Source organism: Ceratotherium simum, chromosome 35, assembly GCF_057802395.1.
Source record: "Ceratotherium simum simum isolate JZ-2026a chromosome 35, ASM5780239v1, whole genome shotgun sequence".
NCBI lineage: Eukaryota > Metazoa > Chordata > Mammalia > Perissodactyla > Rhinocerotidae > Ceratotherium > Ceratotherium simum.
In genome coordinates, this window is record NC_141934.1 from 9,050,407 (window position 1) to 9,108,585 (window position 58,179).

Below are 58,179 nucleotides of genomic sequence, written 5' to 3' on the forward strand. Positions count from 1 at the left end.
AAAACACATGATATTAAATGACTGAATAATACTTCACCTCAATAGTAATCCCTATTTTGGATATTTTACTTGTTTTCATTTCCCCCCTATTATAAACACTGTGATGAACATCTCTTGTGGACATGTGCATTTTTTCAGGAAAATTTGCCAGAAGCGGGATTTATTGAGTCAAAGGCATGCACATTAAGGGTCTTAATACATATGTACAAAACATCCTCCAGGGACATGGTGCTTGAAGATGCACTTCACACACTCTTGCCAATAGCAGATGAGTGCCATTTGTTCCTATCCTCAACAAGATTAGGTAATATCATTCTTTAGCTTGGCCAATTAGTTTGCTAGGGCTGCCATAACAGATTACCACAAATTGAGTGGCTGAAAACAACAGAAATCTATTCTCTCAAAGTGCTGGAGGCTAGAACTCTAAAATCAAGGTTTCAGTAGGGCCACACTCTCTCTGAAGCCTTTAGAAAAGAATCCTTCCTTGTGTTTTTCCTTGCTTCTAGTGGTTGCTGGCAATCTTTGGCATTCTTTGACCTGTGACAGCATAACTTCAATCTCTGTCTCTGTCTTCATATGGCCTTCTTAACAGGACACCAGTTATTGGATTCAGGACCCACCTCAATCCAGTATAATCTCATCTTAACTTATTACATCTGCAAAGACCGTATTTCCAAATAAGGTCATATTGTGAGGTTCCAGGTGGACACGAATTTTGGGGGGGACAAACCCCCCAAAATTTAACCCCATAGAATAGGTAAAACAGGGTTTATTATTATTTTAACCTTCAGCTCTTATTGAAAGGAAACACACACACACACACACACACACACACAACCACAATAGTCCAGAAAGGTTGATGACAAATAATGGGGCATCTTAACTATAGACTGGCTTATGGATACGCTTGCTTGCTGGTTGGGCTGAGTCAGAATGTGCGCCACCCGAGGCAGATGATCAACTAAGCCCATTCCGACCCTGCTGCCCTGAACTCATCATCAGGGACTGTAGAATAACATAGAATAACTGTGAGAATGTTCCCTGCTTTATTTTTTACCAGCACATTGACCTGAAATTGTTGGGAAAAGTGTAATGTCAGTGCCAATCTTCAACCCCAGGGTTATCCTCTGTTTGATGCTGAAATCATTCTTTCAAGTCTTAGAATAGTCTCTACTTCGGTTCAGGTGTTGATTTGACCCCTAGAGCTGTACTGCTTTTGGCAGGTCATAATTTCTCTAGGCCTTGACTTAGTCTTCATAAAGATATGCCTCAGGTAGGACACACTGGGCAATTCCCAGGGTCTCTCCTTCCTCTGCACAGGTTTCCTGTCCTGACTTTTTCCCCATCAGTTGTTAGTGGATGATCCAGCTCTGGCTGAATCACGCCAGGCTCTAGGTGAAATACGGCAGATGGGTGTCACCTATCTTCCCAGGCCACTTACAAAATGGAGCCGCTCTATACCTGCTCAGCACTTCCCACTGCTCTCCTCTGCCACTCCTAGCCATGTGGCACATTTTCCAAGGTCCCTTACAGCCATCAGCTCTAATAAGGAGAGCGACATCAGCCTTTAAGCTATTCTCTGTTTCTACTCCTGCCTGCCTCTAATCTCATCACTCCAGAGCTGCCAAAATGTTTTCTGAGCTATCTGTGCCAATCTTCCTCTATTTTGTATGTGGGTCGCCACCACAGCATGGCTGCTGATGAGTGACATAGGTCCACACCTGGGAACTGAACCTGGGCTGCCAAAGCAGAGTGTGCTGAATTTAACCACTAGGCCATGGGGCTGGCCCCCAAAATGATGTTTTTATAACAAGACAGAGCTTGTTGCTCCCTTGCTTAAGAATTTTTCAGTAGCTACTCATTATAATTTGGTAAAATTCAAATTATTTACTGTGACTCACCAGGTCCCAAATGACCTGGTCTCATTTACTTCCCACCTTCAAGGCCCCTCAGTTTCCTGGGCCTTTTAGCTCCTCAAACACAGCAAGTGCTTCCCCGACTTTGTACTTCAAACCTGCTATTTCCTCTGCTTTGCCTCCAATGCCCAACTTAAGTGGCTCACCTTTATCACCAGTTACCTCTTCTGAGGCTTCCCTTGACTACTCTCTCACCCTTGGTTATTTCTCTCCTTGCACTACTTCCTCAGAACCCTTAGCCCAGTCTCTCACGTGTATGTATGATTGCATTTACAGCGTCTCCCATAGGAGTTCAAGCCCCATGTTATGTTTACCACCACATGCCCAGCACCCAGCACAGTGCCTCACATAGTGGCCACCCATACGTCTGTTGAATGAATAACCAGAATATGTTCTTTGAACCCCTCTTCCTCACATTCCTACTGCTCCACAGCCTTCTGGCAAAATTTTCTGGTTCTTTGGGTGCTTAAGCATCCCCCCGTCTCTCTGCCAAGAGTTACCTCCATGTGCCATTTACAACGTGCCTGGATCTGTGACTGTGTTACCTGCATTTAACAACTCCTTTAATACCCACAAAAACCCCACACAGAAAGTCCATCTATTTTTACAGACCAGGAAACCAAAGCTCAGCAAGGTCAGGTGCCTCACCCTTGGTTCACACAGCTAGAACTGGTAGAGTGAGGATATTCAAACCCACCAAGCAAGCACCATGATAAACCAAACCCATTAGAGAGCAGAACTCTAGCAAGAGGCTCAGAGTTCTGGTCCAACTTAATCATAATCAGAAGATGAGCTGTGGCCCAGAGAGGTATGGCAGCTTACCCAAAGACACTCAGCAAGTTAAAGGTAGAATGGAGACTAGACTCTGGTGCATGGGGTGGTCCAAGATCCTCAGGCCAGGGTTCTTTCCCCAGCTGAGGCCACAGTGCTTCCCCATGGCCAAGCCAGTTAGCTCCTTCTGTGTGATTTAAGAATGGAATTATCAGTTTAGAAGCCAAAGTTGAAGGTAACATCTCCAACTCTAGCTCATGTTTTTTAAAGATTTATTTATTTGTTTTTTCCCCCCTAAGCCCCAGTAGATAGTTGTATGTCATAGCTGCACATCCTTCTAGTTGCTGCATGTGGGACGCGGCCTCAGCATGGTCGGAGAAGCAGTGCGTCAGTGCGCGCCCAGGATCCGAACCCGGGCCGCCAGCAGCGGAGCGCACGCACTTAACCGCTAAGCCATGGGGCCGGCCCTCTAGCTCATGTTTTGAAAACCAGAATTCTTTGCAAGTTAATGGGAAACCTAAAACAATGGAATCTGCCCTTCAGATGTTTTCAGAGGACTCTGGAGTGGTCTCAAATAACTGACAAGTGAAGATCAGGTACAGTGAACAAAGCACCCAATACAGAGGCAGGTATCAAGGAGAATTTACATTTATTTGCTGATGACTCTGACTAAACATACTTCAAACATAGCAGAAGTTAAAGAGTGTGTCAGCTGAAGTCATCTCTTGCCAACATCTAAAGGTGGTCCATAGAGAGTAACGTGAGCATCATCTTCAAGCTGAGGCCCTGGCTCTGGGCCAACACTTGGCGGGTGGACCTGGTCCTTCTGGCCTGGATGGGGACCTCCGAGGAACTATTCCTTGTTCTCATACTTGTGCTTGATGTGTTTCCACAGCTTCTGCATTTTGAAGACAAGAGCCACAAACTTAGTCTCTCCTCTCACATTTTACAACTACTCCCACTGCCCTGGACTCTAAGCCAAGCTTGAGAGAAACATGTACCACGTCCTGACAGTAGTCGTAGGCAAACTGGAAGCAACACTAGGCTTAACGCACATTCCTAACACTTGTAAAATGCTTTGATCTCTCAATTACCACATGAATTAAGTGGGAAGGGATGATCTTATTTTTACAGAAAATTGAGGTAGAGACACACAGAAAATGGGTGGGTTATGACAGGTACTTAGATGCCACTCCCAAACAGTGGGAATGGCCAACGGAATCCCTTGCAGGAAATGGAACAGTGGCAGCAGTTTCACAGAGGCAGAAAGTTGCCCTGCCACAGGTAGTACACCATTAGTGGACAGAGCCTGTCTGTAAAGTAAAACAGCTCTAGAGTCGGACAGCTTCAAATTAAAAACACCAGTGAATGGTGGAACAGGGCTATCTATACAGGATCTTCCCCAGTATGAGTCACAATTTAATGATATAAAGCATGCACAGCATCTAGCACAGTGCTGGCACACAATGAGCCTAATGAGTGTTATCATTCCCTATCTTATGCTTCCACTTTCTCCAGAAGAATGCAACAAATGTTATTTTTCGAGTGGTACCACCTACCAGGTACTCTGGCACCTTGCCTGTATCTCATATAATCCTCACTATAATTCCCGGAGGTAGTTATTATTATTATTATCTCTATTTCACAGATAAAAGTGAAGCTCAGAGAGGTTAAGAAACTCGCTCGACTTGATGCCACAGTTATAAGGTGACAAAGCCCAGTATTCCCATCCAGGGCTCTCTGATTTCATATCCTCGCCCTCATTCTTAACCATTATCAATACCACGCTGCCTGCACTGGAAGTCTTGGAAACCGAAAAGCGCTATCTGAAAAGGCCAACCATGGTGTTTAAGGAGATGTCCTTTTCACGATCGTCGCCCGCTCAAATCTGCCCTTGAAACCCTCAGAAGAGACAGGGGGTCCAGGCTCCAGCCCTGACTTGCCACTGACTTCCTGGTGGTGTGGTCCTAAGAAGCCCTTTGCCCTCACTACGCTTTAGTTTTCGCTTACGCAAATAGACAAGTGGGTATGTGGAGCGGGAGACAGCTATACTTACAACCCCCGCAAAGTGGGATCTATTGACCTTGCTTAATGTTTTAGCATTCACACCGGGCAGAGAGGTCAGACGGTAGTCCACAGACAGAAGATGCCCAGGCTTTACCCTCCTCCTCGCAAAGGTAGACTGAGTTCCGCCCCGCCTCCACTCCCACTGTCACCCCTCAGGCGGGCCCAAGGTCAGGGATGACCAAGGCTCTCACCCCCTGGTTCATGTGTTCGTAGATCGCGTCCGCGCCTTGATCGAAGGCGCGCTCGAAGAACACGGCGCCCACGGCGATGGTCAGGGCGAAGGTGGAGGTCTTGCGAAACAGCAGGGAATACAACCTCGCAGTAAGCGTCGGGGCCGCCATGTTTTTCCACTGCCGAACTCGCGCCACCGCGCCTGCGCCGCGGCCGACCATGCTCTCTAAAGGCCCTCGACGTGCAGCACTTTATGGGATTTGTAGTTCTTCTGAATCTCAGTGCTGGTCGTTTTGAAGGACGGAGGAAACTGATGGCTTGCGCAGTAGAAAAGTCTCATAGATTCATATCAGGGCAGCCTAAATAATTTGGTAAGATTTATTACCCAATTTTTATCTTGAATCATTTCTCGCTGATTGAATATTTTGAACTACAACACCCAGAAGCCCTCGCGCTTCGTCCCCCTCCTCCGTGCTGTCTCAGCTTTTATTCCCAAAGGTTTCTGGGAAGGGTGGACTGATACCCAAGGAAGGACTACGATTCCCAGCAAGCAGTGCGCGACGCGAGGGCGCAGGAGGAGGAGCTCAGAACTGTCGGGCCCAGCAGAGCCAGGTACAGTACCTCCTTCTTTGGCGGGACGTGGAGGGGCCAGTCCTTGCTCTTCCTCACTCCCACACCGGGAGGACTTGGGCTCTTTCTTTGAGTCTGCGCGCCTCCCGGCAGGCCTCACCGTTTAACGGGATGGAGAGTGGACAGAGGAGCCGGGGGACCTGGGGTCCTGAGTTCCCGGCTCGTCTCTCCGCCTGTCTTCTTTTTCAGCCCCAAATCCAGGCCTGGAGTTGGAGACTGTGACAAAAGTCGGGTCCTGGGTGCTGAACCCCTTAGCCAGGCCTCAGGGGAAGGAGCTTTTCTGCTCGTGCTTCCTGTTCCCCTCACCCCTGGGCTTCGCTGCGGAGAACCCTGGCCTGGAAGGCGGGAGACTTGGGAATAGAAAGAACAAGGGCCGGGCAACAAATGTTTTCTGAGCGCCTCCTCTGGTTCATGCGCTCACCGGTAGACAAGTCTCTGCTCTCAAGGAGTGTTCATTGTAGTGTGTGGGTGGATGGGGAGGTGCAGTAACCTCAAACAAGTAATGCTTTGAAGAGCAGAAGACAGGTTGGTTGGGGGGTGGTGATGGTGCTGTTTTAGCTAGGGTGCCCAGGGGGACACTTAACCAGAGACCTGAATGAATACTAGCGGGTCAAATAGGAAAGCGTTGGTGCTAAGGCCTTGAGGCTGCTGCAGTCTTGAGGTGTCTGAGGGAAAGAAGTGGGCTGTGAAGAGGTGGGCTTGGGTCAGCTCATATCTGGCCTTGTAACCCGGGGTAAGGAGTCTTATTTTTTTCTAATTGCACTAGGAAACCACTGAAGGGTTTTAAGCAGGGATATGACATGATCTAATTTACATGTTAATGTCATCATTCTGGCTGCTCTCTGGAGAAACGACTGAAGAGGGGAAATTATTGTGGTGGGTCATTTGAGGCTGGGTGGTAATTTAGGGTGTGGATTAGAGTAGTGATCAGATTTGGGATGTATTTTGGGAGGTAGGACAAACAGAACAAGCTGACAGATGCATGTAGAGTGTGCAGGGAAGAGGAGTCGAGGATGACATCTTTTTTTTTTTTTTTTAAAGATTTTATTTATTCAGCTTTTTCCCCCCAAAGCCCCAGTAGATAGTTGTATGTCATAGGTTCACATCCTTCTAGTTGCTGTACGCGGGACTCGGCCTCGCGTTGGACGGAGAAGTGGTGCCTCCGGGTGCTCCCGGGATCCGAACCCGGGCCGCCAGCATCAGAGCGCGCGCACTTAACCGCTAAGCCACAGAGCCGGCCCGACATCTAAGTTTTGACCTCAACAACTTAAGGTCAATGGGGATGATCTTAAGTTCTGTTTGGCCATCTAAGTTTTGACCTCAACAACTTAAGGTCGATGGGGATGATCTTAAGTTCTGTTTGGCCCTGTCCCTTAGACATCAAGTGGAGATGTCTGAGGCAAATGGAGATTTGGATCTGGAGTCCAGAGGAGAGGTCTGAGCCAGAGATAAAAGCTATCAGCATAGGTGTGGCATTGAAAACCAGGAACTGGATTAAAGGCCTGGATCTGCCTCTGACTCCTCAAAGCAACAGTAATGCCTGATTAGGGGTCTGGGAGGAAAAATGTGATGCTCTACCTCCATGATGAGTTATCCCTTCTGGGGTTATTTTCTATTTGCAAAGCATCCTGGTAGCCCCTTGGGGCAGAAAGTTATGAAGTTGCTGGGAATCTTTTTTTTTTGTTTTTTTTTGTGAGGAAGATTTGCCCTGAGCTAACATCTGTTGCCAGTCTTCCTCTAGTTTGTATGGGGATCACTGCCACAGCATGGCTGCCAATGAGTGTTGTAGATCTGTGCCTGGGAACCAAACCCGGGCCGCTGAAGTGGAATGCACCAAACTTAACCACTAGCCCATGGGACCAACAGCAAATCTGGCTGATGGGAAGTTCTGAGGAGGGAGGAATTATTTTAGGTGGGATGGGTAGGGAAGACCACAGGGAGTGAAGGTGTGGCTTGTTTTATTTGGGGTGTTTTTTGGTTTTTTAGTTCTCATTTTGGAGCAACAATTGTTAAAAACCTAATTTTCTTTAAGCCACCGATTTCAACTTAGAAATTATTCTATACATAAATCTAGAAAAAAAAGAAAAATAATTGTAACTTTTCTCTTGATTAATGTTTGAACTCAAGTTGAACAAACTAAAGTTCTTTAAACATTCAACCCTATTACCAGCTTAATTACATTCCCTTACACATTTGACTCCACTTATAAATTTAATATATGTGATTTTCTTTTTAAGTACTTAAGATACATAACCTAACAAGCATAATTTCCCCAGAATACTTAAAGTTGCTAGAAAATCTAATAAATTAAACTTATAAACATAATGAATTTCAAGTTCTTGTAAACAGTTCAATACTTTTTTTTTCCCCTCTCCAAAGCCCCAGTACATAGTTGTATATTCTAGTTATAGGTCCTTGTAGTTCTTCTATGTAAGCCGTGGCCACAGCATGGCTACTGACAGGTGAGTGGTGTGATTCCATGCTCGGGAACTGAACCCAGGGTGCCAAAGCGGAGGCTGCCTAACTTTAACTGCGAGGCCATCAGGGCTGGCCCAACGGTTCAGTACTTTTAACAGTCGTAGTCAAATTCTCTTATGTCAGCTGTTCACAGTCTGGGGAGCTGAAAAAAAAAAATACAGGCTCCATCTCTGACATGGAATTAGGATATGGGGGGCACCCTTAGTAGCTTTTACAGCACCCCGGGTGATTCTAATATGCAGCCAGGGTTTCCAACCATTGCTAACCTCTCGACTTAAAATCACAAATCTAGTATCAATTACTGACATATATTTTATCAATTACGTAACTATAGATTTTAACTTGAAATCACAATGCTTTTCTGTTATATATTCAACATATCAAATTCTTTTCAATGTTACAGATACTTTCAAATACCAAGTACACACTGATTATTACTAAACTTAGGACAAGAACATTAATACAATGAGTTTGATTTATTCTACTACCTCTATGTTCAATTCTAAACTTTCCTGGAGGGCGGGCCCCGTGGCTTAGCGGTTAAGTGCGCGCGCTCTGCTTGCTGGCCGCCCGGGTTCGGAACCCGGGCGCGCACCGACGCACCGCTTCTCTGGCCATGCTGAGGCCGCGTCCCACATACAGCAACTAGAAGGATGTGCAGCTATGACATACAACTATCTACTGGGGCTTTGGGGGGAAAAAAATAAATAAAATTATAAAAATAAAAATAAAAAAAAACTTTCCTGGAGTGTGACAGGACACTTAGCCACTAAGCAACAGTTTTATCCACTCTATTGAATTGTGCTTAGCATTCCAATCAAGTTAGGGTTAACATTTCAGTGAGCTGAGGTTATTCACAATCAGACCGATTTCTGACTGGGATACGAATCTGGGGGCTGTGTCTACCCAGAGGGACTGTCCCCAGCAGAGGCTGCCTCTGGGATGCAGAGAGTGGAGAGATCAGTGGGCAGGAGAAGCTCCTTCCCCCAGGCTTTGTTTTTTAGCGGGTACTAGACTCAATGGTTAAAATGCAAATTTCTGGGCCCCCCTCCAGATCTGCTGACTCTGAATTCCTGGAGATCTGACCCACGAGACTTCATTTTTAGTAAGCTCCCCACCAGGATCCATGGAAAAGTTTGAACAGGAGTTGTTTTAAGAGGGTTGATTTGATGCTGACCACGGTGAACTGAGGAGGCTGGTTCAGGTGCGAGGGGGTGAGACCTGACTTGGGCAGCAGTGACAGTGGTGACAGAGGGTCAGATGGTATTTGGAACCCAGACTAGGGGCAGAAGACGGGGGAGGCAGAGGCAATTCTGAGTCCGGGAATCTGGTTCAGGAGCCTCCTGCAGACTATTTTTACCTTTCCTCTTTGGAAACTCTGGCCTCCTGGGACCTGCAACTATCTGATGAGAAACTGTGTCTCCAGCCTGCAGCTCCCTGGAGCCCAGATTCGGGTTCAGCCAACCTTCCTTTGGCCAGGTCTGCTTGGAATCAGGGCGCACCCTGTTGGCCTTCAGCCAGGGACTGAGAGTAATGTCTACTCTGGATCTTGTTCACCACCACCCCTAGCTGGTTCATCCAGGTGAACCAGATCACTGGAACCATCCACAGCAGCTCCTAAGGGAGAAGGAATAGGACTTTATTCCTTCCTGACAAATCTTCTACTCCTTTGAAGGGAATTTTTTTGGAAAATTTAAAAACAACATATGCTAAATGTAGAAACAGAGAAACATAGAAAAACACAAAATGGAAAAAAAAATCCCACATATACTCCTATTATCCAGACATAACGACAGTAAATATTATGTCTGCTCTAGTGTTTGTGTGTGTGTGTTGGGAGGGAGGTTCTTTCTCCTTAAAAAACTGGTATCATATTGTACGTGCTGTTGTGATCACGAGCCATTTTGCATTTAGCAATATGGAGTGAACATTTATCCACGTGAGGGAATCGTTTCCTTTGACTTGATTTTTTTGTTGTTGTTGAGGAAAGTTCACCCTGAGCTAACATCCATTGCCAACCTTAATCTTTTTTCCTTTTTGTATGTGAGCCTCTGCCACAGCATGACCACTAATAGATGAGTGGTGTAGGTCCACGCCAGGGATCTGAACCCGGGCCACCGAAGCAGAGCACACCGAACTTAGCCACTAGGTCACTGGGGCTGGCCCTTGACTTGATTTTTAATGGCTGCGTGTTACTCCAGTGTGCAGATGTGGCTCATGCCCTACACTTGCTCTTTGCCAGCTGTGGGCTCCCTCTGCCCACAGTTTTTTTAGGGTAAGATGAGGATAACAGGCTTTGTGCATCATGTCATTGAACCCCGACTCCCACCCCACACGGGACCCTGAGCAGCCTGCCTGGCATGTGGTGAGCAATGGATAACTGTCAGCTGTTCTTACTGTTGGACTTTCAGAATGAGATATATGGCAGTGACGACCTTGGTACTGAGATCTTTGAAATCATCCTTGGAGAAATTCCCTGTTGGATGCGGGTCCCCCTCCTTGGTGTCCCCAGCACAGAGGTTGATACCTTGTACTGTTACTGGGGACGCATCTGTCAGCCACCCCCAGCAAACACGCAGTGCACCTTCTTGTGATATCAGGGACTCTGTGTCATGAGGTATGAACCCCAGTCTGGCAGAGAGGAAGTACTCAGCAAATGTTTGGCTGCTGAATGAATGAATGACTGTAAAGGGACCTGTGGAACTTTAGGGTTTGCATGTGTGAGTGGGGGAGAGGGTCCCTTTTGACTTGACTCAGGAGTGTTTTGGGATATGGGGCACTTTGTACCTGTGGCCATCACAGACTGTGAAGTGATTTAGTTTTTCCTTTATTCCACTGTATTAGTTAGCTACTGCTGTATAATAAATTACCCCAAAACTTAGTGACTTAATACCACAAACATCATCTCATATAGTTTCTGAAGGTTGGGAATGTGGGAGTGGCTTAGCTGGGTGGTACTGTCTCAGAGTCTCCCATGAGGTTGCAGTCAAGCTGTCAGCCAGGGCTGCACTCGTCTGAAGGCTTGACTGGGGCTGGAGGGTCTGCTCCCAAGGGGCATGGCTGTTAGCAGGAGGCCTCAGTTCCTTGCTACGTGGGCCTCCCCACAGGGCTGCTAACAATATGGCAGCCGGCTTCCCCTGGAGCAAGTGATTAGAGGAAGGGAGACACCAGGATGGAAGCCACAGTGTCTTTTATTAAGTGACATGCTGTCACCTCTGCTCTATTGTCTTAGTCACATGGACCAGTACTGATACAGCTTGGGAGGGAACAACACAAGGTGCGAACACCAGGAGGTGGGATCGCTGGGGGCCGCGGAGGCTGGCCGCCACATCCACAAATGTGTATTGAGCACCACTGGCGTGCCAGGCACTGTGCTGAGCACCTGGCATGCACGATTTAATCCTCATGGTAATCTTATGAAATGATACTATTACCCTTGTCTTCCAGATGAGGCTCAGAGGGTTTGCTGAGAGTTTCACAGTCTGAAATTGGCAGGGATGGGATTCAGACCTGGGTTGAATGATTAGAGTCAGTATTGGATTGGGCGGTCTGTGTGACTTGGGGCGAGCTCTCGCCTTCTCTGTTCTTCAGTCCGTCATCTGCCACCTTAGACCAGCATTTCTCCGAGTGTGGTCTGTGGACTCTGCATCAGAGCCTCCTTAGGTCCTGGCCCTCTCCTAGACCTGCCGAGTTAGAAACTGCTGTGTACGGGGGCCCCCACTCCCTTGTACTGCTGGGCCTGTATATGATGCGCCTCACCCCAAGGGGTGGACCATATGAACGAGGTCAGGATGAGAAAGCTGGGTGGTTGCTACAAAACACCAGGCATCTGGGGGAGACCCCTAACATGTTGGCTCCTATCAGGGGAGGCATCTGGATCTTCTTGGCACTTCTGCTGGAGCTGGGTCCTGAGCAGGCAGTCTGCGGGCCACCCCCACAGGGCACTTCTGATGCCACAGATTCCAGACTGCAGGCGTATGAGGCACTGGGACATTGCCGTGCTCCTGGTGGGCATGCAATAAAGCGTCCTCTGGCTGCAGTTTGCTGTTTACCTAGGGTCTGGCAGTGCCATAATTAGAAGAAATGACAGGTGAGCTTGAGGGCAGCATGTGGCGAGCACAAATCCTGGATAATTACAGTGCACATCCCAGCCCCTGGCCACAGCCAAGCTGCTGGCTTATTTTAGCCCTGTCCCAAAGCCAGCTTTGTGCCTGAGATGCACACAATGAAAGGAACCAAGAATATCGATGAAGCACAAATGTCTGCCCCATGACAGCCTCACAGCGGAGTAGTGGGGTGGGGAGAGAAAGGGTTCTGGGGTCAGCCTGACCCCAGTGTGAATGCTGGCTCTGGTGTGCCTTGGTTGCGGGGTCTCGGGCACGTGGCTTCACAGCGTCCTGGTGAGGGCTCCCCGAGAGGGTGCATGGGGGTCCTCAGTGCCACCGGCCCACAGGCAGCCCTCATGCTGATGAGAAGTTATCATCACCAGTGTGTCTCCTGGCCGTGGCTTTGAGTATTTAGGAGTATTTCTGAGCCTGTTTCCTCATCTGTGAAACGGACACCTTGCTGTCTACTCAGAGGGTCTCTGAGGATTAAACAAGAGAATGAAAGCCAGGTGCCCAGCATGCAGGAGTTGAATCTGAAGCTGTCTTCCCTCACCCCTGCCACCCCCATTCTCTTTTCTCCCCTCCTCCACCCACAGTGTCTCAACTCGTTGGTAATCTTTTCCTTGAGCCCAGAGGACTGAAGTCAGGGGCCGTGGGATGGCCAGGTGTGGTTTAAGTCCTGCGGGGAGGGTGGTGGTGGCAGGAGACCTGCCTTTAGGGCATTATGTGTCTCTCTTCTCTGCCCATCCTCATCCTCATCCCCAGATTCAAGCTCAAGAAGAGGGCCTGGGAGTAGCTATCGGTGAACGGAGGGCAGGAGGCAGTTACGTGTGCGAGCCCCTGTTGTGGGTACTGGGGTGCAGCAGACAGCACTCCGCCCTCGTGGAGCCTGTATTCTAGTGGGGAGGCAGGCTCACAGGACAGTCAATCATGACAGTGTGTGAGAAGGTGAGACAAGCTGTGGAAAACAGAGCAGGTTGTAAGGGAGGTGGAAGTGTCTGCGGCTACGAGTTTGGCTGCCATTTTAAATCAGGTGGTCAAGGTGTGCTCGCCGGGTGGGTGAGGGAGTGAGCAGCCTGGATGATATGGTAACAACAGTAACAGCCTCCATTCTTTGAGCACTAACTATACGCTAGGCATCTTTATATACTACTACCGTGGTAAATCCACAGCAGAGGTGGGGGTCGCTGTTTCATAGCAAAGTACAGACTCAGGGACATGAAATAAGTTTCCAGAGGTCACCCAGCTGGTAAGTGGCAGAGCTGGGATTCGAACCCATACCCGTGTGGCCGCAGAGGGCTGTCCCACTAGCCTTGCCTGCTGCCCCTTGGCCACAAGGAGCCGCCCTGTCACCTGGCTAAGCTCCAGGGAGACAGCAGATGCTGTTGGCTGCGTGGACCTGGTCCCTGGGAGTAAGTGGGTGGCACCACCTGTGTTCCCAGGGAGGGAGTGGGGCCTGATCATTCTGTGTTTCGGACAGGGCCTCGCTCACGCTGCCGAGCACGCCAGCCTCAGAGGATGAGGATGAATCACGGCAGAGAGGGCCGGCTTAGTCAGCACGCCATGCTGGTGTCAGAGACGTCTGGCTGTCCCCACCCCCCTTCCCTGACCTCCCACTCAGGGCTGCCAAGTGCAGTGGTGCAGGGTGTCCCTTGTGCAAGGACGCCTGGCTGAGGGTGAGTCGGAGTGGAATATGCTCCGCTTGCCAAGTTGTGTGTCTGGCTCGCCTGCTGTATTTGTCCAGAGGATTCTGCAGCCGCTCCTTTTCCTAACATGCGCTAAGGCGCTGGAGCGGGAGGCAGTTGGGTCAGGAGCCCTAGAAGTTCACACCTGGGTGACGCCTGGGTGAGGTCACCTTGCTGAAGGTCTGCTCCTGCCCGGGAACAGGGCCTCTGCCTCCATGGGGACAGGCCTGTGAAGGAGGAGGGAAGTGCCGGCTCCCCTGGAGCTGGTCTGCTGCCCTGACACCATCCCCGGGCAGTGGGGGCTCTGCAGGGCAGGGGTCTGGGCCCTGCCGTGAGGGCTGAGGTTCCGGCCCCACCTCTGCCTTGTGCCGTGTACTTCGGGCAGCTCACTTCCCCTCTCCTGGCCTCACTTTCCTCATCTCTAATACAGACCAGCTGACCCCAGAGGTCACTTGGGCACCGGCATCCTCTTCCTTATTCTGAGCCTGTGTTTTCTGAAATACAGGCTCTTCAAAGGCCAATAATAATGATGGTGATGGCCGGCCCTGTGGCTTGGTGGTTAAGTGCGCGCGCTGCGATGCTGGTGGCCCGGGTTCGGATCCCGGGTGCGCATCGAGGCACCACTTCTCCGTTCATCCTGAGGCCGAGTCCCGCATACAGCAACTAGAAGGATGTGCAGCTACGACATACAACTATCCACTGGGGCTTTGGGGGGAAAAATAAAATAAATAAAATCTTTAAAAAAAAAAAATAATGATGGTGATGACGGCCAGCGTTTCCTGAGGGCCTCCTGTGGGCCAGGCTCTGTGCTAAGTGTGTGTGTGGATGATCTGAGTCTCACAGCAACCCTGACATGGGCACTGTTATTATCCCAGTTCTCACGGGAGGAAACTGAGGCCAGAAGTTATTTGCCCAAGATCACAGAGTTAGAAAGCAGTGGCACCTGGATTTAGCACTGGATGGTCTGGAGGGGCCCTTAGAGATCACCTGGTCTAGCTACCTGCTGCCCACTTCACACAGGGGGAAACTGAGGCCCAGAGAGGGCAAGTGACGGAGCCACAGCCTCACCTGGGAGAGCTGGGACTAGAACGTGGGGTCCATTGACCCATCCCGGATGGCTGAGCACTTCCCCTGTGCCAGACGGGGGGGTGGCCAGGGTGGGCAGAGGAAGGTATGGTGGGTAGTATGGCTGCTGTGGCCCTCAGCTGAGGCTGGTTTGCCCCCACAGTGTGTGTGTGCACGCCACAGAGAGGAAAACAGACACACACACACACATGCACACACACGCGCACGTGCGCATCCCAGCCCCGAGGGGCTTGTCATTTGGGTCAGGGTGTTGCTGAGCAGGCGGGAGGAGAGGCGAGTGTTCTTGATTTCCTGGTGGGCTGGTGGGAGGTGCCCTGAGACCTGCTCTGCCCTTCCTGGATGTGTGACCTGGGGACCTCACAGCACCTCTGTGAGCCTTGGTTTCCTCGTTCATAAATGGGATTATAATACATATTTCTCAGGTTCGAAGGAGCCATGTCAGTATGATTTGTTGGCAGGAGACTTTCACGAGTTATTGGGAGTGTGGGTTCTAGAGCCATCTTGCCTGGATTCGAAGCCTGGCTTGGCTGCTCTCTAGCAGCCTGACCTTGGCTAAGTCACTTCACTTATCGGAGCCTCAGTGCCCTCATCTGAAAAGGTGTACTGGGCCCCACCTCACAGGTTGTCCTGAGAATTAAATGAGATGATGCGTATAAAGCTTTTAGCCCAGTGCCACCACATGATAGGTGCTTAATAAATCAGATAATAGGTAACATTTGTTAAGTGCTTGCTCAATGCTGGATGTTATTAGTGTCGTTTGTATTGCTATTACTCTATTATTAATAATTTATTTGGGGCCGGCCCCGTGGTTTAGCGGTTAAGTGCGCACACTCCGCTACTGGCGGCCCGGGGTTCGGATCCCGGGCGTGTACCGACTCACCGCTTCTCTGGCCATGCTGAGGCCGCGTCCCACATACAGCAACTAGAAGGATGTGCAACTATGACATACAACTATCTACTGGGGCTTTGGGGAGAAAAAGGGGAAAAAAGGAGGAGGATTGGCAATAGATGTTAGCTCAGAGCCCGTCTTCCTCAGCAAAAAGAGGATGATTAGCATGGATGTTAGCTCAGGGCTGATCTTCCTCACAAAAAAAAAAAAATTTATTTGGATTAGCAAACTTCTGCGTACCACTCCCCAAGCAATCAGGCAACCTGTCAGACCCACCGCCTCGTGTTCCTACAGTGAAGGTAGAGACCTAGAGGGGGAAAGTGACTTGCCCAAGGTCACACAGCCAGCTGCTCGGGCCCTGTGTGGTTTTGTCCAGCTGAGTGTGCTGCAGAGCTACTGTTCCATCTCAGTCTTCCCAAGGGACACCCCTCCCTCTGCCCCTCCCCTCTTCATTACTTTCCAGATGCAGCAGCTTCTCAGAGCTTCAAGCTTCGTGAATGGCTTGGTTAAGCACTCGGCCGTTACATGTTCATCTCTTACCGTTTCAATCCAATTCCTATAAGTTTATTGGCAAGACGGGGTGTATTAGAGCTGCCAAATTTAATATATCAAGTCCATGTGTCTGGATGCGGTTTCTCAGCAGTAATGAGAGAAGAGAGGTTTTATACGTTTTCATTTTGAGTGACTGTCTGTTCCTGCTCCCATTACAGCCCTTGACTGAATGGCCGCCATCCCCGTCTGCCGCAGGAGCGGCTTTCTCCATCGACCCGGTGGCTGCCTGCACTGTCCAGGGGCTTGTTTGTCTCTGCGCCTCTCCCCAGTCTCTTCTTCCCAAGATGCATTTCCCATCTGTCTGCCCTGTTGCCCTGTGAGTGAAGGCCAGCTTTACCTTTGCCAGATCCTGGGAGTCTGGGGCTTTCGCTGATGGCCTGGGCTGCTACCTCGTGACCTTGGGGAAGTCACTGCCCTTTGTCCTCTGGGCCTCAGGAACCTGCTCTGTGAAGTGAAGGGTCAGAGCATAGGACCTGAAGGGTGAGGGGCTGGTCTGGGCTCAGCCTTTGCAGATCCTACTCGATGGCCTCAAGTGGACCCATTCCTCCTCTGGTCTTGTGCACCAAACTAGGGGACCAAGGACTGGCCATGAGAGTCACAGAATCGCCACTTACCTTGGGCTGCAGATCTCCTGGATCTGCACTCCTGTCAGGAGTGACAGCTGTGATCACTATGACTTAAGGGTCTTAAGACCCTGAAACATTCTTGTTTCCCTCTGTGATTGGTTGGGGACCTGCCACCTTAGAGTTTAGCTAATCTCCTTGGCAAGCCATTTGCATTTCTGCCTGAGTCCGCTGGCTTCTCTAAGCATTGAGCTGGCTGTGGAAGAAGGGGCACCTGGCAGTAGGGTTTTAGGGGGCCTGAGTTTGCCTTCTGTTTACCAGTGTGTGTGACCTTGGGCAAATCACTCCCTCTCTCTGAACCTCAGTTGTCCCATAAGGAAAATAGGAATTAATTCATTTATTCAACAAATATTTGGTTGCCTACTCTGTACCATACATTACTTTGAGTGTTGGGGCTTCAGCAATAAATGAAACAAAAATATCCCAGCCCGCGTGGATTTATATTCCTGTTGAGGGGAAAAGATAATAAACAGAACAAGTAACTTATTACTTCAAGAGTGATAAAAGTGAAGCAGGGAGTGGGGAAAGCTAAGTGGAGGGTGGAGGGTTCTGCAATTTTAAATGAAGCAGTCATGGGAGATTACTGAGAAGTATTTGAGCAAAGACTGAAGGAGCTGAGTACGCAAGCGTGTCAGGTATGGGGGAGAGCATCGAGGCAGAGGGAACAGCAGGGACAGGCTGGGAGGTGAGATGGGCGTGTGCCTGGCGTATGTGAGGAACAGAGAGGAGGTCTGTGTGGCTGGATTGGAGAGAACAGGAGAGAGGAGGTCAGAAGTTGGGTGGGGGCTGGGGGCAGCCAGAGGGCGTGAAGTGGTGGTTCTCCAGCCTGGCTACATATGAGAATTCCCTGGGGAGCTTTAAAAACCACTGATACCGGGTCTCACCCACTGACGTTCTGCTTTCTCTGGCCTGGGGTAGAAGCTGGGCACCAGAATTGTTAAAAGCCCAGTCTGGCATGAGGCCTCTCAGGCCATAATCATTGCCCGCATAGTTCCTCACGGGCTGTCGTGGGGTTTAAATGAGGTGGCGCATGTGTGCAGAGCCTTCCTTACCCCGCGCAGGCCTGGCCCTTGGAGTGCTCAGTGGGCTGGCGTGCCCTGGGCCTTGGTGTGAGGCGTTTCCTCTGTGCTCTGACCGAGTGCTGTGTGGCTTCCCAGGCAGCAGCAGCCCCTGGCGCAGGTGGCCATGGGGAAGCGTTACTTCTGCGACTACTGCGACCGCTCCTTCCAGGACAACCTCCACAACCGCAAGAAGCACCTGAATGGGCTGCAGCACCTCAAGGCCAAGAAGGTCTGGTACGACATGTTCCGAGGTGGGTGGCAGCCAGGCTGACGGAGCCCTGCTCTCTGACTTTCCTTATCATCAGACAATGAAACACCGTGGGCCAGTGGCAGTCCTGCTCTGGGCATTTTGAGGAGCAAAAGAGACGAGGCCTGGGCCACCGGCCCCTACGGGCAGACGGGCCCTCGCAGGGGCAGGCTGGAACGTGAGTTCCTTTCCCCGGCAATCTTGCCCCAGAGCTCCGCCTGCCTGCTCTGGGGACACTGTGGCCAGGAAGAAGGCCTCTGTGAGGAGGTGATGTTTGAGCCAAAGCTGAAAGGTAGGGAAAAGCCAGCCACACCATTTTGGGCAGGGGCCATGCCAGAGCAGGCACATGAGCAATGCCCCAGGTGCCCTCGGAGCAGAAGAGAGGGTGTGGCTGGACGCAGCGGGAGAGGAGGAGGATGGTGGGGGCTGAAGCTGGCGATAGGGCAGGGGCCGGATGGTGCAGGAGGATCACAGTAAGGGGGTGGGTTGACCTGAGGGCAGAGGGCAGTGATTGAAGGGCTTTAGGCAGCGGCCAGTGTGACCAGAGCCACACTTGGCAGTGATGACTGACTGCTGCGTGAGCAGTGGGGTGCGGTAAATGGCTGTTGAAATGACTGGCTGGATGAATGAATAACCGGGGCTGCCCGAGGGAGGGCTCTTCTGGGAAAGGCTTCTCAGAGCAGGTGCGGCTGGACCGAGAGTGAGCTAAGGCTGTAAGCCCCAGCGCAGGGCCTGGCACCCGGGAGGCACTCACTGTAGGGAAGGTGCTGCTGCTGTCATTAGGCATGTGTGCTAAAGAATAGCGACCTGCCGCGGTGGCCAGCCAGGAGCCAGAGCTAAGAGGGAGCTTGGTGTGGGGCGGGGGTGGGCCCGGAGCTCCTGGAATGAACCGGGCGGGGCCAACGCTCCACAAGCTGGGGAGCAGGACTCTGAGACAGGGCCCAGAGCGGAAGGAAGGAACGGAGTCCCAGCAGCTGGGAAGGAAGGAGAAGGGGACAGAGTTCATTCCCTGCTCTGAGATTCAGAATTCACAAGAAGGGAGTGAGCTTTATTGAGTGCCTGCTGCATGCCAGGTGCCTTCCATGGTTTGTCATTCGCTTTTCTCAGTATTTCTCTAAGGCAGTGGATCTCAACCCTTCGAGTTAGGATCACCTGGAGACCTTGAAATAAAAAGTGCTCGTCCCCTGACCCCATCCCCAGAGGCAGGTTTGGGGCCCAGGCATGGTATTGTCAAAGCTCTCCTAGACTCTCCCCATTTCAGATGAGGAAGCTCAGGCTCAGAGGCTTGGGTGAGGGGGGGCGGCCAGCAGGCCAGGCCTGGCTGTGGTTGTGAGGGGCCAGGAGTAGGGGCAGAGGGGTCTCCTAGGTGCCTGGGAGGCCTCTGACCCCGGTGTCAGGCAGAGGCTCCCATCCCCCCAATCCAGTGGGGTGCTGTGATCTGGCATGGAGCTGGGCCTCAAGATCAGCTTGGTGTTTGCTCCTGGTCCCAGGTTCTCAGCTGAGAACAGCGGAGTCCTCGGGTCCAGGGCTGATCGGCAGCGGCTGTTGTGTTACTTACAGAAGAGATGAAACAGTGGGCGCCATGAGCCCCTTCCCGGGGATCCTGCATTCCTAGCATCCTCTCACATCCCCAGCCACATTCAGTCCTTGAAACAGCTCTGCGAGGGAGGCTGGGTGGGCTGGGGGGTCCCCACTTACAGGTGGTGACTTTGAAATCCAGAGTGGTGGCTTACTCACCAGGGGTCCTCAAGCTGGCGTACAAGCTTTTGCCACTTCCTCAAGAGGCTTCCCCAGGCTCCAGCTTACCTGAGTAGCCGCACAGCGCAGGCTGTGGGGAGGCACGTGGTACCCAGCCTGGGCTAGGACTCGACACCCGCTCTGCTCCCAGCTTCATGGCCTTGGACAAGTCCCTTAGCCCTAGGAATGGTTGACCATCCATCTGCCATGGCTGGGACCGGCACAGGCCCTGGAGCTAGGCTGCCTGGGTGTCAGTCCCAAGGTGTCACTCACTAACAGTGTGACCCTAATTTCGTTGTGTGTAAAACAGCCATAACAACAGTACCCACCTCCTAGGTGGGGGTGACGGGCTCAGTATTCTCATGATGACTGTATGGCACGTGAGGGTTCACTAAGTAGGAACGTGCCTACGGATCCACAAAAGGATTGGCCTCAGGCCCTTCATCTCATGGGCTCATTCATTCAGACAACACTCAGCGCCACTGAGCATGTCCTTGGCTCCCAGATAGGCTCTGAAGACTCACAGGGGAATAAAGCAGGGCCCCTCTCCTAAGCGGCCTCATGCCCAGTTACAACAATGTGTTCCAGGTGGAACCCCTGTCCTGCCCAGGCCTCCATGCCCTGCCAACCTCTCCCTCTGAGCTCTGGCTATGCTGGCCACTGCAAGTACTGTCCCCTTGGTGGGCATGCTCGTCCTGCTGTCCTCCCTGCCCCCGGCCTGGTCCTCCCATCTCAGAACTCAGCTCAGGCAGCAGGTCCTCGGGAGTGCCCTCCCCGACCTCCGGGCCAGGTCAGGTCATTTGGCTGCACACTAGCTGTTTACACGTTTATATCCACGTGGCTTAGTGTGCCTGTTGGAGTGGAAGGAAGAACTGGGTCTGACTTGTTCTCCACTAAATCCTCATCCTGGCGTGGTGCCTGGCACCCAGGACGTGCTCAGTAAATGTTTGTTAGATGAACGTCTAAATGAATGAGCAAACAAACACAGGGCACCGGGGCAGCTGTTCATTTTGGGAGATGAAGCGAGAAGGACCAATGGGGTCAGATCACGAGGAGCCTTGAACTCTGGGCGGAGGAGCATGGGCTTCTTTGTGCAGGGCCTGGGCCGGGGGTTCTCAACCCTGGGTGCCCTTCAGAGTCACTGAGGAGCTTTTAGCAATTCCCCTGCTCTCTCCCTCAGATGAATTAAAGCAGAAGCTGAGAAGGGTGGGCTCGGGCATCCATGTATTTTAAAAGCTGCCCCGTGAGTCTGCCATGTGGCTGGGGTTGAGAACCACCCACCGGATGCTGGGCAGCCTGGAACTCCTCTCCCACACTGAGTCCCCACCAGGGCCCCTTGTCTAGGACTTGGGCTCAGGCCCCCTGCCAGCCTCAGCTGTCCTACCCCCAAGGGGACCCTAGGCAATGTCCACATGCCCTCCCCAGCCCTCCACCCCTGGGAAGGGCTGTGTCAGGAGCTGGGTGGGCTGAGTCTGACAAGCCCAGTGCTGACAGATGGCCCCCTCCCCACCCTGGAGGCTCCACCCCCGCTCCGCCTGGTCACCCCTGGAGTGAGTCCTCTGGTAACCAACTCCTGACCCAAGCAGCCCACCCCACCCCAGCCCCCAGCTGCCCTGCCCTGGGGAGGGGAGGAGCCCCCATCAGAGTTGGCTACTCACCCAGCCACCAGGAGATCAGCAACCACAGGGGAAAGGGCAGAGGCTTTAGATTCACACTCCAGGCTTCAAACCTGGCAGAGCTGCTTCTTACTGTGTGCCCTTGGGCAGATCACTTCCCCTGTCTGAACCTCAGTTTTCCCCTCTGCAAAATGGGGATGTTGGCATTGTCAGTGGGTTTGTGAGGAGGAAATGAAATAAGAACCACTCCCATTTGTTGAGCATCCACTACCGAGGTTCTCAGTCCTGGCTGCACGTTAGCCTCACGTGGGGAACATGATGCCAAGGCCGCTCCCAATCCCACCTTCCCAGCGATTCTCACGTGCCACTGGCCAGAGGAGGAACCACCAGCCCCCTCTGCCAAGTGCTCTCCATCCGTTATCTTATGAAATTTTCACAGCAGCCCTACCAGGTGAGAGTTTTCCTCCCATTTTACATATGGGGAAACTGAGACTCGGAGAGATTAAGCAGCTTGCCTATAGTCATGTGTACCTGGACTCAGAAGTCCACGGTCTGTCCTTTACCGCAGCGGCCTCTAGGAAAAGTGTTGGAGGAACAAAATGGGAAGGTGCTCAGCCCAGGCCTGGCCTCGCCTCTCCTCCAGGGCAACTTCAAGGGCTAAGTCAGGGCACCTTCCTCACACGTCTTACTCACTTACAGATTTTAACTGATTGATTTTTTGCCTACCAAGAAGCATACAAAATGTAAACCGTAAATATATGGTGAAAATAAAAGTAGGAAAAATCAGAGGAAACCAGGGTTAAGGATCGTATCCAGAATGAGTGTCGCGACGTCTTGTTGAGGCTGGCGGCTGGTCTGGCTCTGAGAGCCTGGAGCTGGTGTAAGGAGGGGAACGGAGGGCTGTGGATTGCGGCCTTGGCTGTGGAGCCATGCCTGGGCCCTCGGGTTTACTGGTGGGCTTTTTAGCTTTTTATTTTGAAATAATTGTAGGTTTACAAGACGTTGCAAAGACAGCACAGAGAGGTCTCATGGTACCAGGAATTTTTTTTAACTTGCAAGGTGATTCCATTGTGCAAAGTCAAAAGCCTCTGACCTAAAACCTGGTCTTGCCCTTGGCTGGGTCTGGGTCTGGGTCAGGTGGCAGGGTTGAGGTCACCTGAAGCTGGGATCCCTCCGCCCAGCATCCCCACCTGTGGTTGTCCCCTGCTTACACTCCTCCATGGATGGGAAACTCTTTCCTTTCCTCACAACTGACCTTGGTGATCAGAAGTGCCTGTGTGCAGCTGAAGTCTGAACCCAGCCCCTCTCACCTCGCAGATGCAGCTGCCATCTTGCTGGATGAGCAGAACAAGCGGCCCTGCAGGAAGTTTCTACTGACAGGTAAAGGGCTCTGCTCAGCTCCAGTACCCCCAGGGACCAGCATGCCCAGTCTGGCCTGCGTGGGCCTCTGCAGAGCCTCTCCCCCAGCCCCAGCCACCATCCTAAGCCCCCTTTATGGCCTTGGTGCATCAGCTGACTGGTCCATCGGGGCCTTCCCAGGGATTGTGGCTTAGGACTTCCAGGGCCTGGTCCTAAGCTCTTCAGACCTGGAATGTGATTTTATTGGCTCACCCAGAACAAGCAAGTGCTGGGAGATTGCAGGTAAATCCGGGAGTCACTGTTGGGTGTAATAGACTGGCTGCTTGAGTTAGCCTGGGAGCCTGACCTCCGCTGTGCCCTGCCTCCCAGCAGGCAGGGCTGGAGACCATAATAGCTCTGACAATGCTGAGGAGGCTCAGAATTAGAAACAAAGATGCTAGGTGTTGATTTGACTGCTCAATACCCAGCTAATAAAGATGCATACAGTTCTAAGAGAGAAAAACCTCAGTAAGTGAAGGAACCAAAGATAAATGAAAATAAGGATAGGAAAAATGAGACAAAGCCAGTAGAATGATTAGTATCCTCTATACTTGCCTTGAGGTCTTGTATGTTCTCTAAGGGTTTGGCCCTGAGCTTCCTAGCAGCCAAGGCAAAGAGGAAAACCAGGATGATTAACATGGTGTGTAAGGGAGCTTAACACTGGGGAGAGGTACTGCTATTGACCTACGGAAGCTGGGTGAACAGCCATGCTCCCCTCAGGAGACAGAGCTGCCTCTAGAATGGGCACCAGGCCTGCAGATCATGGGCTTCCCCACAGACTTCACCTTGATGTGAACAGGCCACTGGTACGTTTTGCTGGCTTAGGACACCTCCAGTCTCCTGTTATTTTGTGGTGCATTTTGGTCTCCTCGGTTGGGATTTGGAAAGACTTGGGTACCTCCTTGACAAAGCTGCCATTAAAAGCCTTTCTGGAGAGCAGTCCAGCTGCTCATGCAAGCCAGAGGGGTGGGCAGGGCACCTGGCGGAGGGCATAGCATGTGCAATGGCCTGGAGTGGAGAGAGGAAGCATGACCCTTTCAGGGACCCACCCGTGGTTCACTGAGGCTGGGGAACAGGGGCTGGGGGCCAGGGGTTGGTAACAAGAGACAAACCTGCAGAGGCTTGTGCAACCCAATCACGAAAGACGTCAGTGGGGTTTGATCCCTAGCCAGGGAAGGGTCGTGAGCATGGACCAGACAGGTGGTTCTGGCTGCTCCTGTGGGCAGGGCCAGAGAGAGTCCTAGTTTTTCTTTAGAGGTGGGGTGGCTACTCTTTAGGCCTACAGCCCTGCCCCTAAAACTCCAACCACCCCTCATCAGGGTGCCCCTCAACATACGGTGGGGGTCCTTGGGAGCAGCAAGTAACTCTTTTCTTGTTGCAGGCCAGTGTGACTTTGGCTCCAACTGCAGATTTTCCCACATGTCGGAGCGAGACCTGCAGGAGCTGAGCATCCAGGTGGAGGGTGTGTTTCCGTGGAGACCCTGGGTGGGGGCGGGTGCGGGCTGCTGGAGGGTGCAGGATCTGGGGCTGGGGAAGCTGCCCTGTGCCTCCCCACCTCCCCGTTTTGTGGCTGCTGTGTGGGGTAGGCTGAGGACTGCCTGAGGTGATAGGGCGGGTGTCAGGAACTGCTTCCTAACCACCCCAGGCATGAGTGCCAGAGCAAGCTCCTGGCCATGTCCCCTGCTGGGTTTAAAGTGACATGCAGGACTTCCTGCCCAGGAGCCCTAAGGGTGCACCCCACCCCAGGGCCCTGCTGCTAGCCTGGCATTCATTCATATATGCCTGCGGGCCCTCCTTCCCTCAGTCAGGCAACAACATGGAGCCCCTACTCAGCTCCTGGCGGATCCCCTGCTATGCTCTGGGGACGCGGGGATGCAGAGATCGCCTTAGCTGCCCTCAGGATTCTCAGGCCTGGTGATTCCAGGGAGGAGCAAGTTCAGCTTCCCCTGGAAACTAGCATGTCTGCCGTTGGGAAATACACTTCTCACTTCTCCAATTAGAGAATGAGGAAGTTCCCACTTAGTCTTTATCGATCTTCGCATGTAGCCCCTCATTGAACAGTTGGAGAAACTGAGGCCAGCACTCAGGCAGAAGGGCCTCATCGGAGCCCCCAGCAAGTTAGAGGCCAACTCCGGTCTCCCAGGGTGCTGCCACTCACTCTTCCCTCATCCGGGTAGCGTTGGGCCAGCCAGCAGGTGTCTGGGGCAGCCTGGCCTTTGCCCTCGTCCCCCCTGGGCCTCACTCCCCTCTGGCCAGTGAGACCCTGCAGGCAATGCCCTGCCCCAGGATGCTGATGGCCGTGTGGCCGCAGCCATGGCACAAACACAGGGTTTCCAGGAGCTTTCCCAGGGCGGAAGCAAGGCCCATGGGCCTATCCAGCGAGTCCTGGCAGTGGCCATATCTCTCCCTCTTCCTTGGCCGTGGGCTCTAGGGGACGGTTGGCCGGTGGTGGGGAGAGCACAGGCCAGTGGGAGCTAGAGACACCTGGTGAGGCAGGGATGGGAGAGGCCCGAGGGGGCTGGGAGCAGAGGCGCGCCCCCAGCTGGCAGCTCCTACAGTCCTGGCTCAGCCACAGCCCCTGTGACCTTAGCACATGGCTCAGCCTCTTGGAGGAGCACCCTGACCTGTCAAACGTGACCGCTCGTGAAATGAAGTGAGATGACACGTGTGTAATGCTAGCCCAGGGCCTGGCCCGGAGTATGCGTTGCTCCATGAGTTGGATTGTTTTCCTCTGGCCCCAGGCCCTCCAGAGACTCTGACCCCATCACACTCTCACATGTGGCTTGTTTGAACTCCATCCATTGCTCAGTTTTAATTCAATCAGCAAAGGTTTTTGTAGGACATTTTAGGAAAAGAAAAATCAGGAAAGCTGAGGCTCCTTCTCTAGGATCAGAGAACTGGCAAGTGGCAGAGCCAAGATTCAAACCCTGCTCTGCCTCGTTCTGCAGCCCACGCGGCCTCCCTGTACCCCAGATTTGGACCTTTCCCGAGGGCCAGGCTCTCTATGTGCATTATCCTGTGTCCGGCTCCAGAAAGCTTGGGAGTCAGCCACTCTTTTGTCTCCACTTAATGGGGAAGCAGAGTGAGGTCCAGAGGGGCGGGCCTGGGGAGGTGGCAGCATGATGGGGTCAGGCCTGAGGCTCTGCTCCCAGTCTCCCTGCCTGCACCCCTCAGGAAGGTTGCTGCTGCCTTGTGGGCGGGTGGGGTTCAGGCAGGAGTGAGCGTGCCCCTCACTGGTCTCTGTCTCCCTATCCCCACAGAGGAGAGGCGGGCCAGGGAGTGGCCACTAGACATTGCTGAGATCCCTGAGGGCCATCTGGAGGACTGGCTGGAGAAGAGAGCCAAGCGGCTGAGCTCAGCCCCAAGCAGCAGGTACAGGCTCCATGGGTCCCCTCCTCCTGTGCCCTCTGGGAGCAAAGACCCCAGCCGGCCTGCCCTGACCTGAAGCTGAGCAGTCTCCATGAACTGCCCAGGCCCAGGCACCAGACACGGACCTGCTTTGCTACCCAGAGCTCCCTGAGGGAGGAGCCACATGAGGGGCTCTTGGGTGCCCAGGTCCTCACCAAAGGCTGAGGGGTATGCATTTAAAAGTGCCTTTTCCGGGGCCCTGACCCCCTCCATTGGTGGCTCCTCCCTTATTGGAGCCTTTGCCGGCTCAAGGGGAGACCAAGCCGAGTTGACTCCCTATCACCAAGTCCATTGCCAGAGGGAGGGGCCTGACTATGGTTACTGAGCCCCCTCTAGGGCCCTGCCAGATAGGCATGTTGACCTGACCCTGCAGTGGGGGAATCGGGGGCTCACAGGAGGGTGTGACTTGCCCCAGGGCACACGGCTAGGAAGAGGCAGAATTGGGATTGCACAGGGGTGACAGGCTCTTTGTCACTGTCCCACTGCCTCCCTGAAAAGGGGGCTGCTGCCTGGGCCCAGCATTCAGGATGCTCAGAGGCGGACCAGGCGCCCTTCATCTCTTGTATGGTGAGCACCCTGTGTCAGGGGCCCTGAGGTGTGTGCTGTGTGCCCTCCCAGGTCCTCCTCTTTCAGCCAGGGTCCCTGGGCTCTTCCCCCAGGTACTGAAGGAGAGAGAAGGGAGGAAGAGGCTACAGAATGTGCTTGTGAGCTGCCTATGACTTTGTACAAGTTGCCCCACCCTGGGCCACCTTGTTTTCCCCATCGTGCAATGGGGCTTCAGACCCGATTATCTCTGTGGTGTGGCCTTATGGGCCAGCAGCTTGGCCTGGGCCTAGGGAACCTGGTCAGATGGTCTTTGGGGTGAGGACTTCCTTCACGGCTCTATCAGGAAGTGGAGGCCAAGCGTCTTGCCTTCTCTGTGCCCCAATGAAGAGAGATCATTAAGACATTTTAAAATTAACTTTGTTTTTTACCTTTGTTTTATATCTGTGCCCAGTTTTTGCCCCCCTACCTTGAAAATTTGTAGTACAGACATGACTGAAATGTTGGAGTGTGACGTCCCTTCCACCTCATCCTGTCTAAAGTGGTTGTGATTTTGGTCATGTGGGTGCCCCCCCTTGGGCCTGGCATCGCCCAGGGATCCGTGTCCAGCACCCCAGGCTTCTTCAGCCCGTGCGTCAGAGCACTAGGGCCGGGTGGAAGCACCCAGAGAGCTCCGCGCTGCCCTGCTCCTTGGAGCAGCCGCTGCGGTCCCGGCTGTACTCTGCGCTCACTCCTGTGCTCCCCTGGCCACTCTCCTCCCTGCTGTTTCTGGAAGAGAACCTGCAACTGGGGACCACCCGAGGCTCTAGGGGATCTGTACCTGTCCCCCAGGCCCCTCTCCCTCTGGCCACCCCCCAGGGGGCCTGCTTTCACGTAACCACATGCTCTCTGTGCCCACCCTCCCGTCCACCTGTCTGCTGAGGGCTCGGAGCCAAAATGAATTACTCTCTGAGCAGAGCAGGCCTGTCCAGCCTTGAGAAAAAGGGGTTGTTGGAAGGGAGGTGAACATTTATTGCTTTTGCCGTGGCTGCCTAGGTCTTCCTCAGCCCGCTCCCTGCAGGCTGGGCTCCTGAAAAATGACGCCTGTATCCTGCGGTCTGTGCGCTGTGGGCTCCGCCCCTGCATCCGGGGCCCCCACCCTGCAGAGTGAGGGGAGGTGGATTCGAACCCCGGGCTGCCTCGCTCTGTTCCCTGAGTCTCCCACCCCCGAGGCAGCCTTGCAGAAACAGTGCCCTCTGTGCCCTTCAACCTCCCCGCTCTCTTAGATGGCCACGGCAGCCCTTTCTGGTCTCCCACCTCCCCTCTGCTCCTCCAGTTCATCGTCCTCCACACAACAGCCCCAACCAGCTTGTAAAACACTCCCCGCCGGGCCTCTACTTAAACCCTCTTAGGCTTCCTCCACCTCGGGGGAGCCCAGACTCTGCAGCCCAGCTCACAGGGCCAGGGGAACTTCCCTGCCGCCTCCACAGCCCCTGGGGGTCACCTTCTCACCTCTCGCATCTGGCTTCTGTGTCAGTCCTGCTGGATGCTTGGCGGCTTCTTGGATGTGGTGGGCGTTTCTGATTTGGGGGCACCTTGGGAATGCTCTTTCCTCCGCCTGGAACTGCCTCCCCACCTCTTTGCCTGGCAAAGTCAGACTCATCCTTCAAGCTTTAACTAAGACATCTCCCCTTCCAGCATCCGCCGCCCCCCCCACCCCGCCAGCCTCCCCCTCACGGCCTTGAGCTCATATTGTTGTCATTTGGGCCTGGCGCTGGCCCACATGTTGACTGCATGAGAGAGCGTTTGGGGGAGCAGGGTCCCAAGCCTGGAGGACTATTCTCTAGGTGGTAGTGTCATGGGCCCACTGTGGGGACCAGTCTGGTGGCTCCTCTCCCTTCCCCCAGGACGCAGAGCGCACATGGTTGCCTGGTCCACCTGGGGCTACCCACACCTGAGGGCTCTGACCCCATAGGCCCCACAGAGCCCTCAAAGTGAGCCGGCCAGCCATCCTGTAAAAGAGGAAATGGAGGCTCTGTGGGGCCCCAGCCTGGCACATCGTGCCATCCCCCTCAGCAGACTGACCCTGAGGCATCTGCCAAGAGCAGCCAGCGGGGAGGGAGAGGCCGACCTCAGACACGCAGACTAATCCCCTGGCGAGGACAGTGCTTGTCCCTGCTCTCCATTGTTGGCTCTTCAGATTGTGACTTTATCCCTCTTAATCTCCCCCTTTGCACCCCTCGCTGAGCCAGTGCCCCTGTCCAGCCCAGGTGCCTCCCTAAGGCTTTCCTTCTGATCAGGACCATGGCCGGGGAGAAACGAGAGCTGCTCCTGTCCTTGTTCCCGGGGCAAACAGGCCATGAGAGGAGCCATGAGCAGAGCCCTGCCACACGTGCCCCTCAGTGTCCCGTCTGCTCTGTGCGAAGCTCGAGGGGTATGCTCTGAGGGCTCTGGGGCCCAGGGAATGTGCCAGTGTCTGAGAGCACACGTGGGGATGCCCTCCTCCTGGTGGGAGGCCTCAGGGCATGCAGGGCCACTGGGCCCCAGATGCCCAGGAATCTGCCCCATCTTCTAGAGGAAGGGTTTGAGGCTCATGGGAAGGGGCTCCCCAGGAGCACACCCTCTGTGGGGGAGACTTGCATTCACCCTGGCCCTGTAGGGAGCTCAGGCTTGGCTGGCAGCTGGGGCTCTCCCTTCCAGCAACTGTGGAGCACCCCCACTCCCACCTTTCTCTGTGGCTGGCAGAGTTTATGAAATCTCCCCAGGGTCATAAATCATGCTGAGAGCCACTTTCTGTGCTTTCCAGGAGGCAGCCAGCAGCTGAGCAGGGGATTTCCCTGGCCTCACACAGCACGAGGCCCCTGAGGTTGTGCCTCAGCCTGCCTGGTCTTCAGGTCGGCTCTGTACAGCGGGTCAGGCCCCGAGAGGCGCAGGCTGGGTGGGTCCCCGGGCTCCTGACTGCAGCCCCCAGCCTCTACCTTGGAGGCCTGAGGCCTCTCCAAACCTCTCACAGAAGGCCCAGGACTTTCCCTTTCTGCAGAGGGCTGGCCACTGGGGCCCTGAGCCCTCCAGGAGCTGACAGGGTGTCACCTTCACTGAGAGCTGAGCCTGGGGGTGGAGTGGGGTGGGGTGCTCCTGGGGCTGAAGCGGGGGGGCCAATGTCTGGAGTACAGGGTGCATTCCAGTCCCCCATCACCCATCCCCAGACTGTGTCACCTGGCACGTGACTGACTCCGGGCACCTCGGTTGCCTCATCTGTAAAATGGGCTTTGCACAAGGATTCTTGAGGTTTCTCTAGGCCATGGTGTCCGGCCCAGAGTAGTGCCTGGTCAGTAAGAGCGCTCAGCATTGCTGTTTGTCTTCAGCAGACATTCACAGGGTGGCCTCCCTGCGCCAGGCCCAGCCCCGGGGGGACAGATGGATCCCACCTCTACCCCCTGGTCTCTCCCAGAGGGGAGACACGAGCTTCCAGGCGAGTTCAAAATGCTCTGTAGCCTGAGGAGGCAGTGCAGCCCTGGAGCGGCAGCCTGAGTGGGGGTCAAGTCTAGAAGGATTGGGATGTGGAGCAGTTGGTGGGGAAAGGCTGCCTCTGTGCCTCCCCGGGCCTCAGTCGGCTCCCTTAGGACAGGGCAGCCCCAGGCTAGGCACTCAGGGTGGGTGCTCCCTACAGGCCCTGAGCTCCCAGGAGGTGGCTCCAGAGGCCGTGGACCTTAAGGGGAAGGACAGTGAGTAGCATGAGAAATGAGGCTTTTAAAAAAAATGTTTTGACAATATTTTTTTCTGATTTCAAAGGCTTGCGTGCTTGTAAAACTTTTCTTGAAAAGTAGAAAGAAGTAAAAAAATCACCCATAATTGCACTCAGATAGAACCACTGTTAACATTTTGCTGTCTTCCAGGTTTTTTTTATGCATTTATATATGTTATATATCTTTAAACAAAAATAGTATCATGCTATATACATTATTTTATAAGCTGCTTTTTCTCCTTACACAGTACATCATGACACTTTTCCTCATCAGTACATATAAGTCTGCCTTAATTTTTACACAGGCTGCATAGCATTCTCTGCTGTGGACGTGCATATATATTTATTTGATCCCCCACAGGTGGACTCTTAGGTTATTGCCATTTCTCATAGCTCAATCTCTGCCCACAATCCTGCTATTTCCTTGGACTCGGTTCCTAGAGGTGAGGTTGCTGGCTCAAAGGGTCTGCATGTTTTTGAGGCTCTGCCTTCCAGAAAGGTCTTGCAGGCAGCTGACCCTCCCCACAGCCGGGGTGGTGGGGAGGGTAAGCCGGGGGTGGTGCTGCAGCATGGGCCTGGGCCGTGCCCCACTCTCACTCTCTACCTTTCCCTTCTTTCTAGGGCTGAACCCATCAGAGCCACCATCTTCCAGTACCCTGTGGGCTGGCCACCAGTCCAGGAGCTGCCTCCATCCCTGCGGGCACCCCCACCCGGGGGATGGCCCCTGCAGCCCAGCGTCCAGTGGGGTTGAGCCCCTTGTCTACATCTGGTCAGCTCTCGAGTCAATCACAATAAAGATAAGGGCCCCTACTGGGGAGGCCGAGCCCCCTTCCTGCTGCACCCCATGGAGCCTCTAAAACTATCCACCTGGTCTGGCCTTGCTGAGGCCCAGGAGTCCCCCAGCAGGTGCAGCCCTGGTCCTGGCTCTGTGCCAGGCAGCTCCCCCTCCCTCCCTCATGGGACATCTTGAGAAGATGGGTGAGAAAACTTCCTTCTGGATGTTTATAAAGAAAGTCTGTCAGCACAGTGGTGTGGCTGCACTTCCCTCTTGCCCGGGGCCCTCAGCCCCGTGCTCTGGCCCCTGGTCGGAGATGGGCAAGGCTGGAGCAAGTTGAGGTCCTCTGCAGGGTGACCCGTGCTTGCTGCCCTTCTCCCTTGGGGGCCGGCAGAGGCCCAGCACAGCCGGGCAGCAGGTGGCTAGTGAGGCTGTGACCGTCACCCAGGTGAGATGTAGCTCCATATCTGTGGAGGGGAGCTTGAGGACGCGGTCTGCCACCCCAGCCCCACGTCTGCCCATGCTGAGCCGGTGCCCGCGTGTGAGACGGTACAACTGGGGCAGGGACGCAAGCTGGGTCTCCGATCTGGATGGTGTAGAGAAGTGGGCGACCCAGGAGGACAGGCCCTGGGCTGCAGACAGTGGCCTGGCTGAGCTTCCTGGCACTGACAGCGCTGGGCTGCGCCAGCCCCTTGGCCCAGGGGCCCTCCCAAGGCTTCTGCCCTGGAGGAGCCCCCTTGCCGGCCAGGAGATCACACAGGCTGCTCAGGTGATTTGGAGCCTCCAGGTCCCAGCTCTGCCTCCTTCCTCAACTGCACTCCAGTTCTAGATTCTGTGCTGGGGTGGCGGCGGGCAATGTGGCCCTCAGGTCACTAGGCCTCTGGTGGGGGGCCCCAGAGGGTGAGGTGGCTACAGAGCCACCTCAGATGCCCCATCCTCCATGAGCTTCTGCCCTTGCTGAAAATCCCTGTTGATGGGGGAACTGAGGCCAAATCTGGGGGCCCTCTGAGCCTCAGGCTCCTCTCCTGTGAAATGGGCTGATTCTCTGGCCCCAGTGGGTGCGTGGAGGAAGGCTGGGTTTGAAGGAGGGTCAGAGGAAGGGACTCAGCAAAACGCCTCCTCAGGCCATGCCAGGGAGTAGGGCCCAGGAGACCCCAGCCTCACATCGCCTGCCCCCCCCCCCCCCAGCCCATGGCCCTGGGCAAACCTCAGGGACCAGGGTCGAGTCGACTGTGTGGCCTGGGCACAGGGCCCTGCCCCCTCCTGTCTCAGGGACCGCAGCAGTGCTTGGCCCTGTACCGGTTCCTCCTTGACTCCCCAGGAGCCCCTGGACAGCGGGAAGAGCTAGTGCTACATACAGGCCAGGGTGGCGCACGGGCAGGCTGCAGGTGGGCTGGGGGCCGTCCTCAGAGCCACCACCAGGCCCTCCACAGCCTGGCCACAGCTCCATGCAAGGCCTGTGGGGCGGGTGGGGTGGGGTCACCAGACATCTAGGCCCTGAAGTACCCGTGGTGGTGGCCAGGGGGCCTGGCTGAAGGAGAGAACTGCAGGCGGCGGGGGGTGTGGAGCAGCCCCGTGCACCACGCGCGGACAGCAGGTGCCTATTTCATGCCGCTGCGCAGCACCTGGTTGGCTGCGATGAGCATGACGCTGATGATGAAGGCGATGGCGAAGGCGCAGATGAGACTCTTGCGCACGCACGTCTGGCGGATCTGCTGGTTGGAGCAGGCTGCAGCCACCACCAGGGAGTGCCGAAGAGACACAAGGGGACAGCAAAGCGATGGAATCAGGAGCCGCCTGCACTTGCGCACATGGCTCGTCCCATGGGGCACAAAGGGGCACGAGGCTTGGGGCAGGCAAGGAGGCCCCCAGCCCCCTCTGCAAACCCCGGGTTCCTCCCCTGCTCAAGCAGCTGGCCCGCCCGTGGTTCCCAGGGTCATCACTCACTCTCCACGTCCACGGGGCACTCCTCTGCCGTGCCCAGGTGGCTCTCCTCCTCCGTCATGATGATGTTCTCAATGTCCTTCATGGACAGGTGCTCGCAGAAGGTGTCGTAGAGCAGCCGCTTCAGCTCGTCCACGGTCAGCTTCTGCATGTCACACTTGGGTGGGGGGAGACACGGTGCTCTGGCCACCACCACCACCACCACAGTCCCCACCCAGCACAGGCAGCCACATAAGCCCAGCGACCGGCCTCCAGATCCTCCATTCCCTGAGTCCTTGACCAACACCAGCCTCCCCCAGGGAGCCCATGCCCCTCTGGGAGACAAGACATCCAGTGGACAGAAGCCTGGAGTGGTCATCTCCCCTTTAAAGTGTGGGCCCAGCCATTCACTGACCCCAGTGCAGCCCTTCACGGTGTGCACAGCCCTGAGTTCCAACCAGCCAGGGCATACCTTCCAGAAGACAGTGTCAAAGTCAGTGCCGTGGAACTTCTCTGGGATCCCCGAGGTGGAAAGCTTGGGTCCCAGGAGGGTCACAAACTCCTCGAAGTCCACTTGGCCATCACCTAGAGTGGGCCCAGTTCCAATCAGCAAGTGGGGCTGCAACCGGGCACCTTGGGCCACTGTAGGGCCTCGGCAGGTCCCCTCAGATTCTCAGAGCCTCGAGTCAATTTCAGGGCCACCTAACACGTGCCAAGCTCTAGGCTGACGCTGAAGCCACCAAGTGTGACGAGGCCCCATCTGACGAGGTGGAGGTGGAGTGTAGTGGGTGGGCCCTGAGGGGGCACACATGGAGACCCTCACATTTCACTCAGAGCCTGTCATGGCTTCCTGGCAGTGGTGGGGACCTGGGGGCCGACGTCCTCCCCACCACACGGAGAGCATACGAGGCTCGGGATGGGAGGCAGCCCACCCAGGCCACCACCTGCTCTATGGGTGGAGAGGAGGCCAAGGGGGCACAAGAGGAGGGCACTGGGCATCACTAGCTCTTACAAGTTTTTCCTTAATAAAATGCCATGGGGCCAATACAACAAAATTAATGGTTTTATTTTGGGTGGTGGAAACTGGGTTATTTAGTATATCCTTTCTACTTTTCTGTACTTGAAAATTTTCTTGGAACACAGGGTGACGGGGCAGACCCTCCGACCCTTGGATGTGGCTGGAGCTGTCACATTCTCTCTGGCCTCGATTCTCCTGGCTGAGAAATGGGGCCAGATCCTGCTGCAAACTGTCATGGGCTCGGAGGTGGGTGGAAGTGGGGGGAGGGAGATGCCCAGGGTGAGCTCAGCCTCAGTGGCTCAGGCCCCAGCCCTGGTCCCCCAGGTGAGGGGTGAGGACACTGAGGCAGGAGTGGTGCTCACCATCCATGTCCAGCCGCTGGATGATAACCTCCAGCTCCACCTCGTTGGGCATGTAGCCCAGGGAGCGCATGGCAGTGCCTAGCTCCTGCTTGGAGATGAAGCCATTGCCGTCACGGTCAAAGACTTTGAAGGCCTCACGGATCTCTGTGGGGGAAGCAGAGCAAGTTAGGACTCACTCCTTTCCCCGACACCCCATTTCCCAGACCCCCAGGATCCTGGAACCCGCAGTCTGAGCGCAGCGTGGAGAAGACAGCTGGCGGGTGGCCCAAGATGCCACCACAGAGCGCAGCCTGCAGGGCCAGCCGAGCAGGGCAGCAAAGGTGTGCCCAGGCCTGCAGCAGTGGCAGACCGTCCCCGGGGTCTCGGCCTCAGCGTGCCAGGCTCCCACAGCCTCTCCCAGCGTGCTCGAGCTCATAACGACCTCGTGTGGTGGGTACCATGGGTCCCACTGTGCAGGGGAGGATGCCAGGGCCAGGCAGCTGGTAGCCTCCGTGAGCTGCCAAAGGCTTCCCTGCCCACTTTTCACTCCTTCCATCCCCTCGCCCCCTCATCCCCATCTCACACTTCCTCCCCTGGGCTCAGCTCAGCTCAGCTCATTAACTGGCCAGCACTCATTAATGGCAGCCACATGAGGCAGTCGTGACTCCAGGCTGATGGGCTGAGAGCTAGGCACAGACTGCCTCCGGGAGCCCAAGGTTTGGGGGAAGACAGAGGCTGGATGGAGGGGCCCTAGAAAGCCCAGGCTGCCTGAGATGTGGGGGTTGTCCCCCCTTGTACAGAGGAGGAGACTGAGGCCTGAAGACCCGGGTGACCCGGGGGTGGGGAGCAAAGCACTGGGTGGGAGCCAGGGAACGAACAACAAGTCACCTTGCGCCAGCCTCAGTCTTAGCCATAGTAAAATGGGCAGTAATGATGTGGAGACGGCAGAGGTTTCACCAAGGAGTCCAGGAACTGTCGAGGGGTCCTAACCTCTCCCTGCTCACCTTTGCTCTACTTCTGTTTCTCTGCCTGCTCTCCGTTACTTGTTACTTGGCCCAAGAAGAACCCTCAAGAGCATTTTCCTTTGAGGGGGGAGGGAATTTCCGTCCACTCACACCCTCTCTGCTCCAGCTCCCTGGGATCCCCTTGTTCAGTTCACCCACCAGCCTCCTGGCCTTTGCCTAAGCTGTTCCCCTGGGTGGGTCTTTGGCAGGCTGAGGGGAGTGTGTGTGTGTGTGTGCGTGTGTGTGTGTGTGTTTAGAAGCAGAGACAGATGAGATGCTCCACACTGCAGATCTGGAAACTGAGGCGTGGAGAGGCAAGGTAGCCAGCCCAAGGTCAATGTGGGGTCAGGGCTGTTTCTGGTAGGGACAGGAGTTAGGCTGGCCCTGGGCCTGGCCTGAGGGGTCTGTGAACCCCTGAGACTGACTGTGGGATCCTGCGCTGTGGGGTCATTCCCTGATCCCGCTGGGCTGAGGCCCCCAAACTTCATCAGGCTCTTGCCACCTGGTGTCTGCACCCAAGGCCTGGAAGTTAGACCGGCTGGCATGCAGGTCAAGACAGAGACAGTGGGCCGCAGCTGCGTTGCCTGGGCGCCCAGACCCTCTGACTCTAGGCCTCCCCCTACCTATCCCAGCCAGGGCCTGAGAATTTGGTCTCCTAGCCAGCGGCCCCTCGGACAGAAGAGCAGCTGGGATGGGAAATCTGTAAACCCTGGACTCTGGGAACTCCACCTAGAGATTTCCTGGGTCACTGAGGAGGCAGTGAGCTCCCCATCCCCAGAGGTGTGTGAGCAGAGGCCTGGCAGTTATGGAGGCTGCTGAGGGGATTCCAGTGCCTGGGAGTCTCTGGGTAGAGATGAAGGCACTGACGTGCAACCAGGCACACCCTGTGCCCCGCCTTCCACACACACACACTCTCGGGTTTCTGGCTGGCGCTGTTGCCTCCCGACCCAGCCAGAGGCTCTGCCCACCTCAGGTGTTCTGAACTCCAGCCCTAGGGGCCCTTTCGTGCTGGTGAGCACCAGGTTGCTCCACCTCCGGGCCTTTGAACATGTGGCTCCTTCACCCGGAATGCTCTTCCCTTGACCACGGTGAGCTCGGATGCATCCTCAGTTCCCAGCACGGACGGCATCACCTCCCTGGTGCCCTCTCCGCCCCTGGGCTGACTCTGGCCCTCCACTGGGCTCCCCCAGACCCCGCTCTTCCTCCATCCTTGCACTGACCACACCGGAGTGTGAACTACGGGTACCATGAGAGCAGGGACCAGGTCGGTGTTGCTCACGGCTGCGTCCTGTTACCTGGAACAGTGCCTGTCATTCAAACATAAACATTTGCTGAATAAATGGTTAAATGAATGAATGACTGATTTGGGGAACCCCCCATCTGGAGCACACAGAGAAAGGAGCTGAGCAGAAGGTCAGGCACCACTTGGGGGGAGGCCATCGCTCTGAGCCCATTTACTCTTAGTTTATAAACAATCCTAGTAAAGGCAAAACATTTGTTTTCCATCCCCAACCAGGCAAGAAGCATGAGGGGGGCTGAGGATGCTGCCCGTTCCCCTGTTCAGCCCCCAGGGACCCCACCCCCACCCTCCTATGGGCCACCACCAAAGAGGGGGATCAAGCTGAGGGCAGGGGTGGGAGAACCATCCTTAGATCCCCAGGTCAAGGGCTGGTTTGGGGAAGGGGGACCCCAGGGTCAGGCACCCCAGCTATCTGGGCCCTCAGTTTCCTCTTCTGTAGAGGCCCATTTGGGAGATCTCAAGGTGGGAGGGCAAAACCCTGGACCCACAGTGGGGCCGCAGTGAGTGCTGGCCCCATCCCCTGCAATGAGCTGGGGTCCAGGCTGTCCCTCCCACCTGGCAGGGGCCAGGTGTGGCTCCCAGAGCCCAGGGCTGCTTCAGGTGGAGCCCCTGACCCCCTTCAGGAAGCCCTGAGGAAACGCACTATGCTAGGCAGGAGTCAGTGGAGGGCAGGTGAATTGTGGGGTATGTGGGCAGGTGACAGGCCTGGAGGCAGCCCATGGACCCCATAGCCATTTCTCAGGCCAGACTAACCTCCCAAGAGCACTAGATAAATCCAGAGACTGCCACCTCCGCGTCCATGTGTTCCTTTGGCCACCCCTCCCAGCACACACAGCTCACACCTCAGTCTTGCTCTGCCTTCGCTCATGCCGGGAGCCCTGCCCCAGGCCCAGCTGACTCCCAAGGCCAAGTTCGGGGACCACCTTCTCCCCAGAGAGTCAGCTGTAAGTCACACAGACTCAGGTTCAAACCCCAGCTCTCTACATCCTGGCTGGGTGACATTGAGCTGGTGTCTGCTCACCTGTACAATGGGGCTGCGGGGATGATGGAATAAGACACTCAAGTGTATAAGTGCTCGGCCAGGCCAGGCTAGCTCAGAACAGCACACTGTAAATCAGAACGTCCCAGACAGCAGAGCCGGAAGGAGAGGGAGGACTAGGCGAGCTCGGAGCCCCAGGCCGGCCTTCCTGTTGGCTGGTGCCGGGACCTGGGGGCCTGGGCTTGGAGTCTGGCTCTGCTGCTCAGTGACCTGGGCAAGGCACTTCCTCTCTGAGCCTCAAGTGCCTCATCTGTGAAATGGGAACATGACTCTTGTCCCATGGCTGAGGCCTGGACTCTCCTGTGGGCTCCCTGAGTTGGGTGGGTGTCATGATTTCCCTGCCACTGCCATCCACACATCCCAACAGGGCGTGTTTTCTCGAAAGCCTCACTCTGTTCCTGCCCCATGAGGCTGGGAGAAGCCTGCCATGCTCCATGTTGGCAAGGGGACACCTTGCCCGGCAAAGAGCTGGCAGGGCCTCCAGGTTTCCAGACTGACACGGTCCCCCACCTGCCACCTCCAGCCTGACACCCACAAACCCCTCACTGGCATGCGGTGAGGGGCCTGAGTCCCCAACAGGCCCCAAGGGATGCCAGCACTCTGTCAAGGAGCCGGAATCCAGAGAGGGGTGGCCGGGCTGGAGGTCACTCAGCGAGGGGGCAGTGTCTGTCCTTTGCAGAGACTGCTGCTCTCAGCAGCACTGGCCCCACACCCCGCCACTGTGGCCTTCCTGAGTTTCTGGCCTGCACAGAGGTGGCTTGCAAGGAAGAGGGACAAGAAAGGGGACTCCTCTGCCCCCCACACTCTGGATGCCCCCATTTGGCCACTCTCAATGCAGGCTCCACTGTCCAACTGAGCAGGCCAAGTGCCAACCCCAGAACCCTGCTCTGGTGGCTGTCTGCTTGTCTGTCTGTCTCCTTCCTCCTCTCTCTGGCCAGAGCTGGGCCAGGGCTTATGGCTGCCCCCATTCCCACCCTCAGGTGCTCAAGTCCGCTGATGCCACTGGGGCCAGCCTCAGTGTTCCTGCAGGCCCTGGGGGTCTCTGCTGTGTGTGTAGTCAGGGAGTGGGTACAGGGAGAATCTGGGAGAGCCCGCACCTCCGCCTCACGGTGGGCAGGTGGGCCCAGGCCAGCTCTGCCCAGCCACATCTACCCTACCAACTGCCATCCATGGCTCCCCAGGCCCAGGTCCCCAGGTGCCTCTGCCAGACCTTCAAGGCCCCGTCCACCCAGCCCATCCCCCAGCCTGCCTTTCTAGCCCAGTCTCCTGCGCACCCTGCGTCCCTGCCTCGTGGACCTTCACCGATTCCTCCACACGGCAGGCTCTTACCCCTGCAGGGCCCCCATGTCTGGCCTCCCCTGCTGCTGTGTCCAGGTCCCCGAACCCCCACTGCATGCCAGGCCCTGTGCTGAGCACTTCCATCACATCCTTTGTCACCAGCAGCCTTGGGGAGGGGCAATGCCAACCCCCTCTGACAGATGGAGAAACCAAGGCAAGTGATTGCCCAAGGTCACTCCACAAGTTGAGGGTGCAGAGACTCAAACCCACCGCTGCCCCATGCTCTCCATCTCCCTTCCTGGTCCTCCTCCCCCTTGGACTAACCACCCCCTGGATTTCTGCGGCAGGCATGTACTGTCTACAGCATTTCATCCCAAGCTGCCGGGCTCCCTCTTCTCTGCACATGCGGCCCCCACCAGTGGGCGTCCTCCTAGCAAAAGACCTGGGTCTTACCCAGACTGCCCTGGGGCAGGAGTGCTAATGGGGCACTGGGGAGGTGGAAGGGGAGGAGGGGGAATCTGTGCCAGGGATGGTCACCCTATCCACCCAGCCCTGGCACTCAAGGACCACCAGCGCCTGCAGAGACTCGGTTTCCTAGGAGGAGGGCTTTTGGGCTGCCTACAGCCAAGAAGAGACTCAGTCATGGAGGACTTCTTGCCCTCATCTGTAGCTGCCTGTGGGCCGAGAGATGGGCTGGGCCAGCCAGGCATCTGCTTGCTCCATGATCCCCTCCTGCCCGCCCCAGGAAGGGCCCTGCCCTTCAGATGCCCCCTGTGCCAGGCCCCTCTGCTCCTCAGGGCCCATGAGAAGGGGACGGAAAAAAGCATGGAGTGCGTTTGGTGTGGCTGGTGACTAACGCTGCTGGGCTCTTGCCAGCTTGTCTGCCAGGCGGCCCAAGGGAAGCCTGCGGCCTCCTTGCCCCTGCACTGCCCGCCCTGTGCCCCGCTCACCCCTGCATCCCAGCCTCCTCTCAGCTTCTTCTCCTCCTTGGGGTCTGCACTCCAGGGCTAGGAGATGGAGAAAGGAGGGACCAAGTGAGGCCCATAGCAGGGCTGCTGCAGTCATGGTGGGGTGCTGGGAGCAAGGGGAAGGAATGAGGTGGAAGCTGCCTGGGGTGTGGGGGGACACTGTTGACCCCTACCCAAGTGGCCAGGAGGAAGGGATGGACGAGGGCCCATGGAGGGGAACACGGGCAGGAGGTCTGGGGTGACTCAGAGCAGGAGGAGACAACGGTGGGGAAGAGACGACCTATGCCCCATCCCCTGCCCTCTCTCCCCTCATGGTACCCACTCCTTTCCCCAGGCCTTGGACAAGGCTGTGGTTCCTGGGCTTCGGCCCAGACAGGGCAGGGACTTGGGATTTGGGGTTGAAGGCCAGAGACCCAGCGAAGGCACGGATCCATCTGTCCTGCCCGCATCAGACACCAGACCCCGTCTCCACGGCTCTCCCAGCCTCTGGGGCCTCTCAGCGGGACTTGGTGAGGAGCAGTGGCTCACAGTCTATGGTGCAGTGGGGGTGGGGGGGGAGCTGCCTTCTCCCTCTTGATCATCCCCCTGACCCAGCTGGACTCCTCCAAGATCTGCCACCTCCAGGGCTTGGGGATGAGGGAAGACCTTTCTCCTTGTCTTCCCTTGTGCTCACACCATCATCCCTGACTGCGCTGGTGTCTCAGCTGCACCCGCCCCACCCCACCCCCCAGGCGGTGATGAGCCCCAGATCTCAGAGACCCCTGGACCCAAGATACTGGAAGAGAGGCCCAGCCTCTGGGCCATCTCTGCCCCTCCCTCAACAGCAGACAAGCAGATCCCAAGGTGCCAAGACTCCCACCAGCCCAGAGCCCCCCACTCTACTCCATATGGGGCCACAGGAGGTTTGGGGGGAGGGGAGACCTGAGCACCTGCCCCCAGCCCAGTAGGGAAATTGCTCGCAGGCCCCAGGGTTCTCACTGCTCCCCAGATTCCTCCCTCCAGGGACCCCAGCCCCTGCCCTCCGCTCTCACCTCGCCTAGCCCACTGCCTAAGGTCCCCATTCAAGCCGAGAGGCGGAGGGACTCCGGGGGGCACAGATTTGGGTCCCAGCCTCTCTGTCTTTCCCTTCCAGGCTTGGTTATCGTGATCAAGCCGCCCAATCTGGCCACTTGTTGTCGCCACCACCTCCCGGGCCGCCTTCCCAGCGCTCCGGGCTGGGGGTCCCCGCAGGGCTGTGGGTAAGGTGCTACGGCCGCAGGAGGGGCTAGGGGCAGCCCGGCAGCCGGCAAGAGCAGGGCCGTCGCCCTCTCCCCTTCTCCGGCTCTCGGAGCAGATTGGATTTTAAAAGCGACACGAGCGGAATGTCAATGCGAGCGCAGAGCCGCGGGCAGGCGCCGCGGAGGGGATCAGGATGCGGGTGCTCCGGCCCGGCCGGCGCGGGGGGCCCAGCTCGGACCCCCACCCCAACCCGCCGCGTTGCCGCACCGTCACCGCGGACTGCGCGGCCCCGTGACCCTGCTGCGGGGCCCGGCAAGTTTCCGCAGCGCGAGGGACCACGCGGGCAGGGGCTGGGCCGCCCCTCTGCCTTGGCGACCCCTACCGCGGCGCCCAGGGGTACGAGCAGGTCCTGCCTCCCCGCGCAGCTGCTCGCTGGAGCACCCACCTGGCAGCCGGCACCTGCGGACAGCACCCCGCCGCCTGCGCCCCTAGCTCGCGCTTCACCTGGGCGCACAGGTAGGAGGGCCGGCAGGCTGGGGTCCCGGTGGGGCACTCACCCTCCAGCTCGTCTTCAGGGATGTCCACGGGGCGCTGCTCCGACAGCAGGTTGGGCACAGTGTAGATGCCCCGGTACATCAACGCCGCCGTCACCGGGTGGAACGGCATCTTGGAGGCTCCGCGCCCGCCCGCCCGCCGCAAACTTTGAGGTCAGGGCTCATGGGCCGGCGGCGGCCCCGGGGGCGGCTGGAGCAGGTGGGGCGCGCGGCTGCGGAGGGCAGCCCGGCGGCGGCAAGGCGAGGGACGCCCCTCCGGGGGCCTAGCGCCCCCGCGCCCGGGGCGGCCGGTCCATGCCGCTCCCTCCCTCGTCGGGCTCCCGGTCGGGGTCCCGCAGGGGAGGCGGAGGGGGCGCCGCTGGGGCCTCTCTGCTCCGGCCGCCGCGCGCTGCGCCCGCCGTGCCCGCTCCTCGCTGCCCCGCGCGCTCCGCGCTCCGCGCTGCCCGCCGCCCGCTCGTCCGCTCGCCGGCGCGGCCGCCCGGCCCGCCGCTCCGGCTCCCGCCGCCTCTCCAGCTCGCTCGCTCGCTCGCTCGTTCTGTGCCGCGCTGACTGCGCTCCCCCCTCCCCCGCCCGCCGCTCGCCCGCCCCCTCCGCGCTCCCCCCACCCCCCCCCCCCCTCCCGCCCCTGGCCCCTGCGCGGCCGCCCAAGCCCGCCGGGAGCTCCTTCTCCCCTTCGCCCCGGATTCCCTCTTCCGCCTGCGGAGGATCACCCGCCCCCTGCCCCAAGTCCGCAGCCACCAGGACCAAGGCGGGGTGGGATGGGGTGGGGGTGGGGCCCCTCCTTCCTGCCCCTTGGCCCTCCCCCTCCTTCCTGCCCCTTGGCCCTCCCCGTCCCCCGCCCCGGAACAGAGAGCAAGGAACTGAGGACCTAAGACCTTGCTGCGAGGTGAGGTCGGCCCCAGGCGCCTGGGTCCTCGAGGAGAATCACACAGTGTTGGTGCCAGGAAAGCTCCAAGGTGGGGAAACTGAGGCTGAGAGAGAAGGGCGTTGATCAAGGTCATAGGGTAGAGGCGGCAGGCGGGAGCTGGAGACAGGGCAGGCTCCTGCCCTGTGATGGAGACTTCACAGCTGACCTTGCCCCGGCCGGTGGAGCCCCAGTCATGGCTCCTTCCCAAGCTCCCACCACTCAGCCTGCAGAAGGGGAGCCAGGGTCTGTCTCATGACCCCCAGGGCAGAGGGACAGAGAGGTGGCTGGGTGCCTGCAAGGACTGGTGTGAGAGCCTGTCAGTTTCCATGGCTGCAGGTTAGACCTAATGTGTGTGCAGGGCTCTCCCAGGCCCCAGGGCACGTGTGTGAGTCAGGGTGAGGGGCAGGTGTTCGTGGGAGCAGCATGTGTGTACACGTCTGTTGTCCATGAGGATGTGTACTGGTGTTTTCGAGTCCACATGCAGATGGACGTGTGTTGGGAGTGCGTAGACACCTGTGTGTGCTAAGGTTGTGAGCTGGCCGGGGAAGGGAGGGCAGGAGCCTGTGAGCAGGTGGTGGGTGGTGTGCAGGCCCTTGGGCTGGGAGTGGAGTGAGCCTGTGAGCACAGATGTGCATGCATATTTATGGGGGCACAGTTGACCCTCTGGCCTCTCCATGCCCCAGCTGTGGGCCTTGCCCCTGGAGGCCCCTTTGGAACCACCTCCCTGCCCCCTTTAGTCCAATCAGCGGTTGGCCCCAGCGGGAAAGCTGATTGCCACAGCCCTGCCTGGTCCTGCCCTTCCCAAGTTGATTACGTTTTTCTGCTTGCTTCTGCTTTTGTCACTGATTAATCACAATCCTACCTTGGGGCCTAGCCAGAGGGGGCTCAGGGAGAGATGCCAGCCCTGGCCACTCCTGGGCCCCAGCACTTCTGGGGCACAGTTCTGGAGAGGATTCCCAGCAGTGTCCACATCCTTCAGAGGAGCCAGGAAGGACTCCAGCGGTTTGTCTGTCTGTCACCCCAGCCTCTATGGGCCAGCCGGGTGCCCATTAGGACCTGGGAATGTGAGAGGCCCCAGGAAACCCCACCCCGAAGCCCTCCTCATCCACCTGTGCCCTGGCCTGACGATGCACCATTGGAACTGAGTGCTTTGAGCTCCCTCAGGTCTTCTGGTAGAGAGAGGAGTGGGGAGGGAAGAACCCAGAACTCAGGGCCAGGTGGACCTGGGGCTCCTACGTCCACCACCTCCTACTGCCATGGGACCTCAGTCACCTCCCTGAACCTGCTGGATCCTCGGTTTCCCCGAGGAAGTGGGGTAGCAATGCCACCTCCCAGGCAGTGATGAGGATGAAGTGATGTGAATGACATATGAGAGGTGCCTGGCAGTGCCTGCCTCCCTGTGCCTCTTGAGAGTTTCCTATTAGCATGAAAATCCCCCCTGAGGAATATGAATTAATAATAATTATAGCTGCTACGTATTGATTGAGACATAAGCCGCAACAGTTTACTCCTTTGGTGTTTACTGAGCGGCCGGGCTGCGCCAGCTCAGGCCAGCCGGTTCTAAATCAGGACCCCTGCGCCAAGGGAGGGTGGGCTGGAGCCTGCTGAGGGGCCAGTGGGAGACCCAGCTCCTGGTGACTTCCCGAGAGGCTGTGGCAGAGCATGCTGGCACTTGCCTGACAGAGGGGCAGCTCCTGCTGCGTCCCCTGCGGCTCCCGGTTTTGCTGCCCAGGTGGAGAATTTTCAAAGGATGGGGCAGAAACAGTCTCTGAGTAAATGAAGTAAAGATCAAGTGGGTGGGCCTACCTAGCTCACTCACTAGGGAGAGTGTGGATGTCTGTGCAGACACGGGCCTCCCTCCAGACCTCGGCCTTTGTCTGTGACCAAGGGGTCAGGCCTTCTACCTTGTGGCCAGGCTCCTTGGGGCAGGCTCCCACCAGGCCAAAGGGACAGGACCCCTGGGGATTATAGCCCCAAGGTTGTGGTGCCCCTCACTGCTTGGGCCATCCCTGACACCCCAGTCCCCTGGTGACTCAGGCCAGGCCCTGTCCTCTCCCCTGATGCAAAGCCACGGCCCACGGAGCTGGCTGTGGGCCCAGGGGGCTTCTATATGCTACCTGCTGCACCTGCTCCCTCTTCTCTATCTGCCGGTGGGTACCTGGGCTACACTTGGCTGTGCATTTGACCTGCATGGAGACCCCGAACCTCTGAAGGTGGTTTGGCCTTGCCACCATCCAGGGTCGAGGGCACCCCTGCCCGGGGAGCTGAAGGGACCAGGTTGGGTCATACAGCCATATGAGGCAGGACTGGGGTTCGAGCCCAAGGCAGGAGCTGGGGGGAAGTAGAGGCAGGGGCTCCAGTGCCCAGGCCCTGGACCATGCTGATCTCTCCCTACCCTTCCAGGCTCAGAGGAGTGCTCCTCTGAGTACCATCATCGACCTCCTTGGCTCTCCACTGCTGTGGACCCCGGGTCACTGGGCAGCCCCTGGGTCCTGCGAGCAAGCCAGGCCGGGAGTCAGAGGATGGGGGGAGCTGCTCCCACCTGGGGCTCACAGAGCAAACACCAGAGGGCTGGGCAACATGGCTGAGGCTGCGCGGCTGGCTCACTGCCAAAGGGCAGTGGGTGGGGGCACGTTTACAGAGGAAGGACATGTCGGCAGGGCTTGAAAAGTCACTGACTTGGGGAGGGGGAGGCAGTGCCATGAGCAGTAAGAGTTCTGCGTGGAGAACCCAGAGCTGTCTGTGTGCCTTTGGGTGTCGCGCGCGCCTCTCTGAGCCTCGGCTCACTCACCTATTAAATAGGAGTACATCCAGCCCCCAGAGTGAATGCTTAGATCCTGTGCTTGAAGTGCTCAGTGCACGGAGCCTGGTGGCTCTTACTACGAGTCCAGGGAACTCAAGGAGGAGAAGCCAGGGTGGGCAAAAACTCAGAGGTGTGAAAGGACCACCCTCAGCTCTGGAGGGCAGGGTCTGGGTCTGCATCCCCCAGATCCAAAGCCTGTCACTGGACTGGATTGGGCTTGGGAAGGTGGCAGGGGCTGGATGAACATCTGCCAAATGGATGAATGAGCGAATGAATGAATGAATGAATGGACAAACAAACGCCCACCAGCCCACCCACCCTTCGGCACTGCAGCCCCATCCTCTCCTCTGCACGTCACAGGGGAGCAGATGGCATGATCGCAAGGTGTGAATTATGTCTGTCGCTCCCCCATCTGGGAAGGTGCTGCTGCCACCACACTGCACTCCCTGGGGTGCCACTGGGAGACTCGTGGGGCCCTCCTGAGAGAGGTCTCCACGGGCTTCGCCCACTAGTCCTTGGCTCAATGTGCTGGAGACACCAGGAGAGGTGACCCACCTGTGACTCTGGGAGAATTCATCAAAGGGCAGGAAAGCAAGGGGAGAGAAGTGGGGACCACCCTGTCCAGAGGCTGGATGCCTCCCTGCTGGAGACTGGAGCCCTCCCTTCTCAAAACCAGCCTGCTCCCGGCTCTCCCTGGCCAGAGACCACCCCTCCGAGCCCTGCGTCCTCTCACCACCATCGTTCAGCACCGGGGAGAGCTCCCAGCAAAGCCCAGGGCCCAGTCGCATAGAGCGAACTTGCAGAGTGACCCCGGAGAGCCTGACGAGGCAATAAATGAACCCATTGTCCAGAGGAGGATATCAAAGTGGAGGGAAGGCAAGTGCCAAGCTCAAGGTCATTCCAGGACCACTGACCGCAGCCCTGCCCAAGCTGGGGGTCCTGTTGGGGGAGGCAGGGAGGTGCTGGTGGGGAGGGGGTGTTCAGGGAGGGCAGAGGCTCTGGCCTCTGCTCCTCGGCTAGGGAACAATATTGTTCCAAGAACCCGCTGGGGACAGTGTCTGGAGGTGAATAAAATATTCATTGTCTGGGCAAACTCACCCAGTCACTTGATGAATAATGGAATTTATAGACTTGCAGAGGCAGACCCAGCCAGGAGAGGTGTGGGCCGGAACCCAGAGGCCCCTGTCTGCTCTGATCCCACCCTGCCCTGGGCACCCGCTCTGAGCTCTCAGGTGTCCACATCCCGTAGGTGACAGGGGCAGACAGGACAGAGCAGGAGACAGAGTCCCTGAGGGGGAAATGGGGCAAAGGAGACAGGTCCTTGAATTTGTGGCTCCTTGAGAAGCAACTTGGTGATGGAAAAGGAGCACTGGACCCGAAGTCCAGTGTGGCCGGAATGAAGCCTGACTGCTGTTACTCGTTCTGTGCCCTGAGTGTGGCAACGGTCCTGCCTCAGTTTCCTCCCTTGTAAAATGGGGTTGATGCCACACAACGAGCGTTGCTGAGATCTGATGAGATGACAAAGGTGACAGTGCCTAGTGCCTCTGTCCTTGGCACACACAGTGCTGGGACATGTTGCTGAGAGGCTGGACCTTTCGAGTTCCCTCTCCAGCCCCTGGACTCCCCTGAGCCCAGGAATGATCTAGAAGGCAGAGGGAGGCATGGCCAGAAGGAGCAGAGAAGTTTTTAGTGCTCAGGGCAGCGTTTGATGTCAATAAGTGCAAAAATCTAGCCCGGAAGAGACAGACACAGGCTCTCACCCAGCCTCCCTACCCCAGAGAGTCTGCCCCCACTGGGCTGGGCGGGGACCTGGGCAAGGGCATATTTTAAAATTCCCCCAGGAGCTTCCATGGTGCAGCCAGGCTTAGAACCACTGCTCCATGGGAAGAAGGCCTGGTGGGGGAAACAGAGTTTGGGAAGGGACAAGAGGAACTTAGGCATGTCCCACCCAAGAAATGATAGAGATCTCTATCCTTGGTCCCCTCTGGGCCCTGGTCTCCCCCAGGATCTGGCCAGGCTGCTGGCTGAGAGGAGGATCATGCGTACCTCGGGCCCAGCCCCTGCTCCAGGCCCACTTCCTGAGTGACAGCTGTGGCAGCTGGCAGGAGACAAGGCACGAGGCAGCTCCTAATTGCTCTGGGCTCCCAGCTCCCTGCCTCAGTCTGTTGCCTCTGACGAGATGCTTGACCGACCTCCCCAGGGAGGCTGCTTCCCCTGAAGAGGCCCCATCTCCGGCCACCCAGGCATCAGCCTAGGGTGGGGAGTCGGGGGATGTTGCCTCTCCTTACAGGATCTTGTCACCTCTGGAGCAGGGTGAGGCTGGGACCCTGCAGTCCCCAGGGGCTTGCCCCCTCCTCTCTGCATCTCCCTGTGTGACATAAAGACCTTGTGAGTAAACTTCCATTTGAACTAGGAGCTACACAGGTGCTGAAATGTGCAGACCCTTGAGGTGGGCTCTGCGGCCTCATCTGGCACACCCTGCCCACTCCAGGGGGCACGAGCATGTCCTCTGGGGTCAGACCTGAGAGAGAAACTGTGTGACTTTGGGCGAGTTGTTGGACCTCAGAGTCTTGGTGCCTCACCTGGGGATAAGGGCACCTGTTTCTCAGGGTGAGCATGGAAAGAGGAAGGACAGCAGGCACTGAGCCCAGGGTCCAGGGCAGAGCACATTCACCATTACTGTTCCCGTGGTGTCGCAGAGGGGTCCTCGCGATGCCACAGATCAGCAACCTTTAGCACACCCCTTGGACTGAGTTTTCCGGTTGGTGCCTGCCTCTCTGTCTCCAGCTGCCCAGACCCCTTCTGCCACCCGCTCCCCTGCCCCTGCCCCTGCCCCTCTCGTTTTGTGGAAGCTCCTCCAGGGCAAAGGATGAAGATCCGGGGACTGAACCCTCTGGCTCCCCCAAAGGGTTCTCAGACCCTGACGTCTCAAATTGTGTCTCAGGAGAACCAAATTATTTACCTGGATTCAGTCATCTAGCCCAATACTTAGCCTTCCCCATGCGTGAGCTGCTGCCTCCATCTGCCATCATGTAGCCTGGGTGCAGCCTGTGTTTGCACACCTCCAGGGATGGGGAGCTCAACCCCCAGCGGCAGGGCCAGAACTTGGCCATTCACTGGTCTCTGGCTTTGTGCTCCAAGATCTCCTCTGTTTTGAGGTGAGGCACTGAGGGTCCCCAAAGGGGGCACCTGCATGTCACCTGGAGACGGACAGTGCTGACCTGTGAGCAGCTCATCAGAGTGGTGCCCCCCTCATACACACAGTGGGACATTGTGTAAAGATGGCACCTTGAGCCTGTGGTCAGAGGGCGCTGTGGTGGCAGAGAGATCGGGGCAGGAGAAGTGGGGGCCAGGCTTTCAGATGAGCGGCCATGGCCTCTCGTCCCAGGGCTCAGCTGAGCAGATTAGCCTGGCATGAGAGACTGGGCCATGGAACAGGTGAGTTTTAATGAGGGGAATGTGCAGGAGGCCCAGACTGGAGGCGCTGCTTAGGGAGGGGCTGGTCTTGTGACAGCCTCCCTCCCCCGGCTGCCACCGGTTCTATAAGGAACTGGGCTGTGATCCTTCGGAGTCCCCGATGTTGGGGGACGGGGCTGGTGCACCAGGAAGCCAGGGGTGGTGGGTGGAGGGATTTCCTTGTGAGTCACTATTCTCCAGGGCTGAGCTAGGCCTGCAGCCCCGGCCCCAGCCGGCCCCCTGCCCAAGGGCCCGCTAATGGGCCCCTGTGGCCCACAGTGCCCGGGTCATGTCTAGCCTAAGTGATGATAAAATCGACAGCAGTTTAATTGGTAATTTTAATCCTGGACAGAGCAGTAATGCCGTTACTAATTGGATCGTTAGAGATTTGTGCTTTATGGCTGTGTAATTAGAAGAGCTGTAGGGGGCCGGGGTGAACTGGGGGGCCATGTGGGGCCAGGGGCAGGGAGTAGCAGGCAGGGCCCCTTTCCAGCCTGGGGCCAGGTCACCACTAGGACCTCCTGCTCTTCTGCTGCTCCTTCCAAGCAGGGCTCCTGGGGCAGCAGAGGGAGGGGGGCTCCAGCCAGGGATTTATATGCAGCCCTCCCAGACCTGGGGTCCCATCGTGTTGGGAGGACGAGGCCTTGGAGAGCACTACACAAAGGGACCCCAAAGCTCAGAGCCCAGTTCCCCATAGAACGGGGTAGAAGGGCTCCCACAAGCCCAGCCCCTCCCTGTGTACTCACACGCATGTCCACTGTGCTCACACAGGCTCACACGGCTCTGTGCAGCCTCGCCTGTGGGCTCACTATACGCACCGATGTCCCTGCCTGCACAAGTGGAAGCACAGCCCCGAGCCCTTGACTTCTAGCCCCCGGGACTCTGAGGAACCACAAAGTGTCCTCATTTTAGAATAGGAAGGGGTCCTTGGTCCTCTCACCCTGCTCATTTCTCAGATGAGGAAACTGAGGCCCAGAGAGGGGAGGAGACATCCTTGTGTGTGCTCCACGCTGGTCTCATACGTGCGTGGGAGGCTCACCAGCCCTGAACACCAACACTTGGTGAGTTTTCCGTGCACACACAGCTGCCACTTTGTATCTTTGTGAGGAGGCACACAGGCATGGAGCATGGAGAGGGGCTGAGGGGGGCCCAGCCCCCACCCCAGGCACGCGGGGCACACATTGTAAGGCGCCTTGTTGGGAGAGGCAGGGCGGAGTGTCCTTTGGATTTAATTCACAAAAGGCTAGAACTATGCCTGGCACTCAGTAAATATTTGATGGATTAATTAATGAAGGAAAGAAAGAAAGAAAAAAGAAAAGGGAGGGAGGGAGGAAGGGAGGACAGACCGTGGACAGAGCCGTCTGTCTCATGCCCCTCCCATTGGTCCCCTAACCTTCCACTGGTCACTCTCCTAAACTGAGGCTTGGTCCTCTCCCAGCCTTCCAATGGCATAACCTTATTCCAAGGGAGAGCCAAGTCACCAAGGGGCCTGGAATACCTCCCTGCTCACCTCTCTGCCCTCACCTCCTCCCCTTGCTCACCTGCTCCAGCTGCCTCACCTGGCCCCTGCCTGCTCCTGGCCTCAGGGCCTTTGCACTTGCTGTGCTGTCTGCTAGGAATGCTCTCCCCCTAGACATCTTCCTTGCTCACTCCTTGAGGCCTTTACTCAAAAGCCACCTTACCAAAGGGCCCTCCCTGGCTACCCTAGCTTAAAAAATCAAAAAACACAAAAATATAAATGATGCCTGTTCTCCCACTGCCCTGCTTTATTGTCCTGGATTGCAGTTACCACAACATAACACCCTGTGGACTTTCCTTTCTTGCCTGGTGTTGGATTTTGTTCTCTGCTGCATCCCTAGTGTTGTGACATTCAGCAGATGTTCATACATAGTTGGATGAATGAATGAATGGAGAACTGGAGGCTCCCTACAGAGACAGCCCTGGGAGATGAGGGCAGGGTGTGGGAGGTGTGGGTAGAGGTGGGCAGGAGGCTGACGTGGGGTGGGGGTGGTAGCCACCCCTGGCTGTGAGCCTGGGTCACACCCTCCAGCAGTAGCTCAGTCAGAAGACAGTGCCCCAGCGACCTACATCAGCAAATTACTCAGCAGGTTGAGGGGGCGAGGAGATAAAAATCTCTGTCCTTCTGCGAAATGCTCCACCTCGGTGCCCTCCACCTGCGCGGTCATCAGCCTGACCTACACTCCCCTCAGCCAGGTCACCTCATGGTCTCCAGCTGCCTCCTTCATGCTCCCCCCACAAGAAGTGGCTACCTCCAGGGTGGGCTTTGAGACTCCAAGGAGACCCCTCCTCTGCTGGCCCCAGCTCCCCATTCAAGGCTGGAGACAGTGCCTGAAATTCCATCATTGGCACCGAGGTGAGTGGTACCCCAGCCGAGCATCAGGGTCCAGAGCTCTCAGCAGCGCCCTGCCCACCCGCCTGGGCCGGCTGCCTCGGGCTTCATCAGGTGATGTATGGCCCACTGGCCCTGCCAGGAAGCGACAGCAGATGGATGGGCAGTGCTGAGGGGTGGGCTCAGAGCCAGGAGCAGGGAGCGGGGAGGGGGAGGTGCCTGGCTCTGGAGACAGCCATTCCCAGAAGCCACCCTCTCTGACCGAGGGCAGGACGGGGAGTACCAGAGATGTCCTGGGCATGGCTCCCACTCTATGGCCCTTAGTGCAGGGAAGTTCAGGGAGCTGGGGGGCTCTTGGCTCCTCATGGCATCTCTCCGGTCCTCAGTTTCCTCATCGGTAAAATGGTAATGAGGCACCCACTGGGAGGCAGCAGGGAGGATCAACTGAGAGGATGCGCACACACACAGCCCCAGACTCAGGGTGCTCTGACACCCAACCCCCAACACTGTTAGGCCTGGTGCTGGGCTGGGGAGGGGCTGTCCCTAAAACCCTGCTTCCTCCTCCCTGAATTTCCCCACCTAACCCCTCCCGGACCATTCCCCTCCTGGCCTTGGGGAGAATCGCACAGCCAGAGATGGACAGGACCTTGGCAAATTTCTAGTTCCACCTCCCTCCCATTTTCTGGATGGGAAAACTGAGGTCTTGAGAGAGGAAGGACCCACCCAAGGTCAGGTGGGAGGGCTTGGGTGACCCCTCATAGTGATTCCCAAAAAAAGTCCCCTCCCCACTATGGCCTCATGAGTGGGGGGCTGGCGCAGCTGCCCTGCAGTGGGGAAGGACAGGCAGGACAGCACTGGGCACAGGGAAAGGGGCAGGGGGGCCGGTGCAATTGCTGCGGCCGAGTCAGGATGCGCCAGACGCCTCCGTGGGCTCTGTCTGCGTCCAAGGAGATCAGGACACTGGGCGGCCGGCCGGCTTGTCCTTGCTGGCTGGGCTGGAGGAGGCATGTGGAATGGGGGGGCATTCTGGGAAGTGGGGCTGCCTGCAGGGCCGGGCGGCGTCTCCTGGCATCTACTCACCTGCCCTGCTCTCCAGAGGAGCCCGGATCCCACGTGGGGCTCCCACTGGCTGAGGGCATGTGACACAGATGTACAGGATGGATCTGGTGGATGGGGGAGGGGGCGTGGGTGTGCATGGGTGCACGTGGGCATGTCAGCACAGACTTGTGCATCTGCTGCCTGGTGTGTGCACACGTGTGTGTCAGGATGGATATGCATATGCAGGGGTCTGAACACCTGGGCCCCCAAAACCCAGGGCCAGGGCAGAGCAGGTGCTCAGTTGGAGCAGGTGCGCGGGGGCATGCATTGCACACTTCTGTGTGTGCACTTTGCACATGTGTGCCTCTCCATCCATGCAGGTGTGGATGAGATGTGGACAGGTACGGGTGGGTGTGGGGAGAGACACCTGCCCCATCAACACCCACCAGGCCCGGCATAAACTTGGCCAGAGCTTCAGTCAAAAGGAACAGGATCGGCCTCCTGTTGTCAGATGCAGAAAAGGAGGGCAGCAGCCTGCGTAAGGCCGTCGGGGTTCCTGGCTGTAAATTCAGGAGAAAGACCCCTGCCCTGACTTTCTCACAAGGTGGGGCTTAGACAAGAAGATGTCCCCCCAAGGTGGGAGACGAGATTGACCCTGAAGAAAGTCTCTGCAGCAGATCACGGGCAGTATTCTGGAACATGAGTCTGGCTCTGGACTTGTCCTTCTGAGTAGGGACAGGGCATGGACATGGAATCCCAGGGTTGGACAGGCCTTTAGGGTCACTTGGGGCAGTCCCCTGCTGCTAACTCAGGGGCTGGTGGCCAGGACCCTTGCAGGGCAGGGAGCCCCACAGGAGGGTCTCGTCCCCTCTCCGAGCTTCTGGTTCATCACCTGTAGAATGGAGCACCCCCAGCCCCCGGGTCCCTGCTGGAGGGCTGGAGACCCAAGGTCATCTCAGGGACGAGGCGCTGGTCTGGGCCATGCTTTCCTGTGGGTCTGGGAAGGGAGATGAGCCTGGGGCCAGGGAAAGGGGGGCTGAAGGGACCCGAGGCAGGGAGTCAGGCCTTCCAGTTCAGTTAGAGAAGGGATTTGTCATTTTAATGATGTGATATTTCTTACCTAGCTCCCGTCCGTGGCAGCACGAGGAGGACAGCTACCTCCCTGAATGAGGTGGTGCTGGTGGGAGGCGTCCTTGGACTCCCGCCCCTGTTCAGGCTGAGGCTGGGGACGAGGCCTGGATGCCGGGGTTCCAGGGGCCACTGGCTCCCACACAACCTTGCCTCCAGCCCAGCTCTGCTTCTCCAAGCGTGAGCTTGGGCAAGTCCTTCCCCATCTTCTGGGCTCGGTCGCCTCATCTATAAGGTGCGGCTAATGTTGTCACTCCCCACCCCGGCTCCTGGTGCTAACCACTATTGCTTCCAGAGTCGTTCACATCCCTCCCCTTTGCTGCCTCTTCCAGTCCCACCTCACCAGGGTCCTCTCTTCTGCTCCTCAATTTCTGCAGACCCTCGGCAGGCCGCCATCCCCTACTCCGTGGCCTGCACTGGCCCTCTGCCCACAGCCCGTCTCCATGCCTCGGTCATCCTGAACTTGTTGCAGCTGCATGAACACGCCTTGCCCTTTCTCACTTCCAGGGCTTTGTACAAGCTGCTCCCTCTGCCTTCATCAGATCCATCGTCCTGGTCCCTGGGTCTGGTCAGAGGTCTCCTCCGGCTCTCACAGCCACCCTCTACTTGCTCGTGACCACATTTGTCATGCTGGAGGGCGACAGCTGGTTTCCTAGCCTGTCTTGCTTGTTCTGTGCTCCAACACATAGTAGGCCCTTGATAAATATGTTTGTTGAATGACTAAATGAGGGGCTGCAGAGCTGTCCTCCTGACCCCGGAGCCCAGCAGCGAGGATGCAGGTGGCGGCCGCCATGAGGGTGGCCGGGTGGGTGGCCCATCCATCAGTCTGGCACTGCGCCTGACCAGATGGAGCCGAGCCCCTGGGGAGGGGAGAGGAGGAAAAGATCCATCACCCAATGGTCAGTCTGCGGGTGTGTAGGCGTGTCACACCTGCCCCCTGTGGGATCCTCATCCATCATGCTGTCCCTGGGACGCTGGGATGGGGTGAGCAGGCGGCAGCCCCTCTGCGGGGCTCCTCAGGGCTGGAACCTTCAGGAAGTCTGCAGCTCTCTAGTGCATGGGGGAAACTGAGGCCTGGAGGAAGGCAGCAGAAGTTAAAAGTGGGGACTCTGGGGCCAGACCAACTGGCATTTGAGTGGCAGCTCTGGGACTCACTGTGTGACCCTGGGTGAGTCTCTGGCCTTGGGGAGCCAATGGCCTCATCTGTAGAGTGGGGACACAGCAGTGCCCCCTCACCCAGAAGAGGAGAGAATTTGCTGCCTCGGCACCAGCCCAGCCCGGGGTTGACAGAGGAGGAGGCAGGGGTGGCTTCAAGAGACAGGGCCGGGCAGATTCAGGCAGGACTGGCTAATTGTCTGGGCCGTCAAGGGGGAAGGAGACGGTGACGGATGCTCCTCCGGGCCCGAGGGGCTGGGGGAGGGGGCAGCTGAGTGATGACCAGGCCCCCCAGTGATTACAGCTCAGCTGACTCGACCAGCAGGCCAGGGGGACATCATGCACCGACTCTCCTAGCCCCCACGCTGGTTTGCTGGGAAGTCACCACCTCCCTCCTCGTTCTCCTCAACATTTTAATTATAAAAACAAACGCTTTCTGAGCCATCATTTCACCTGAATTGCGCAACAGCCTAGGAAGTGGGGCAAGATCCTTGGGCATTAAGATGCTCATTCTACAGATGGGGAAACAGACTCATTCATTCACTCTGTGCCAGGCCTCGTGCTGCGCACAGAGGAATCAGACAAGAAGGTCTCGGCCACCTGCTTGCCCCAGGCACTCCGGAAGTTACAGGTGGATCCAGGCTGGGTGTTGCATCAACATGTAGATAAATGAGAATGTGATGGGATATCATCCCTTCTGGCGGTGCGGGATCCTGGGCAGTTATGGGGCGTGCGGTGCCAGGAGCAGAGCTGAGCACTTTAAGAGCATTGTCTCATTTACTCTTCCAACGTAGACATCAGTGACCCATTTTCCAGCTTTGAAAACTGGAGCTCAAAGGGGTGACTTGCTTGGGGTGCCCCAGCTGGGAGGAGGCAGAACCCACATCTGCACCCAGGACTTGTGCTCTCTCCATCCAACCAGGGCCACACCGCCTGGCCGGGGACAGGCTCGGTGAGGAGCTGCCGCATAGGGGGCTCGTGAATGAACCAGCACATGCACCCCGGCAGCACCAAGCCCAGCCCTGTATCCCCATTCCTCCTCTGCTGTGGGGGTGAGGGACTTCCCCTCCCAGAATCCGACCCTCCCCCTGGACCGCCCTCCTACACCTGTCATGTCCCCAGGCTTGAACCCAATGCTGAGCCCCCTCAGAGGGCAGATGGCTACACCTAGGTAATATAAAGGGAGCATTTTTGTCCCACCCCTTCTGTTGGGTCGGAGGGAGGGACTGTCCTCTGAGGCTGAGGAGCAGAATGAGCCCAGGCAGAGGGGTAGCATGGGGTTCAAACCCCAGCTCTGAGAAGTCACTTGGCGTCTCTGAGCCTCAGTCTCCTCCCCTCTCACGTGGGAGCGATGGTGACTGCACAGGGCTCTCGTGGGGTCTCACGACGTCACCAGAGAAGGACCTAAGTGGGAGCGGCTGCCATGAGCTGGGGCCTGGTGTGTAGAGTGGTGAATGTGGCCCTCCTGGGACTGCTGAGGATTAAGGAGACAGACCATGTGTGCCAAGGCCAACACAGATGGCTGTCGTCATTATTTTCATCCTCCTCAGTGCCTGGCCAGAGTAGGCGCTCAGGGGACATTGTGGCTCTGACCCCAGGTAGACAGGGTCAGTGCTGGGGTAGGGGGTTGGGGCCTGCTCTCCCAAGCCAGGCAGTGGGGCTGGACAGGCCAGGACGGGCTGGGGGGCTCGGGAGGGGGCTGTGCTTGGCCTGTGCTGACTTACCCAGTGGAGCAGAGCCGGCTCTAATGAAGTGGCCTAGCCTCAGGACAGCACTGATTTCACGTCTCGGTGGCCACTTTCCAGCTGGTAAATGTCACTGGAGAGAACAGCCGTGGCACCTGGCATGGACCCAGTCTCAGGCAGGGACAGGCAGGCTACCAGAGGGCTCTGGGATGCCCATGGAATGCTGATGCCAGCCCAGGACTCCTAGACCCCCCAGACTCGCCTCCAAGTCCCAAGGGGCTGTGCCCAGCCAGCTGTAGCTGTCACCTACTTGGGGACACTTGCAACCACCAGCCCCTTTCCTGCTGTCAACTCACAAGGGCCTGAGCCTGAGTGCTGGGAGGGTTCCCCCAACAGCCACATCCTGCCCCTCTCTTCACGAAGGGGAAGCTCAGGGTGGTCCAGAGAGGGGCACAGCTGCCCAGAGCACATGAATGCAAGAGAGCACTGTAGGAGAGCCCCTCCTGGTCCATGATGGCCCCTGCTGCCCTGAGCTGTCTCCTCTGATATGAGTCGGAACAAGCGAATAGTAAACAGCTATAACCACACAGCGGCAGGCCTGGTCTAATAAACTCGCTGCAGCAGGCACCAGCTCAGAACCTGGTATCGTGATCCCATTCAACCTCCATCACAACCCTGTGGTCCCCAGGAACTGACTCCGTCGGGCAGGAGAGGAATGTGAGGCTCAAGAGGCCAAGGCTCTCCTCTGAGCAGCATTGGGGATGGCCCCCTGACTCCAGATCTGCTGTGCCACCCACAGTCCTCGTGGGACCTTTTCTCTGCCTGGCTCCCCACCCCAGAGCAGATGGGGCCTGGCCCCTCTGCCTGTCCTGTATCTTCCTCCCTTTCCCCACCTCTTGGGATCTCCAGGAGGCAGGAGGGGGTGGTAGCCTGGGGGAGAGGTGTCATTTTTCGACTGCTTATCTTGGACTCTTGGCCCACCTCACCTTCCTGGCCCATGGAGCCAGAAGGAGGGAGAAGAGGCTCATGTGCATTCCAGGTCTGGACTCAGGGGAGGAGCTGGGCCTGCTGCAAGACTAGAAGGCAAGAGGGGCGGAGGGCAGTTGTGTTACTGCTCACTGTTCCTTCCTGGACCCTCCTCCCTTTTCTCTGCTTCTAGAATCTCGGTCTCTAAGGCTGAGACCAGAAAACCAAGATCTGCCCAACCCATACCTGTCCCAGACCCAACGTTTCCTGGGTACGACCACCCTAAGTTGCATCGATGAACTACTGCCTGACAGGACACGCGGGGGCGCTGAGCCAGTCCTGCCTCTGGAGGGTAGGGAGCAGGGCCCTCGGAGCAGAGACACAGCAGCCAGAGTCAGGCCCACCGGTAACGCCGTGACTTCCACACTGTGGCTGCTGGGGCCCCTCCACCCTACGCCCCGGCATGGACTGGCCACAGCGGAGCTTGGCAAATGGGGGGTGGGGGTTTGGGTTGGGGTGGGGGCTGCCCCTGGAGCCTGGTGGCAGCTCCCAAGTCAGCCTCATG

The 58,179-nt window shown here is 56.9% G+C and overlaps 3 protein-coding genes across 5 annotated transcripts; 1 reads left to right on the top strand and 2 right to left on the bottom strand.

Annotated features, from left to right (window-relative positions):
• Window positions 1-3,319: 3,319 nt before the first annotated feature.
• UQCR10 (ubiquinol-cytochrome c reductase, complex III subunit X) lies at window positions 3,320-5,120 on the bottom strand. The gene is made up of 2 exons (XM_004429803.3): window positions 4,946-5,120; window positions 3,320-3,585 (listed from the first exon to the last, which is right to left on the bottom strand). Exons 1-2 carry the CDS (start codon window positions 5,093-5,095, stop codon window positions 3,541-3,543), a joined length of 195 nt encoding a protein of 64 aa, XP_004429860.2. The 5' UTR covers window positions 5,096-5,120; the 3' UTR covers window positions 3,320-3,540.
• Window positions 5,121-5,455: 335 nt separating this feature from the next.
• ZMAT5 (zinc finger matrin-type 5) lies at window positions 5,456-32,671 on the top strand. Of its 2 annotated transcripts, none has more exons than XM_004429802.3 (6): window positions 5,456-5,537; window positions 18,132-18,286; window positions 22,953-23,015; window positions 24,415-24,495; window positions 26,294-26,405; window positions 31,330-32,671. In XM_004429802.3, exons 2-6 carry the CDS (start codon window positions 18,160-18,162, stop codon window positions 31,457-31,459), a joined length of 513 nt encoding a protein of 170 aa, XP_004429859.1. In that variant the 5' UTR covers window positions 5,456-5,537; window positions 18,132-18,159; the 3' UTR covers window positions 31,460-32,671. The 2 variants fall into 2 exon arrangements, with proteins under 2 accessions (XP_004429859.1, XP_087280111.1); XM_087423985.1 differs by lacking the exon at window positions 5,456-5,537 and adding an exon at window positions 16,510-16,667.
• A 15-nt stretch (window positions 32,672-32,686) lies between these two features.
• CABP7 (calcium binding protein 7) lies at window positions 32,687-42,655 on the bottom strand. Of its 2 annotated transcripts, XM_004429805.3 has the most exons (5): window positions 42,130-42,655; window positions 34,787-34,930; window positions 33,879-33,991; window positions 33,431-33,584; window positions 32,692-33,212 (listed from the first exon to the last, which is right to left on the bottom strand). In XM_004429805.3, exons 1-5 carry the CDS (start codon window positions 42,236-42,238, stop codon window positions 33,085-33,087), a joined length of 648 nt encoding a protein of 215 aa, XP_004429862.1. In that variant the 5' UTR covers window positions 42,239-42,655; the 3' UTR covers window positions 32,692-33,084. The 2 variants fall into 2 exon arrangements, with proteins under 2 accessions (XP_087280110.1, XP_004429862.1); XM_087423984.1 differs by having other exon boundaries at window positions 32,687-33,212; window positions 33,431-33,991.
• Between the last annotated feature and the right edge of the window lie 15,524 nt (window positions 42,656-58,179).

Coding starts and splice junctions, on each gene's coding strand:
- CABP7 (XM_087423984.1), bottom strand. CDS start 42,238: ATGCCGTTCCACCCGGTGACGGCGGCGTTGATGTACCGGGGCATCTAC. Junction 34,931..42,129: donor CCCTGAAGACGAGCTGGAGG/GTGAGTGCCCCA, acceptor CTTCCCCCACAG/AGATCCGTGAGGCCTTCAAA. Junction 33,992..34,786: donor CCAGCGGCTGGACATGGATG/GTGAGCACCACT, acceptor GGCCCACTCTAG/GTGATGGCCAAGTGGACTTC.
- UQCR10 (XM_004429803.3), bottom strand. CDS start 5,095: ATGGCGGCCCCGACGCTTACTGCGAGGTTGTATTCCCTGCTGTTTCGC. Junction 3,586..4,945: donor ACGAACACATGAACCAGGGG/GTGAGAGCCTTG, acceptor TTCAAAATGCAG/AAGCTGTGGAAACACATCAA.
- ZMAT5 (XM_087423985.1), top strand. CDS start 16,636: ATGCATTTCCCATCTGTCTGCCCTGTTGCCCT. Junction 24,496..26,293: donor GCTGAGCATCCAGGTGGAGG/GTGTGTTTCCGT, acceptor CTATCCCCACAG/AGGAGAGGCGGGCCAGGGAG. Junction 26,406..31,329: donor AGCTCAGCCCCAAGCAGCAG/GTACAGGCTCCA, acceptor CCTTCTTTCTAG/GGCTGAACCCATCAGAGCCA.